At 38.7% G+C, this 66538-nt stretch overlaps 3 protein-coding genes and 1 long non-coding RNA gene across 4 annotated transcripts; 2 read left to right on the plus strand and 2 right to left on the minus strand.

The window, feature by feature from the left end:
- Positions 1-539: 539 nt before the first annotated feature.
- On the plus strand, positions 540-4317 carry LOC126588415 (protein ALP1-like). The gene is made up of 2 exons (XM_050253499.1): positions 540-2287; positions 4168-4317. The coding sequence occupies exon 1, from the start codon at positions 847-849 to the stop codon at positions 2260-2262; it is 1416 nt and encodes a 471-aa protein (XP_050109456.1). The 5' UTR covers positions 540-846; the 3' UTR covers positions 2263-2287; positions 4168-4317.
- On the minus strand, positions 2626-4171 carry LOC126588416 (uncharacterized). Its single transcript, XM_050253500.1, has 2 exons — positions 3890-4171; positions 2626-3443 (listed from the first exon to the last, which is right to left on the minus strand). Exons 1-2 carry the CDS (start codon positions 4169-4171, stop codon positions 2709-2711), a joined length of 1017 nt encoding a protein of 338 aa, XP_050109457.1. The 3' UTR covers positions 2626-2708.
- A 1770-nt stretch (positions 4318-6087) lies between the features above and the next one.
- On the minus strand, positions 6088-12150 carry LOC126591047 (hexokinase-3). Its single transcript, XM_050256579.1, has 9 exons — positions 11450-12150; positions 9445-9595; positions 9158-9340; positions 8668-8742; positions 8073-8228; positions 7829-7927; positions 7604-7731; positions 6821-6902; positions 6088-6733 (listed from the first exon to the last, which is right to left on the minus strand). Exons 1-9 carry the CDS (start codon positions 11719-11721, stop codon positions 6353-6355), a joined length of 1527 nt encoding a protein of 508 aa, XP_050112536.1. The 5' UTR covers positions 11722-12150; the 3' UTR covers positions 6088-6352.
- A 20572-nt stretch (positions 12151-32722) lies between these two features.
- Positions 32723-34923, plus strand: LOC126590759 (uncharacterized). The gene is made up of 4 exons (XR_007612148.1): positions 32723-32862; positions 32946-33101; positions 33831-33889; positions 34740-34923. It is a non-coding gene; the product is annotated as an uncharacterized LOC126590759 (long non-coding RNA).
- Positions 34924-66538: the final 31615 nt, after the last annotated feature.

The following is a 66538-nucleotide window of genomic DNA, read 5'->3' on the forward strand; positions in this document are numbered from 1 at the left end:
CCTCGTCATGGGTACGAAACCCAAGTCCGCAAATAGTGGTAGAATCAAGGCTTGCTAAGAGCAACTCCAGTGTAGGAGCCCTCCCCCCAGGCAATTCACTATTTAATCCACCTAGTGAACAGTAACTGCCCTTAATGAATAGTGCATTCCCCTGTCAATTGCCTTTTGCATCTCCACCCCTGCACTGAATAGCCCTGGCAATTGGCAATAAAATATTAATATTTTTTTATTTATAAAATAATACATAATAATTTTATTTGTAATTTCGGATAAGATTTTTAATCGTTCTCGTTGCACCACGTGTCATTATCCGAAAAGCCAATAGCAATAAAATTTTTGTATTTTTGTATTTATAAAATAATTCAAAATAATTATATTTGTTATTTCGGATAAGATTTTTAATCGTTCTCGTTGCGCCACGTGTCATTATCCGCAAAGAAAATTATTGGTGATGGATTTCCGATAAGATTTTTAATCGTTGTGTCAAGGCACGTGTCATTATCTGAAAAGACAATTATTGGTAATGGATTTCTGATAAGATTTTTAACCAATCACGTCGTGCCACGTGTCACAATCCGATTACAATCTTTGAGGATAGATTTCCACCAGATTTTTAACGAATGACGGCATGCCACGTGGCATTATCTACAACCTAATCCCTTCTAAATCCTCCATATAATCCCCCATCCATCCTCATAAATCTCACACCAATTTTCTCAAGATCTCTATCATTATTCATAGTTTCTGCTTCCTTCTTCGCCAAAATCCCTATCATTATTCATAGTTTTTGCTTCCTTCTTCACCAAAATCCCTATCATTATTCATAGTTTCTGCTTCCTTTTTACAATGTCTTCTTCTTCTTCTTCAAAGATGATGTGGGAAATCGAGCAAGAAGAGGAAGAATTGTTTAACCAATCACAAGGAATGTTCAATGTTAGGGATTGGGCCCAAAATGAGATGGAAGAGGATGACGAGCGTAGACGGAGAGATGACGAATCAAGAATGGCAGGAGCCTCACAATCCCGTCGAGTCGTCCAAGCTGTGGCTCATATCTGCAGGCCCAACCGTGCTGTAAACATTGATAGAAACAGGCAACGACGAGGTCAGGAGCTCTTGGACGATTATTTTGTCCGTAACAGTGCATTCCCTGAAACATACTTCCGACGTCGTTTTAGAATGGAACGACATTTGTTCAACAAAATCATGGGCGCTGTTTGCAACCATGATTCTTACTTTGTGCAAAAGCCGGATGCTTTTGGTGCTATGGGTCTCCTGCCTCAGCAAAAAATTACTGCTGCCTTGCGGATGCTTGCATATGGAGCAGCTGCAGACCAAGTGGACGAGATAACGAGGATGGGACAATCAACCATTCTTGAGTCCCTCATGAGGTTTTGTTCGGCAATCGAATCTATCTACACCGCAGAGTACCTCCGGAGACCTACTCATATGGACTTGCAAAGGCTTCTGAAGAAAGGCGAGATGCGAGGTTTTCCAGGGATGATTGGAAGCATTGATTGTATGCACTGGACTTGGAAAAACTGTCCAAGTGCATGGCAAGGCGCTTATGGGGACAGAAAAGGATCAAAAAGTATCATTTTGGAGGCGGTGGCATCTTTTGATACATGGATTTGGCACGCCTTTTTCGGGGTTCCGGGAGCTCAAAATGACCTCAACGTCCTTGCCCAATCCCCAGTGTTCAACGATGTCCTGCAAGGAAATGCACCAAAAGTCACGTATGAGGTCAATGGACGTATGTACGACGGGCCATACTACCTAGCTGATGGCATTTACCCAAGGTGGTCAACATTTGTCAAAACAGTGCCACGTCCGCGCAGTGCAAAGGAAAAACACTTTGCAAGATGTCAAGAAGGGTGCAGGAAGGATGTGGAGCGTTGTTTCGGTATCCTCCAAGCTCGCTGGGCGATCATCAGGGGTGCTGCCAGATTGTTTGATGTAGAGTCGCTTCGATCCATCATGATGACGTGCATCATTCTTCACAACATGATTGTGGAAGATGAGTACGATTATGAAGCCGTTGATGAATATGAGCCAGACACGATGAACAATTCAAGAACACGTATATATTGTGCTCATGACGCCACCGATGAGCCCGTGCAACATGAGCCATTAGAAAGGGATGGACGTTACAATGAAAGGATCATCCAACGATATACTGCACTTCAAAGGTCAAATATGCACAATGCCCGCCAACTTGACTTGATAGAGCACCAGTGGGAATTGAGGGGTGCTGACGATACTTAAGTTCATTAGTGTTTGTTTTTATTTGGTGTGTTTATTTTATTTTATGTGGTGTGTTTTTTTAGTTCATTTAGTGAGTTGAAATGTAATTTTATTTTATTTGGTGTGTTTATTTTATTTTATGTGGTGTGTTTTTTTAGTTCATTTAGTGAGATGAAATGTAATTTTATTTTATTTGGTGTTTGTTTTTATTTGGTGTGTTTATTTTATTTTATGTGGTGTGTTTTTTTAGTTCATTTAGTGAGTTGAAATGTAATTTTATTTTATTTGGTGTTTGTTTTTATTTGGTGTGTTTATTTGGTGTGTTGATGTTATTTTATTTGGTGTGTTTAAATGTGTTTTGAATAAAGTACTAAGTTCAATAAATTGGAAACAACATAAAGTACTCTATTCAATGAATAAGAAATTACAACCCGAATAAGAAATTACAACCCGAATTGATTGGAAAATTATGGGTTCGTGAATGGATGATAACCATCACCTAACCAATTTGTGGTGCTAGGATGATCTTCTCTTGTCATGCTAGGATAATCTTCTCTTGTGGTGCTAGGACCATCTCCTCTTGCTCTCGCTTCTCTTGCACGCCTCCTTCGCAACACATCCGCTTTCTCTGACTTCCAAAAATATTTAGAGTCTGGAGACTTCCCTTCTAAAGGCTCCTTCATAATGTCACGATCTCGTTCAGCCATTCTTTCTTCTCTTCTATGTTCCCTTTCTTGCCGAAGTAGTTCTCTTTCTCTCTCATCAGCTTCAAATTTTCTCTCAAAAGCTGCAGCTTTTGCATCCTCTCTAGCCTTATCAGCCTCAAATTTAGCCATTTCCCGGGCCAAATTCAATTCACCTTGGCGGGCAAGATCTTCCATATACTTTGCATAATCATTCTTGGAAGCATTACCTTTTCTCTTTGAAGCCTTCTTACCTTGAGGCCTAATTGGATAACGGGTTGACCCCGACGCTTGTTCAACGGGGGGCGTTTCAGGCACTTCTTCATCATCTTCATCATGATCATGCGAGGCATGCTCAGGTGTAGAGTGTAGAGGGGTGCTGTTCATGAAAACTTCTGGACCGACATGCACAACTCTAAATTTAGGACAATCTTTGACAATATTCCAACATTCAAACCGGGTGAATGTTTTGTTTTTGCTTTTGGTTTTGGCACCATACCAAGCTTGTGCTTGAAGTTCCTACACAAACAAATAATTATAATGAGAATAGGTAACAAATAAATAATTATAATGAAAGTATGTAACAAATAAATAATACAAACAAATAATTATAAATGAAAGTAGCTAACAAATAATTATAATGAAAGTAGGTAACAAATAAATAATACAAACAAATAAATATAATGAAAGTAGCTAACAAATAATTATAATGAAAGTAGGTAACAAATAAATAATACAACCAAATAATTATAATGAAAGTAGGTAACAAATAAATAATACAAACAAATAATTATAATGAAAGTAGCTAACAAATAATTATAATGAAAGTAGGTAACAAATAATACAAACAAATAAATATAATGAAAGTAGCTAACAAATAATTATAATGAAAGAAGATAACAAATAAATAATACAAACAAATAAATATAATGAAAGTAGCTAACAAATAAATAATATATTGTTACCTGATCCGTTAAATTTTCCCCACTTCGAAGATTACCACTAGCTTGTGCCAAGGCGTCTCTCCACGTACTAAACGATTGACTAAGTAATTTCCAACGACTGGACATCGATTCCTTAGTTCTTTGCCCACCCATTTTCTCAAGATAATTGGTATGAATAAGACTCCACATTTCTCGCAACTGCATCTCATTACCCGTAATCGAATCATGAGTAACTTGAACCCAACTAGTACACAACGCAACATCTTCAAGAAGCGTCCAATTCGTACCTGGTTGAGTAGTCATTTTGTTGGAAAAAAATTGGATTGAAACTTTGAAAGAAAGATAGGAATGTGGTTGAAAGTAGTTGAGAAAATATGAAATTGTGGTGTAGGGTAGAAGATAATGAGAAGGTATTTATAGGTGAAGTGAAATCAAAATTTTTTATAATTTTTCATAATTTTTTTTCGGATTTTTAAGAATTTTTTTACATTTTTTTTAAATTTTTATTCACCTAATTAATCTCTGCCGTTGGATTTAAAAAAATTTAAATTCCAACACTCCAGATTGTGCCACGTGTCACAACGGTAACATTTTAGATTTTTAAACTGTTTTTTCTTTTTTTTTTTAATTTACAAAGCCTAATAACGTGGACCGTTGATCTTAGATCAAACGGATGAAATTAAATTAGATTTTTAAATGTTTTTTACCGTTGGAAATCCAACGGCCCATAAAATAGGACCGTTTCAATCAAACGGACATGGGGAAGCCACGTGGCTTCCCCAACGGTAACTTTTCAAAACTGAAATCGCGGGCCCCTGCCCTGTTTTTTTGTCGGACGACTCGCGCCCACGCGCGCGTGAAACGCACGCGCCTGACGCAGCCCTCGGGCTCTCGGGCTGGCAATCCTCGACGGGCCTGCTCCTCGGGCCTCGCCTGTCGCTCGGGCTTCCATACGCTGGAGGTCATCCCCCCAGCAATTTGCTACTGTTTGACCCACTGGCCCCCGAGCAACCTCCCCCGCTGGAGGTGCTCTAAGGAGTGGCATCAGGGCCAGAAGCATGATTCCTTGACATCTAAGGTCATCTCCAATCGAATGGGCTATATTTAACTTCCGTCTAGATTATAGCCCTATAATAAATTATTTTTTAATGAACAGTATCAGACTATATTTATATACAATCTCTAACCGAATGGGCTATTTTTAGTCCCCTCAATAATTTATTATTTTTAAGTTTGTTCTTTAATTTTATTGGTTAATTGAATTAAACTACCATATTTATAAATGAGTAACTCTCCATATTTTTTAACTTTCTGTAATCTTAATAATTTTTCTGAATGCTATGTTTCTTTTGCTTCAAAAAAGATAAACAAAAAATTAAATTTTCGGATAGACGTTTAAAGAATGTGAAGAATTGAAATAAAATGAGGTAAGATAGTATGGAAGGGTGAAAATGATGTGAGAAATTGTGTAGAAATGGCTTAGATGTTTATAGGAAAAAATTAGACTTTTTAAATATATATATATATTTTTTAATTTCATCTTAAAAAAAAAAAATTCAAATCCAACATCTAGCTGACGTCAGCTAGCATGTGGGTTGCTGATAGCTGGGCCCAGCTTTTCGGGCTGGCTAGCTGGCTAAGGATGCCCAGTCCACTGGCCATATGGCTGGATTTTGACCCGATGGGTCCCAAATTTGTTTGGCCCAACCCTCCATTGCAGATGAGTTTTGTGTCAAAAATGGACATATTTTGGCTTACAGCCCTTTGGCTGGCCCGGTTGGAAATAGCCTAAGGCTCAAAAACTTCAAGAATAAGGAACAGTATTCCCGAACTTCAACACTATAGAATCTACTTCCGGTTTGATGAAAGTGATCATTAGTGCTGCACTTGTCTGTACCCCTATTATATTGTTAAGGAGTACCATTTCCGTAGTCAATCTGCGAGACTAATTTTGATAGCTAACTTTTGACATGTAATGACCATGTTGGCCGAACCCCTTAGTTAATTTTGGTTTACTTTGTGAGCAACTATCTATGTTTCAGGATTCAAGTTTGTTATTTGTTTTAATTCTGAATAATGTTATGGATATTGTCCTCGAATTTTTGTTAATTGAATCATGGTTCTTGTATATATGTTGCCGAATTCAATTAAACATGTGAGAAAGTTGTCCGTAAGAATGCCACTAACTTCATACCTAAACCACCCCACAAATTAATGTATATCCAAACAAGTCGTTTTTAAATTAAACTTTGCATAGAATTTGTTCACAAACAAAATCAAGCATCACTTCCCTTGGTCCTGCCATTTCTAGGCTTTGCAAGAACTACAACAATTTCCATTTCCATTTCCAGCATAAACATAAAGAAAAAATAAATAAAGAAAATATGGACAAACATTTCTTCTATACAAACAGATATCAACTATGGAAAAAGAATTCTACATTTACAGAGGCTATATGAATATATATAAATTATATATACATAATCATTGCAACTGTACGCTATCCACAGGGTAGGATGAATATGCAGCAGCCAGGAGGGCTGCTCCCATGGCTGATCCGTCTTCAGTAACCTTGAGTACGACATGCTGGGCAATATCTTCGCCTAATATTTCCGTCAATGCTTCATGTAAGTACTCTCTAAACATTGTGTAGCCTGTATACAAACCCCCCTCCATCGCCACAACCGTTCTTCTCATTCTGTGATCACTTCTACTTCTTCCACCGGTGATTCCACCACTCCCATCGCGACCAATTTTCTTCAAGATCCCTACAATACCAGCAGCTGCCAATCGAGCAGCCCTGCGAGTCACAACGTCACACACCTTGACTATGAGCTTTCGGACTTTTAGAGGGACATCAGGAATCTGAAACGGCCAGATCACGAAACATACTATTAGAAACTAGAAAACCTCGATGGACCAAGAATCAATGAGAAACTGTGTCTTGTCTACCTCCAGGTTATCTCTTAAAATGCTCCCTACTTCCTCCAAGTCAGGAGTGTCATCCTCATGCATTGCAGCAATCAATGGTGTCCTGGAATTTACATAGCGAAAACAGATGAGATCGACAGTAATTACCAACAGGGATTTTGTTACACGAAACAAATGATAGATTAACATCCTTGCAACAGCAACTCTAATTTCTCATCACTGATGAAAAGAATACTGACAAAGGAGAAAAAAAAAATAAAAAAAAAAAGAAGAGAGAACCTACTGCCAATCCACCACCCTACCCCTGATGAAGAAGATTGATGTATTAAGTAAAATGACAGTAACCAAAAACTATTATAATTGTGAACTAGAAGCAAACAAATAAGGCGCATCTCCGATTATCACAAAATTATGCAAAGAAAACACCAACCAAAATATTTGCAGTTTATCCATATATAATTGCTCGGGTTACGTTACTTATAGTGGCAGAATGATAGTAGGACAGCATCAAGGGAAAAAGAGATCATCCCGATCTTAACATTAAGTACAATTTTAACTGCTTTTGCGAACTTGAAAAATTTACATTAATTGATATTGCATGGTATTTTCACCGAGTTTTCAACGCATGATAACATTACCGAAACTTGCCCAACAATCACCACAATCAAAATGCTGTTTACAAACTGATTGCAACCACAGAAAACAAAATGGGAGGTGACAATTTTAACTATTTTTTTCTAATGGCAGTATGCAATTCAGCCAATAAAACGAAACTGTTATCAGCAAATGGCAGAGAAGGAATACCTCAAAATGAAAGGCATAGATAACTTGGAAGATATAGGCTCAAAAATATCCGACTCCTGTGACATTCTGACAATCACTCTTCTCACAACATCGCCCAGGTACATTCCCGATATCAATTTTTCAAAACCCTGAAAAGTTTTTTGACAAAATGTGATTCTAGAACATCATATTTGGTTCAACAACTACACAATCAACCAATAAAACAAGTACGTAAATGAATCTTACCTGATCATTTGGATTAGGGCTATCAGCATCTAATTCAATATCATACACAGTTCTTGGTAAATGAGAAGACCAAAAATTTCCCCATTCCATGTTGACAACCTAATAAAAAACAATTAAATATTATTTCTAAACAATGACTTCATGTGAACAGACAGTAATGAAGAAGGCACCATCTCATCAAGGTAAAAAGAATAAAATATAAACATATGCATGTATATCTGAAGGGATACAAGAAAATGGATACCATGCTTCCAGATGCTGTAAGGAGCCCTTGAGACTTAATTATAGCATCTATCCTTTCCAAATAACAGGCATTAGTACCGGTTCCAATTATTACTGCAGCAACAGTGTCTGCATCGTGATAATGTCCAAGTGATAATGTTCCCACACTGTCATTGACCTGGTTAAGGAAAAGAACTATGTTCACAGATTTTACAACCAAAGCAGTAATCACAATCACACAAATTATTTACTGGGGCACATCCCCACAAAAGTTACATAATTGATAAAATACAAGGATTTTTTTTTTACAGAAAAAAGTTACAATGCAAAGAACTTTTCATTTGATAAACCACTTAATAGTTTTTGTTCAGTTTATTGCTTTTCCTATGCGTTAATTTATTGCAATGGTCAGCTAGCTCCCTATGTGATTTAGGGACTATGGCACATGTAGTTGAGAATTTGCTCATTCCGAACGTTCCACATTCTAAATAAAATAAAAAATTTCCAGAATATTTTCCCTCTTAAAGATAAACCCCATGTTAGCACAAATTTAATCTAATAGAATATGCAAAATGAAATTAGCAATATTATTTAAAGATGAAAAACTGCATTCTTACAAGTGCTGCCACCCTCATATTCAGACCCTTCCTGGTCATTGCTTTCTCCAAGCATCCCGCAATCTCTCTTCCAACCTGACAAAACATTTTAAATCATATTTCAGGTGAGAAGCGGGAGCTCTTCCACGCATAATTTACTAAAGAACTTATTAAGAAAATTCCAGAATCATCAAATCTTCTTTACTACTTATCTTAGTTAATACAACGGAAAAATATCAAGATGATTATTCTTTCTTTTTTTTCTTTTTCTCTTTTTGGTATTTGGCTTTGGACCATGTCAAATCGGCTTTCTGAGGTCAGGTCATGCACAAATCAAAACTCAACCTAAAAACTGACCCTCGAACTGATTAAAATACTGCTCCATGTAGGACTTATTATGCATCAGCAATAAGAAATGTTTTTTTAAGCAACTATGCTCTTGCCTTCACAAAGTTCCCTATAATAGTTGAGTTTCCTTGAAGTACAATATACTGGACACCATGCAACTAACCATGTCTTCAATCGCAAACCCTTTTGTCCATTTTAATAAAGTGCCTGATGAAACAGAAATTTGTTTCACAGGAAAAGAGAACGTAAATCCAAGCTCCCTTCTTCTGTCCAATGAAAGCTTAGAAACATCTCTCTCTCTTTCAACAAACTCCTTCAATGATGAAGCAATAAAATCAAATAGATCCTGCAGGAAATTGAAACACATCAGCTTTCATGACAGCAGAACGTTGAAAGTTTTCAAGTATGTGCTAAACAGTTATAGAGATCTGAATGTACAAATTCAGTCACCTCACTTGTCCCAGTCATCAAATCTTGAGGAATGGCTTGTCGATACACATCATGTTCCAAGGTAGAGGACCTCGTACCTCCAAGCTTAACCCGCAAGACCCTAAAGTTAGTACCGCCAAGATCTAGTGCATAATAAGTTCCCTTCTCAATCCTGACCCAAAAGATAAAAAAAAGTAAAACTAATCAGTCTCATTTTCTTTTTTACAAAAAACAACACTTATAAAGAACTAAAAGAATATGCATATACATAAACCAACAAACTGTCCACCCATACAGAAACTTTTAGCACTGTCAACAAGCTTAAAGGCAACCTCCATCAGATCTAAGCTAAACAAAATCTTAAATGAAAACATCTTGCCAATTTGCATAATCAAAGAGGAATCTTACATCTTGAAAGTCAAACGAAACCAAAGCCTATAAAGAAGTCCAAAATCAAACTGTATCTAACAAAAGCTCCACACCCACCCCACCATATTTTTTTCAAAATTTCTTCTATTTGGTTATTCACATCACCCAAAATACAGCCATCGCACTAATCACACAAGACTTTCAACTTACTCTTCAAATGTAAATCTAATGCTTCTCACCAAACAATGAAATGCATGTTTCCCGAATTACACAGCACAGGTGAGCTTTCTTAAATAACCATTTACAGTGATGCTAAAGCATGCTAATACAAAGTAGAAAACTCCACACTGTTATTGTACACGTACCATCACCATTACAAAAATAAGATATTGGAACACTTTTTCAAATTATAGATTCAGAGGTAGTGGGGTCTTCTTATTCTGCAACTAGACATTGCATCAATCATTGCCAAACTGGATGGATAATTGATATGAACCTAAAAGCAGATAATGGTCCACATTTCTAGATAAATAATGACTTATCAACCATATTTATGTCTAAGCTTATGGCCAAAAGTATTTACAGATAAATGGCGCAATCAAGTCCTAGTTGCAAACTTTGATAGTGTCAATGAGGGACTTTAGAGTTCCGTGCAACTTAGGATAATTTTGTTAGGATGCACTACAAAAGTTAGAGAAAAAAACCCAAAAATGGCTAGATGCAAAAAATTAGAGGGAACTTTGAAATGACATTTGAAAGTCCGTTGTTTAGTGTCTTTGTACTGCATTTGCAGTGTTTTGTAGCGGTTGAGTAGTTCATGGTAGTGTTCTTGTAGTGCATATTTAACAATTGAGTCTAAGGTTAAATGAAAATTAAAGTCCCTCATCCAAACATAACATAACTGAATGTGAAAGTACTGCGGAATAGATTTTGAGTTACTACAAAATAAAAGGTCAAATACATGTAGATAAACAATACATTGAATATTAACACCACACTCCGAAAGACTTTCACTCTACTCATATTGCTAAATTTTCAATTAACAGACTTATGCCCAGCACAGTACTGATTAAATCAGTGTCGAATGTCAAAACACCATGGAAGACTAGAATATTTTAGAAAAGAATCAAAATTGAATAATATACAACCTCCCAATTGAAGAACTTGAATAGCGGTTAAATCTAGAAGAAAGGCAGAATGAAGACCAACATCCAACAATTCCAAAATAGCACCTTGGCTAAGAAATTTAAACGAGGGTAGAACTATTCGACGACACACATCAGATAGCAATACGAAATGCATACAAAAGCGGGGGAACGAAGCTACAGTACCACAAGATAAGTTGAACAAGAAGAATGACAGTAAAAGAATTGTAACAAAACAACAAATCATAAAACCACGTAAGCTTCAAACAAATACATCCCTAAATACCAAAACCAAAACATTAAAATAAAGCTACTTTCTTGCCCCAAATAATCAAACAAACGCAACCAAACATAAATGATAAACCCATTACACTCCAATCAGAAAAAAGCCCCAGGAACATAACCACCTAAATTTTCATCAAATCACAACAACCCAAAAACCCAGTTGATTAAACATATAAAGCGAAAATCCCCATTGAAGATAAATCAAGTGGAGCATTCAAGACTATTACCCATTGGGTAGTTTATCCACAAAAGTGAGCAGCATTTTGAGCTTGGAACCACCGTCAGAGGCCAAACCGGCGTGCATCTCCACCGCCATGGCGTCCACCACCTGCCTCAACCTCCCCACTGTGGTTTCACAGCTATGCTCGAGGTCCTTCAAAACACCAACCACTCTGCTCCACTTCCTTCTGCTCCTTATCCTCCGACCCACCACCACCGTCGCCACCGCACACGCCGCCACCGCCACCCCAACCGCCAATCCGACCGCCACCTTCCCCATACCCCTGACTTATACACGCCCCCTGTCCCAATTCAAAATCGCACCGCCAAACGGCATCGTCTCGTCGGCCTTCCAGTGAAACAACACCGTATCACCATGAACGCGGACCGGCTTATGTGGCGTATGGCTTTGGATTGTGCTTTTGTGAGAGCTCTCCCCTCTATCACTCCCAATCCCCCCCCCCAACGGTCGAAAGTAGGGGTTCGGATGGTTACAACAGTTTGAGTTTATCGACGGAGAATGGTCTTTAATCTCCGGTGGGTTTTCCGGCGAGAATGGTCAGAAAAGTGGTGCGGATGAGCCCCTCGAGAAAAGGCGCTACAGAGAGGGAGAGGTGGAGAGAGAGAGAGAGGCGTTGCGACTTGCGATTCGAGGCCAGTGCTGTTGAATGCGAATCGGTGGATACTTGTATGTAGTCTCGAAATAACAAAACTGCCCTTGAGAATCATTTCGACGCCGATTGTCTGCGGCTGCGGCAATTTGTTAAACCTGGAAGATTATGCGGAGGTTAAAAAGGAAATTCAGCCACTTAGTATAACGTTTTGTGATATTCATTTTCAATTATAACTGAGAGGTGTTAAGTTTAAATTTCGTCAAAAACGAATTTGAATCACATTATTACTAACTTATTGTTAAGCTAACCCTAACTTCAAGATTTTTTACTAATGGGTGGTGTGGGGTAAAATTTGGCATGATTTTTGCTCGTGGGATAATAATTTGTTTGACTTTGGCTTGATACTTCCAACCAACAAATGTTCTTAGTCTATATTAATTATCTTCCTAATGATTTTTTTTTTTTTGAATATTCCATTACATGTACCATCAAATTTGACAAATATGATTAATTATTTCTTTGTTGTCATTAATATGTAACAAAATGGAACAACAAGAATTACTATTTGATATACTCATAAAACCGATAACAAAAAACTAATTAACAACAACTCAACCATAATTCACAATGAATAAATATTTTGATAAAGAAATAATTTTTACTCTTATTCAACCAACAGTTTGAAATATACACATGTATTCCAAAATTAATTTTGGATGCAAAAGTCGACCTTGTCTCTCTCGCAATGGAGAAAAAACAAGTGTTTGAAAATCACTTCTCGAAACTCGAAAGGAATCGCCCAAATGCCACTCTAGTAACACCTAATAGTATACCAACTAAGTTCTTGTTTTTCGACCAAAAAAAAATATCTAAGTTCTTGTTTAATGATGAGGGTTGGAGAAGGATCCATATACCATAAGAAAAACAAAAAGGGTAAAACCGGAACAAAAAGTTGTGTATGGAAGGGTTTTGGCCCCTCTTTCCAATCAAATATTTATTTATTTTAAAACAACAAATTTATAAATAAAAAAAGCTCGGGTTTTGTGTGTGTGTGTGTGTGGGCGTGGGTATGTTGGCAGTGCCATACTCGATGACAGCTGCGTGCTGAAAGGAGGAAACAGCGGCGGTAGCTGCGTATGCGCCGCCGTACAATTGCCAGCTGGCTCCCGCTAAGACACAGCTATCCTCACTGTAAAGCTACCACCTCAGAACAAGAACAAGTACTTCCTCACCGTTTTCCCCATAACGTCTTATATATATATATATATATATATATATATATATATTTGAAAGATTACAATATTTTACAGCTTGCATGGAAGACATATTTTGTGTTGACTAACAGTCTAACAGTGTCACGTTTTTAATTAAAATAATAGTACAATATATATGTGCTATGTGAAATGGACCGATTTCACTTGTTCCAAAATTTAGGTAAACATTAGTTTCTTCGAAGTGGGAACATGTACTATAACATTAACTCTTAAAAGTCCCTTGTTCGACGTGTATGTACAACTTCGTATTAGTACTCTCGTTTGATAGTGTTCAATGAACTGATTTTTTATTGAGTACTTACACACTTGTATCATTGTAAGTTCATGCAAACAGAATATGTTAACGTTAAACCGATTTAGTAAAGGTGGCAACATTTTGGACAAGTAGAGTGCTTACAAAAGGAAAAGGATCCTCGTCGGATCCTTTTCCTGAGAATTTGAGGAATCCCGTACTCATGTATGTTCATTGTACATCGTGCAATCAGTTTTTGTTATGTAATATTTATATTTAATTTTAAATTTTAAATAATTTCTGATCACATAATGTACGATGAACAAACATAATTACAAGATCCCTCTAGATCCTCAAGAAAATGATTCGGTGAGGATCCTTTTCCCTTACAAAACACCATATATGACGTGGACGTGGAGATAGTTGTAGTTGTGGCACAATACATGCATTCCAGCATCTACTAAGTTATAGACCTTCTATGTGGCAAATTCTCATCCATATATCTATTTGCATACACACACACTAGCCTTCATACACGCGCTCATACGCTTGCAGAAGACATATTTTGAATCATAACATGCTACGCACAACTTACACGCTTTAAATGTATTTATATGCGTAAATTGACAAAAGGAAAGTCAAATATTTGAAGTAATGAATAATTTTAGATTATGCTAGAAGAAACCATTCATAAACCAAATAAAATAGCTGAATTCACATAATAAAATTGGTTATAATTTACATTCAGAATAGAGAAAATAATATTTAATAAACAATTGATTGAATCACATTATTGTTAGCTCATTGTGAGGCTAAGCCCACCTCTCTTCCCTTTAGTGTAGATAACATAGTTTGTTAAAAAAAAAAATTATTTGACAACTAATTGAATCATATTATTATGCGCATGCGAGAGACTTTTTTTATAACTGGCACTATGCACCTCTTAAGTGTTTAAAAATTGAGAAATAATATTTAATAAACAACCGCGTGCAAAAGAAATTTTTTGAATTACAACGTGCTATGCACGACTTAGACATTTTAAATGTATTTATATGCGTGAATTGCTTTAATATTTTTTTATTTTGTTATTTTCTTTTTTTATCACTGGCGCTGCCGCTACGTGCCTATCAAAATGTTTTGAACACAACATTCATAATTTTTCTTATTTTTTTAGTATATTTTTCTTTCCCATCAAATGGGCACCATTAACTTTGTCATTTCTTTATTCTTTTCTTTCTCCCCTTTCATTTTTTTATTCTTTTCTCTCTCCCCATTTATATATTTATATTATATTTTCTGATGACCAAATTACCAACTTACTCTTGCATAATTTGATATATTATTTTAGGTAGGTTTTGAATTTTTTTGGCTAAGGGGCAGTTTGGTCCAATTATTTTTTGTTGAAGCGAGTGACACCAAAATTTTTGTCGCATGCCAAATTTTACTGTTCATCGCACTGCTCACTTTATATATATATAATTAATTAATATTTACTTACTGTTGTAAATAGTGGGTATACTTGCCCACATGTGTATAGTATAGACTCACAAGCTAAATAGTAATCCTTTTGTAATTTTCCATTGAAGTGGCTCTATAAATAGAGCACTTCGATTGTTCAAAGTTAGAGAATATCAAGAAGAGAAAAGAAAGAAATATAATACTTTTAGTATCCCTAATTTTCTAATACCTGCAATACTTTTGTGGTGGTAGTAACAACTAAACAGTGTGATATTTTGCACCACTTCTATAACATCCCACATCGCCCAGGGGAGTGATCCTTAAATGTATATTCTCATCCCTACCTAACATGAGGTCTTTTGGGAGCTCACTAGCTTCGGATTCCGTAGGAACTCTGATGTTAAGCGAGAAGGAGGCCAGAGCACTCCCAGGATGGGTGACCCACTGAGAAGTTGCTCGTGAGTTCCCAAAAACAAAACTGTGATGGCGTGGTCAAGACCCAAAGCGAACAATATCGTGCTACGATGGTGGAGCGGGCTCGGGAAGTGATCCGCCCCGAGCCGGGATGTAACATCTTCGTCATCGCTTTTAGCAAAGGTTATCTATCCAAAAACAAAACCGTGATGGCGTGGTCAAGGCCCAAAGTGGACAATATCGTGCTACGGTGGTGGAGCGGGCTCGGGAAGTGATCCGCCCCGGGCTGGGATGTGACATCTTCGTCATCGCTTTTAGCAAAGGTTATCTATCTAAATTTTGCCTATTTATAACACTTGCTCCCTAAATCTTGTAGCCGTCATATAGACCTATAAATAGGAGTTTCAATTCGTTAATTTTCCATCGTGCAAGAGAATAGGCAGCATGCAATACATGCAATATGGTTCTCCTGAGGCAGCAGAGAGGAGAGAGAGCTAGGGTTTGATGTATGGAGATTGCTAGTTGGTTAGTCTGGCAAGAGTTTTCTTTATCGAGATGAATGGTTTGTGTAATTTGTTAAAAAAAATTATTTTTTGATAAAGGAAACCATGAGTTATTGTGATTTTTGATCTATTTTCAAATCTCTCTATTTCAAGTTAAGCATGTTGAATTTGTTGAAATGTGTTCAAAATTATTATATATAAGTTACACAGGAACACTAAAGCGTAGAATGGACAATATAAGGGTCACCTGATGAGTTGCATATAATAGGGAGTTTTAACGAAAAGCCCACGGTACTGTTCACTTTAACGAAAAACCACATTTTTACACTAAAAAGTCAATCATGGTACTATTCACTTTACCCTTTATTTTGTCCGTATCGTTAAAACTCAAAGTTTTCAAGCCCTTTTCATTAGTACTGTTCACTTTAACGAAAAATCACATTTTTACACTAAAAAGTCAATCATGGTACTATTCACTTTAACGATACGGACAAAATAAAGGGTAAAGTGAATAGTACCATGATTGACTTTTTAGTGTAAAAATGTGGTTTTTCGTTAAAGTTAACAGTACCGATAGCTTTTCGTTAAAGTTTCCATATAATATGCAACTCATCAGGTGACCCTTATATTGTCCATTCTATCGTTAAAACTCAAAGTTTTCAAGCCATTTTCATTAGTTGAAAACTAATGAAAAGGGTTTGAAAACTTTGAGTTTTAACGATACGGACAAAATAAATGGTAAAGTGAATAGTACCATGATTGACTTTTTAGTGTAAAAATGTGATTTTTCGTTAAAGTGAACAGTACTAATGAAAAGGGCTTGAAAACTTTGAGTTTTAACGATACGGACAAAATAAAGGGTAAAGTGAATAGTACCATGATTGACTTTTTAGTGTAAAAATGTGGTTTTTCGTTAAAGTGAACAGTACCGTGGGCTTTTCGTTAAAACTCCCTATTATATATGAATAATAACCAACCAGTGAAGGGAAGATGTGATGTAGAAGTATGTAGGTAAATCTTTGATATTGTTATCATATTTTATAGTGTATGAAGATGGTAGGCTTGACTAACATATAATATTTTTTAGGAATATTTTGGATGCAATCTCTAATCCTTAACATTCTTTAATTAAAACCTTAATAGTATTCAAAGTTTGATCAAGGTCCCTTGACTTTGTACACCTCATTATATTACTATTAATATTTATATTTTTATAGTTTTGACATTAACTGTTTAATATTTTATGAGATTTATAATCCTATAAATTTCAAATCCCTTATTATAATTGTCACATCTCGGCTCGGGTCCATCACATCCCGGGCCTGTTCCACCACCGTAGCACGATATTGTCCGTTTTAGGCTTACCATTCCCTCACGTTTTATTTTTGGGAACTCACGAGCAACTTCCCAGTGGGTCACTCATCCTGGGAGTGCTTTGACCTCCTTCTCGCTTAACTTCAGAGTTCCTACGGAACCCGAAGCCAGTGAGCTCCCAAAAGGCCTTGTGCTAGGTAAAGATGGGAATATACATTTAAGGATCACTCCCCTGGGCGATGTGGGATGTTACCATCCACCCCTCTTAGGGGCCCAATGTCCTCGTCGACACACTTCTGGCCAATGATTAGCTCTGATACCATTTGTCACATCTCAGCCCGGTTCACCACATCCCAGGCCCGTTCCATCACCGTAGCACGATATTGTCCGCTTTGGGTTTACCATTCCCTCACGATTTTATTTTTGGGAACTCACGAGCAACTTCCCAATGGGTCACCCATCCTGGGAGTGCTCTGGCCTCCTTCTCGCTTAACTTCAGAGTTCCTATGGAACCCAAAGCAGTGAGCTTTCAAAATGCCTCATGCTAGGTAAGGATGATAATATACATTTAAGGATCACTCCCTGAGCGATGTGGGATGTTACAATAATGCTATTAGAAACGGTTACAATAAAAAAATTCAAACATTTTGATTGAATAAATGGATAAAAACTATGTAAAAATAAGAAATAATAAATGGTAAAAGAATGTATCCGTAGTGTTAAAAAAATTGGTACATTTCACATATAACAAAGTGGTACATTAATAAAGAAGAATGGGTACATTATGTCACAGCCCGTCCCGAAATTTTCATATCGGGGACGTGAATTGACGGATTTACCCTTGACGTTACTAAGGTATGTATGTGTAACGTTATTTGGTTTAAATTATTATAAGTTTTGGGGATAAAGAAAATTGGTTTACATTTTGTTTGTATGGTTAGGATGAAAATGGATGGTGTGGATTAGATTGGACCACACACAGGACCTCTCTCCCTCTCTCCTTCCCCGTGTCTTCTCTGTCTCTCTCCCTCACGACCCTCTATCACTCTCTCTCACCCAAAACGTACGGCCTCACCCAAAACCTCCCAAAACTCGGTGGATCGAGGCAACCAAGGTAAGCATCTTCATCCTTGAGACGTTTTGAGTCGATTGGTACTAGTTTTAGGATGGGAAACCTTCGATTTCACGTGAAACCCGAACCTCCATTTTTTGTCACTGTTCATGCAAACGTAAAATGTTGATTTTCAGGAAATTCTAAGCTTGTAGTGAGCTTAGTGAGGTCTCAAGGAAGCTCGGAGTGCTTCGTTTGAAGGATTTGGACGTCGGGATCACGAGGGTCGAGTTTGGCCGGTTTTGCTTGGATTTTTCCGGTGAGATTTAGTTGTTTTTGAAGCTTAAAAGTAGTGTATCGTGATATTACATGTTTGGGGCTTCATTTTGGTATAAAATACGAAGAAAATGGTTGAGAAACGAAGGAGAAAGAGACGTTCAAAGTTTGGCCGGAAACCGGCCGCCGGAAAGTTCAGTCCGGCGAGCCCAAGGTTGAAGATGGTGCACGTGGGGGCGCATGTCCCCGTGCCTGTCTTGGCGCGTGAGGGCGCGTGAGGCCTCCAAAAAATTTTCTAAAAATTACTCGACTTCCGTGACGTCGAGTAGGTCGATGTGGTATATTCATATACCCAAATTGAGCATCGTATGAGAAGTTATTTCGAATTATTGGTTATGTATTTAAATTAACGTTTTTATAGTTGTTTCGCATATAGGTGACACTTATCCCGAGGACGAGCGCCTCCAGGGACGTCACGGGGGTTACGACCCATCGACTTATCAGTGAGTGGGCAGTTTTGTTTTCGTATTACCTATATACAACTGTTTTTCCCAGAAAATGCGTTTTATATGAAAATTATGAATTTATTTGCCATGCATGCAATTGTTGAGATATTTGAACTGATAATTGATGCATATATATGTGAATTGACGAGGTGGACGCACAGGTGAGTTTTATTATTTTCAGATGAGTTATTTTATATGAATTGCATTGAAAGCTCATAACCTGCACCTAGGTGTTAGTGCTTATATTGTTATTCACCACACCGCACGCTCGTCTTGGATCCAAGTAGGTGGATGTCGTACAGACCATGTGAGGGTTCCGACATGCTAGTCGTACAGATCAGTAGATGTGATTCCGACTAGTGGGTGACCTTAGTTATGCGCACTGATGATTGATGAGAGAAGCACTAGAGCGTATTTATACACCTTTCATCGTACAGACTACTATACGTAGTTCCAAGTGATGTGCAGTGTAGTGCCGTACAGGTCATAGTTGGTGACTCCAGCAGGGCCGTATAGGTCACTGTGGTGACTCCGGCTGAGTGGGATGTTGAGCTTTAGAATCAGCCGTACAGGACTATTGTAGGGTCTCCGGTTGATTTATTATTTCACCTGATTGATATTGATGCATTTCTGATTATATTTGGCATGCCGTGGCATATTATTTCTGAGATGTTATGTTGATGGATATGAGCTAAGTTTTGATGATATATGTATATATATATGTTTATATACTATTTTTCTGGGAAAGTATATAGGTTTTACAGTGAGGGGTTAGAAACGTTTTAAATGAAATGTTTTGGAAAATCTTTGATTTTACTGACCCATTCAATTTTGTTTTGCGCCCGTCCAGGTTCTAGTTAGCGGTTGGTGGCTCTCGAGGTCTTTTTCGGCATTCTGACAGACGTTCTGCATGTAGGACTCACCTGCGGGTGATGTATTTTATTTTGGTCCTACTTGACTGCACTTAAACCTATGCTCTGAATTTGTGTGTTTACTTTATAACTTATCCTTTTATTCTAGTAGGTGGTTCTACTAGAGATTGGTTTAAATTCCTTCGTATTCTGTTATATCTTGCTTCCGTGTCGCACTCTTGGTTACGTCACACTCACGTGACGGCCAGCACGCCTTGATCCTCTGGGTCGGGGTGTGTCAGTTTGGTATCAGAGCTTAGGTTGCAGTCCTGTATAATTGTTAATGCTTAAATGATCTTTTGATGTTTTCTGTCATTATTATGCCACCTCGTAGAGAGCGTAGGGAGTCCCGCCGTACTCCTGAACCTAATTTCCCAGATATCACTCAGTTAGGGGAAGCAATGGCCCAGGCTTTTCAGAATGCAATTCGTCCTCCTCCCCCACCTCAGAGGACACCCCTGGAGACCATGTACAATTTGAAACTGGATCGTTTTATGGGTAATGAAGGTCACAAGGGGGCAGAGAAATGGCTAGATCATATTGAAAAGACATTTCAGGTAATGCAAAGTCAGGGGAACTTTCCGGCTGATAGGTGGGTTGAGACCACTACCTGGTTTTTGGGTCGAGAGCCGGCAGGTTGGTGGAGGAACCAGACGCAGTTTATGTTTCCAGCTATGGCATCTGATTGGGAAGTATTTAAAGATAATTTCAAGAAAAGATTTGTCCCCCCAGAGTATATTGATCGCAAGAAACAGGAATTTACTCGATTGAAATAGAAGAATATGATAGCTCATGAGTACTACAGAAAGTTTACTGATTTGTCTCGTTATGACCCTGATACAGCTGGTAATCAGGGAGAGATGCTTCGACGTTTTAAGTTGGGATCTAAGAAAAAGTGGCGGACTTTTACCAGTGCACTTCCCTGCGCCGATTATCATGAGTTTTTCGAGATTTTGGTTAGGATGGAGGACTCCGATAATCTGCCCAGTGAGAGTGAGGATGACGAGGCCAAGAATGATGGTCAGAAGAAGGATGATAAAGGTAAGGGTATCTCTATTCCGGGACCTCGCAAGACGTAGAATTTTAAGAAGAGTAGAGCCAGTTCGAGTTCTTCTAGTGGTGGATATAATATTACTGGCCTGAGGAGAGGTGGTGGTAGATTTTCTGATGGGCCTAGATTTCAGAGGCAGAGGGATTCTAGTGGTGTTGGTGGTTCTGGCGCTCCATGGTGCCGCCGTTGTAACTTTCGTCACCATGGTGAGTGTAGGAGAGGTAGTGGTGCTTGTTTTACTTGTGGGCAAATGGGACATCGGGCTTCTCAGTGTCCCCAGGGTCAGCAGAGACCGCAGCAGACCACTATGCCACCTCCAGCGCCGATTCAGCAGAGCTTTGGATCAGGCAGTTATGGCCAGTCGAGTCGTGGTGGTGTCTACCACTACCAGGGGGATGCTGCTCCGTATGCTCCCGGACCTTATCAGTATCCCCAGGAGCCTTATTCTCAGGATTTTGGGGGTTATTCTTCTTACTCATCTATGCCAGCTGGTGGATCTCAGTGGCATCAGGGAGGTCAGCCCCGTCAGGGGGAAGTTGCTACTGGTGGTGCAGGATCATCGAGGCAGCCTAGTCAGTCAGGCCAGGGACGTGCTCCCCAAGGGCGAGGTAATCAAGGCAGTAGAGGTCGTGATGGACGACAGCAAGCTCAGGGGCGTGTTAATCACATCTCACTGCAAGAGGCTCAGAATCATCCGGACTTGATCATGGGTACGTTAAATGTTCTTGGTCATTTTGCTAAGATTTTGATTGATTGTGGTGCTACGCACTCTGTGATTTCTCATACGTTTGCTCAAATGACTCAACCTCACCCTTCACCTCTAGGATTTGATTTAGAGTTTGCCATGCCTAGAGGAGATAAATGTTATGTTGATAGTGTGTATCTTGGGTGTCCAGTGATGGTAGAGGGCATAGTTATGCCAGCTGATCTTATTCCGTTAGATATTGTGGATTTTGATGTGATTCTAGGAGCTGATTGGTTGCATTATAATCGTGCCCATATTGATTGTTATGGTAAATCAGTTACTTTTTATCGCCCTGGACTACCCGAGGTTACTTTTGTGGGTGAAAGAGGTGGGGTGAGATATGGTGTTATTTCTGCCATAAGAGCAAGGAAATTATTATCGAAGGGTTGTCAGGGATATTTGGCACATGTGGTATTAAATGATGTTGTTCCTACCAGTATAGATGAAGTTGGTGTGGTCAGGCATTATCCTGATGTATTTCCTGATGATTTACCGGGGCTGCCGCCAGACAGAGAGGTGGAATTCTCTATTGATTTGCTTCCAGGTACTGACCCTATATCTCTAACTCCTTATAGAATGGCTCCTGCTAAGTTGATAGAATTGAAAATTCAGTTGCAAGAATTACTTGATAAGGGTTTTATTCAGCCTAGTTTGTCACCTTGGGGTGCTCCGGTATTATTTGTGAGGAAGAAAGATGGAACTCTGAGATTATGCATTGATTATAGGCAATTGAACCGGGTAACGATTAAAAACCGTTATCCATTGCCTCGCATCGATGATTTGTTTGATCAGCTGAAAGGTGCGTGTGTCTTCTCTAAAATTGATTTGAGATCCGGTTATTATCAGTTGAAAATTAAAGAGGAAGATGTACCTAAGACAGCTTTCCAAACCCATTACGGACATTATGAATTTCGGGTTATGCCATTTGGGTTAACTAATGCACCTGCAGCTTTCATGAGGTTGATGAATGAGGTATTCCAGCAATATCTTGATAAATTTGTTATTGTTTTTATTGATGATATTCTGGTATATTCTAAATCTAAAGTAGATCATATTCGACATCTGAACTTGGTATTAAAGAAATTGAGGGAGCATCAGTTGTATGCTAAGTTTAGTAAATGTCAATTTTGGTTGACTGAAGTGGCATTTTTGAGGCATGTTGTATCGGCTCAAGGAATTCAAGTTGATCCTCAAAAGATAGCGGCAGTGGAGAATTGGGAGCAACCTCGAATCGTCACTGAGGTATGAAGTTTTCTTGGTTTAGCAGGTTATTACCGACGGTTTGTTCAGGATTTCTCTATGATTGCTTTGCCGTTAACGAAGTTGACCAGGAAGGATGTTAAATTCGAGTGGGATGAAAACTGTGAGCGGAGTTTCCAGCAATTGAAATATTGCCTCACTCATGCCCCAGTATTGGTACTTCCTGATGATAGCAGTAATTTTGAGATTTATAGTGATGCTTCGTTGAATGGTTTGGGATGTGTTTTAATGCAGCATAATAGAGTGATTGCCTATGCTTCTCGGCAGCTGAAAAATCATGAAAGGAACTATCTCACTCACGATCTTGAGTTAGCAGCCATCGTCTTCGCTTTGAAGATTTGGAGGCATTATTTATATGGTGAGAAGTGTAAGATCTTCACTGACCATAAGAGTCTTCAGTATCTGTTTACCCAGCATGACCTTAATCTTCATCAGCGAAAGTGGATGGAATTGTTAAGTGATTATGACTGTACTATCGAGTATCATCCGGGTCGTGCTAATGTGGTGGCTGATGCACTAAGTAGGAAACCTCAAGGTAGACTAAATGCCCTATATGCTAGTCGTGTTCCTCTTCTTGCTAAACTGAGGGCAACTGGAGTAAAGTTGGAGTTGGAGGATCGAAGTGGAGCCTTTCTTGCTAGTTTTCAAGTTAGGCCAGTTTTGGTTGATCGTATACTCGAAGCTCAGATGGTGGATAAGGAAATTCAGGAAATGGTTCAATTAAGAAGTGAAGGGAAAAAGAAAGACCTCAGAATTCGGGAATCAGATGGTATGCTTATGCAGGAAAATAGAATGTATGTTCCAAATAATGAGGAATTAAAGAAGGAAATATTGGATGAAGCGCATTGTTCAGCTTATGCGATGCACCCGGGAGGCACTAAGATGTATCATACCATTCGACCATTTTATTATTGGCCGGGTATGAAAAGGGAGATTGCTGAATATGTGAGCAGATGTATTATTTGCCAGCAAGTTAAAGCTGAAAGAAAGAAGCCTTTTGGGCGAATACAGCCACTTCCCGTTCCCCAGTGGAAATGGGAAAATATAACCATGGATTTCGTGTATAAACTTCCTTGTACACGAAACGGATTTGATGGTATTTGGGTGATTGTGGATCGACTTACCAAGTCAGCGCATTTCATTCCAGTGAGGGAGAAGTATCCTCTGAATAAATTGACTAGGTTGTCCATTACGAAGATTGTGAAGTATCATGGAGTTCCAGTGAATATTATTTTTGATCGAGACCCAAGATTTACTTCTAAATTTTGGGTAGCTTTTCAGGAAGCTCTTGGTACGCAATTGCTGTACAACACTGCTTATCATCCTCAAACTGAAGGGCAATCAGAGAGGACGATTCAGACGTTGGAGGATATGTTGAGATCTTCAGTATTACAATTTGGTGATTCCTGGCATGATCGTCTGGACTTGATGGAATTTGCCTACAATAACAGTTTTCACTCGAGCATTGGTATGTCACCATTTGAGGCACTTTATGGTAGGGCATGTCGTACGCCATTATGTTGGTCTGAAGTTGGTGAAAGGGTGTTAGAAGGCCCAGAGATTGTAGATGAGACAACTCAAAATGTTCAGGTAATTAAGTCTAACCTGAAAGCAGCCCAGGATCGACATAAGAGTTTAGCTGATCGACATGCCACTGATCGAGTGTATAATGTGGGCGATTGGGTGTTTTTGAAATTGTCACCTTGGAGAGGCGTGGTACGATTTGGAAAAAGAGGGAAGCTAAGTCCGAGATACATTGGACCTTATGTGATCACTGAAAGAATTGGTGAAGTTGCCTATCGGTTGGAGTTGCCTCCGGAGTTATCTAAGGTCCATATGTGTTCCACGTCTCTATGCTTCGACATTATATTTCTGATCATTCTCATGTGATCCCTCCTCAACCGCTAGAGATTAATCCGGATTTGACTTATGATGAGGAGTCAGTCACTATCTTGGATTGGAAAGATAAGGTTCTAAGGAACAAGACGGTAAGTTTGGTGAAGGTGTTGTGGAGGAACCATTCCGTGGAAGAAGCTACCTGGGAGACAGAAGATCGTATGAGAGAGATGTACCCAAGATTATTCTATGAGTATTAAGTGGTTTATTTGGTTATGGGAATTTCGGGGACGAAATTCTATAAGGAGGGGAGATTGTCACAGCCCGTCCTGAAATTTTCATATCGGGGACGTGAATTGACGGATTTACCCTTGACGTTACTAAGGTATGTGTGTGTAACGTTATTTGGTTTAAATTATTATAAGTTTTGGGGATAAAGAAAATTGGTTTACATTTTGTTTGTATGGTTAGGATGAAAATGGATGGTGTGGATTAGATTGGACCACACACAGGACCTCTCTCACTCTCTCCTTCCCCGTGTCTTCTCTGTCTCTCTCCCTCACGACCCTTTATCACTCTCTCTCACCCAAAACGTACGGCCTCACCCAAAACCTCCCAAAACTCGATGGATCAAGGCAACCAAGGTAAGCATCTTCATCCTTGAGACGTTTTGAGTCGATTGGTACTAGTTTTAGGATGGGAAACCTTCGATTTCACGTGAAACCCAAACCTCCATTTGTTGTCACTATTCATGCAAACGTAAAATGTTGATTTTCAGGAAATTCTAAGCTTGTAGTGAGCTTAATGAGGTCCCAAGGAAGCTCGGAGTGCTTCGTTTGAAGGATTTGGACGTCGGGATCACGAGGGTCGAGTTTGGCCGGTTTTGCTTGGATTTTTCCGGTGAGATTTAGTTGTTTTTGAAGCTTAAAAGTAGTGTATCGTGATTCTACATGTTTGGGGCTTCATTTTGGTATAAAATACGAAGAAAATGGTTGAGAAACGAAGGAGAAAGAGACGTTCAAAGTTTGGCCGGAAACTGGCCGCCGGAAAGTTCAGTCCAGCGAGCCCAAGGTTGAAGATGGTGCGCGTGGGGGCGCGTGTCCCCGTGCCTGTCCTGGCGCATGGGGGCGCGTGAGGCCTCCAAAATTTTTTCTAAAAATTACTCGACGTCCGTGACGTCGAGTAGGTCGATGTGGTATATTCATATACCCAAATTGAGCATCGTATGAAAAGTTATTTCGAATTATTGGTTATGTATTTAAATTAACGTTTTTATAATTGTTTCGCATATAGGTGACACTTATCCCGAGGACGAGCGCCTCCAGGGACGTCACGGGGGTTACGACCCATCGACTTATCAGTGAGTGGGCAGTTTTGTTTTCGTATTACCTATATACAACTGTTTTTCCCAGAAAATGCGTTTTATATGAAAATTATGAATTTATTTGCCATGCATGCAATTGTTGAGATATTTGAACTGATAATTGATGCATATATATGTGAATTGATGCGGTGGACGCACAGGTGAGTTTTATTATTTTCAGATGAGTTATTTTATATGAATTGCATTGAAAGCTCATAACCTGCACCTAGGTGTTAGTGCTTATATTGTTATTCACCACACTGCACGCTCGTCTTGGATCCAAGTAGGTGGATGTCGTACAGACCATATGAGGGTTCCAACATGCTAGTCGTACAGATCACTAGATGTGATTCCGACTAGTGGGTGACCTTAGTTATGCGCGCTGATGATTGATGAGAGAAGCACTAGAGCGTATTTATACACCTTTCATCGTACATACTACTATACGTAGTTCCGAGTGATGTGCAGTGTAGTGCCATACAGGTCATAGTTGGTGACTCCGGCAGGGCTGTATAGGTCACTGTGGTGACTCCGGCTGAGTGGGATGTTGAGCTTTAGAATCAGCCGTACAGGACTATTGTAGGGTCTCCGGTTGATTTATTATTTCACCTGATTGATATTGATGCATTTCTGATTATATTTGGCATGCCGTGGCATATTATTTCTGAGATGTTATGTTGATGGATATGAGCTGAGTTTTGATGATATATGTATATATATGTTTATATACTATTTTTCTGGGAAAGTATACAGGTTTTACAGTGAGGGGTTAGAAACGTTTTAAATGAAATGTTTTGGAAAATCTTTGATTTTACTGACCCACTCAATTTTGTTTTGCGCCCGTCCAGGTTCTAGTTAGCGGTTGGTGGCTCTCGAGGTCTTTTTCGGCATTCTGACAGACGTTCTGCATGTAGGACTCACCTGCGGGTGATGTATTTTATTTTGGTCCTACTTGACTGCACTTAAACCTATGCTCTGAATTTATGTGTTTACTTTATAACTTATCCTTTTATTCTAGTAGGTGGTTCTACTAGAGATTGGTTTAAATTCCTTCGTATTCTGTTATATCTTGCTTCCGTGTCGCACTCTTGGTTACGTCACACTCACGTGACGGCCAGCACGCCTTGATCCTTTGGGTCGGGGTGTGTCACATTAAAAATAAATTAGGGTACAGATAAAATATTAAAAATTATGAATAAAAATGAATTTTTAAAATATAGGCGCCAAAAGAAATTAATACATGGGTACAAAATAAAACTGAAAAAGAAAATACTAAAAATTTTAAAAAAATGTTGCAAATTAAAAGTGGGTACAAACTAAAAATATAAATATATGATACAAAGTTTAGGCATAAAACATAAATATATCATATGTAATTTTTCTATCATTGATTAAATTTACAATGTCACGTGACGGTATACACATGCGTACAAACACAAATAAAACTTTAAAAAATATGGGCACAAAAAGAAACTAATATATGGGTACAAATTAAAAATGAAAAGAAAATTGGTACAAATTAAAAAATATTTGCAAATTAAAAATAGGTACAAACTAAAAATAAAATATATATGATAAAAAACTTAACCATAAATATAAATATACTAATTGTAACATTTTTAACATTAAAGGAATATATTTAAAAAAAATTATTATTCAAATAATTAATGATGTTATTAATATCCAAGGATCTTGATAAAAAATTAAAAATAAATAGGATTTTAATCAATGAAGTAACAAGAATAATGATGTGAACCTAATTTTTCCTATTTTTTACTTACTGAGTGACGATGCTTGTTGTTCACCCTTCAATTTTTTAGTTTATATATGAGTTATTTGGCAACACAATGACAAGAGTAATTGAGGTTTTGTTAGATTGGGAATTTGAGTGTTTTATTTATTTTGTAACTCGTAAGGTTTGGGGAGTTATTTGTAAAACTGCCAGGCCTCCCTCTCTCTATCTCTTCAATCTCTTTCTCTATCCTCGTCCAGTAGATCCGTAGCACATAATCGTGCCAGTTCGATTCAAAGTTAGAGCAATCGGCAAATTGGACGGGAATTCGCCCAACATCGTCGCAGTTCATCATCTCCTAATTTACCAATTAAACTTTTAACTACAACATGTTAAATATCAATATCTTAAGGCTGAAAAACATTTTCGATTTTGTTTTTTCACTTTTTCAATTTAAGAATGTGTTCAACAATAGTGCACAATCGTATCCGTCAAAGAAAAAAAATACATAAAATATAATATTTCAACATTTTATATAGATGGACAAAGCGCTTCGACACCAATATTATCTAAAATTTGACAACTTGTAGCTCAAGAGATGTGAGGTTTTATCTTAAAAAAAAGCATCAATGTAATTATGAACGGAACTATGTACTTAGAAGTTGTAAATTATTTTGTTAAAAACTCCCGATGTGAATTTACGGCACGCCCCTCATTTAAGACCGTGTCTTTACTGGGCCACATTGAAAAAAAAAAAATCTACATTAAGTCAGAAAACACGAGCACATGAATACTATGCGGTTGGAACATACTCATTAATAAGGGTCCAATCAAAGTAAATATTTGGGTTGATATAAAACCTGTTGTTATTATACCATGTCAATAAGAATCTTCCACATCCTTCTCCTCTCTCCCCTTGCAAATTTAAATTTACTTGATTATTGTTAGACACCTAATCATAGTCATAGTCTCATATATAGATATATCATATATTTGTCGTCTTTATTTGACCAATGAAAACCCTCACATGCCAACTGTCTCTGAAATTTGAAATTTAGCAACCTTTCTGGATTCTCATTGGCCAACCAGGACGTGTCGCTTACTTTTATAGCGTGCATGCTTCTCTTTATTTATTTTTTATTTTTATTAAAAATTGTGAATGAAATGAAATATGAACTGGCATTTTAGTCGTGATATAATTCTACATTTTTGTCTATAAGATTTGAAATTGATAAAAGCGATCTTTGATTTTGTCAATCATCAATCATTTTACTCATTTCGTGATAATTTACATTAAATAAAAATAAAATTACAAAAAAAACCCTCAATTTTGTCAAATCATTATGGCAATTGTTTATTAAATTGATGATATTTTTGTCGTTTTAGCCTCATTTAACAGAATTTTTCATAGAGGACCAAAATGATTGGTAGTGAACAAACTTATGAACTACTTGTATTGATTTCAAATCTCATAAACCAAAGTGATGAGATATGTCAATTTCATGGACTATTTTGGCTAAAAAGAGATTGTTCTAGTATGTTTTGGAGAATTTTATATAGCGGAGTTTTGACTGTTAAGATTTATTAGCTAATGATCCAAAATTAAGATTTATTAGTAAAATGTTCTGATTTGTACACCAGAATACAAAAAAAGTTTCAGATAAAAACTTTTTTCTTTAATCAATGAGGTTAAAAGGAAGTCAATCACGTATATGAGAACAGCTCGTATTTGCTAGAAACATATTCACTACAACGTGACATTTGAGTCAAATAATTTAGTTTATTATGTTACGCTACATAAACTCTTTCCCTATAAGCCTTTCTTCACATATACTATTGACATTGGTCATGTGTCAGTTGCATTAAGACATCCACGGCATTAATAGTGTCGAGTGGGCTTATCATGAATTCCATACAGTGCATGCCGACTTATGTAAACCGAAATAATAATGTCATTCGAGTCTGACAAAAGAAAAGGAGAAACCCACACCCTCCAACGTCCATTCTACTACTTGAACTAATCCTCGACAGCTTTAAAACCTACCCAGTTTTGCAGCTATATATAATTGTTACATGTAATAAAGGATAAACTTAGCGGTCACGTGATATTCAAATGAGAAATTAAACCATTCGACATAAGTATGAGGAGAGTTAATGAGATTAAAATCCAAGCTCTAAAGGCATAGCTTGAATTGTTTCGTGTTTAATTTTGATGGGTTGCAAGTAGTGGGTTGACACACCCCGACCTAGATTGAGGTATGCTGGCCGTTACGTTAGGATGACATAGCCATATGCACAGTGTGGAAGCAATATTAATATAAGAAATGCGAATAAACAAAAAACCAAACAAACAAGAGCACTAGATAAGATAAGGTGCAAATGCGATATTAAGTGTGATTGCACAACCAGAGCATAAGTAACCTAAGTGCAGTCCAGCAGGACGAATACTAATTATACAACACCCAAAGGGTGATCCTACACTGATGATAATCTGTCAGAACCTCCGTCAAATCCTCGTAAGCCACCAACAAGCACTCCTACTTAAAACCTGGAGGGGCGCAAAACAGAAGGTGTGAGTGGACAAAAACAAAGCTTTTCAAAGCCATTTCACTTATCAAAAGTAGTAACTCATAGCCATAAAACCTGTATAATTTCCCATAAAATAGAATATATATATATATATATCTCAAAACCATGCACAGAATAGTAATATTCAAAAGTATGTCATGTCAAATATCTAAAAGTAACTGAATAAGTAACTCAGGTAAATTAACTCATGAGAAATAACATATCAGCCGGATCCACCTAAAGTGGTCTATACGGATAAATCTATAGCTCAACAAGTATGCTTGCACACGAGTTGGAACCACCTATAGTGGTCTGTACGACAGGATTGGGTGTAAATAAATACGCTCTAGTGCTACGATCACGTGAAGACTGTGCGAATAATTGCGGGTCACCTACGAGTCGAAACCACCTATAGTGGTTTGTACGATAGAACTGTGCACCTAACTTGGATCTAAGGTGAGTATATGGTGTGGGAGGTGAACATCACGTGAAGGACTGTGCCCTAACCACGGACGGGAGCACTAACACTGAGGTGCAGGTTTATGAGCTCTCAACACATTTCACATAATCATCAATTCACATAAACAATCTACAACTCACCTGGTACTTACCTGAGCGTCCATAGCGTCATATCACATTTATGCATACCATATAAATTCATAGTCTAAGCATAAATCAATAGGCATGACATTTCAAAACATAATTTCATTTAAACACATTTTCTAAGAAAAATACAAAGTATATAAATATATACTGAAAACCAAAATCTCACTCACTGATATGTGGAAGGGTCGTAGCCCTTGAATCTCGCTTGATTACGCTTGTTCTTTGGATATGTCTCACCTATTTGCAAAACAACTATATAAACGTTATTTTAAAGCACATAACCAAAACTAGGTAATAATTTCTCATACATTGTTCAATTGGGGTGTTTGAATATACCTACGCGATCTATTCAACCTCACAAACATCCCCATATTTTTAGAAAATTTTTCTAAGCACCCACGCACCCTCACGCACCGACCAAGGCACGGCTAGACACGCGGCCACGCGCAAGCACACCGAACAGAATCCCTAACAGCGTTAGGGAATATTCCATCAAAAATCAGCATATACCGTTATATTTACTTGACGGCGTTAAGAATATTCGGTCAAAATTGACAGAATATGCTCCTTCTCCTTCCTTGGTTTGCTGGAGTCCGGCACCGGCCACCACTGTGTCGTCGGTTTCTGGAAAAACTTTAAAGCTTCATATCTCACTCATTTTTTCAACCAAAATTCATGAAATTTGTACCAAAATGAAGCTTAGGATGTGAAGAACACATTCTTACCACTTTTAGGACCTAAAACCAACGGAATCTCGTCGGAAAAACTCATGATAATCTGGCCACCTCTGCAACTCGATGAACTCAAGTGTTCCAAAGTCCAAAATCTTCCAAAATTCTTCTAAAAGCTTTGTGAAGACGATTTAAGACCTCCAAAAAGCTCAAAACTTCAAGAAAAACTCATGATCATGTCGAGTGAACAATGCACCTCCTCGGAGCTTATTGGTTCTCGAGTTCTCGACATCGTCACGTCCAACCAAAAGTATGTATGAGTTCGTAAGGTTACCAGGAAGGTGATGATGATGTTTGTAACCTCGATCCATGCCTGAAATGGTTGATTCACTAGTTGACTGTACAAGTTGTACGGACAATGAAGAAAATTCGGTAGGGAAGAGAGAGAGTCAACGGGAGAGTGAGGGTGTGTGAGTGTGTGGTCTGGGTTGCAGCCAATCAAACAAAACCTTAAGTTCTTTAGTTTTAATTGGGTCCAATTAATTAGGAATATAACTAATTGATGCCTTTTCTTGGCCCGATAATACAATCTCAACTCAACGCACCAGGGCATAACCGTCACTTCACGCTATCGAGGATAAAATATTTCGGGACGGGTTGTCTGTGACAGCTCGTCCCAGAAATAAATTACGGATGGCGTGAAAAGACGATGTTGCCCTTGGACGTTGAATTTTTCGTGGTAAGTGTGTGTGGTTAAAATTATGGAAGTGGACCAAATAGGTAAGTTCCTATTAATTTGGAACCATTTGCAAGTGAGGAGATAATTGGTTTTGATTGGGTGTACAATTTTGGACCACACAACCCTATCATTTCTCTCTCACTCCCGTACCCTCTCTCTCTCCTCCCTCTCGGTTTCTCTCTCTCCTTCGAACCGTAAGGACAAAGAACAAAACCCTTGCAAACTTCGCAGATCGAAGATTATAAAGTCACCATTGTGTTCGTGAGGACCCTACGAGCACATCCATACCCATTTCAGGTAAGAACTCGTTTGATATCACGTCGAAATCACGAGCACCGAATTAAGCACTGTTCACGAACTTTTTATTGGTTGGTTTTTAGGACGATCCAAGCTCACAGCGAACTCTAGGAGGTTCCCACGAAGCTCGGAGTGCTTCGTTACGTCGATTTGGACGTCGGGATCACGAAGTCCCAAGGTGACCGATTTTTGGGAAATTGCTCCGTCGAGATTCAGATGTTTTTAAAGGTTTTTTTAAGGTATGGACTTTTTCCTCTCTTGATTTGGAGCATGTAGGAAGAAATTTGGGTCAAAATGGTGAAGAAATGGCCGAGAAAACCCAAGTTGCAGGTTTACCCAGTTTCCGGCGCCGGTGGCACTGTTCCGGCGTTGCGAGGTTGAAGGTGATGCGCATGGGCGCGCATAGGTCCGTGCCACCCACGGCGCGTGGGGGCGCGTGCGACGCTAAAAAATTATTTTAAAAATTCCTCGACGTTCGTGACGTCGAGTAGGTCACTGTGGTATATTCATATACCCAATTTGAGCACCGTATGAGAAGTTATTAAGAATTGTTGGTTAGGTGCTTTAAATAACGTTTTATAGTTATTTCGCATATAGGTGAAAATGTGAATTGAAGATCCGACCGTTTGATCGTCACCAAACTTTGATGCGTCATAATATGTAATAATTGAGGATTATAGGAACTTACGGATTGGGAATCCGATTTACGGATCTTCCGGAATTGGAGTTGTAAGTCCATAATATAGAATGTTAACCGTCACTTGGTTTTGATAATTGACGGAGATTCGACCGTTGGATGGTAAGGAAATTTTAGGATGTTGTTCTAGGGATATATTGTGGACCTCTGGAAGTTATGGATTGGAAATCTGAGTTGCAAATCTTCCGGATCGAACTGCGTAGTGACGTGTTTTATATAAGTTATATTCTATTGATATGAATTCTGAGGTTGGATTTGATTATTATTCTAGGCGCTGATCGTCATGACGCCTTGATGTGTTGTGCTAGGGAGTTGTAGGGCGAATTCCAGGTGAGTGGGCAGTTTTGTTTTTCGTATTACCTATATACTACTGTTTTCCCAGAAAATGCATTTATATGAAAATATGTTTTAAAATGCCATGCATGCAATTGATGAGATATTTGAATTGATAATTGATGCATATATATGTGAATTGACGATGTGGACGCACATGTGAGTTTTTACATTATTCATACGATTTATTTATGTGAATTGCATTGAATGCTCATAACCTGCACTCTAGGTGTTAGTGCTTATATTATTCACCACACCGCACGTTCGCCTTAGATCCAAGTAGGTGGATGTCGTACAGACCACTAGAGGTGGTTCCGACATGCCAGTCGTACAGACCATTAGAGGGGTTCCGACTGGTAGGTGACCTTAGATTATGTGCACAGATGATTGATGAGAGAAGCACTAGAGCGTATTATTTCACCATCTTAGTCGTACAGACTACTATAGGTAGTTCCGACTTATGTGCAGTGTAGTGCCGTACAGGTCACAGTTGGTGACTCCAACAGGGCTGTACAGGTCACAGTTGGTGACTCCGGCTGGATGGGATAGTGAGCTATAGAATCAGCCGTACAGGACCACTGTAGGGTCTCTGGTTGATTTATTATTTCACCTGATTTATATTGATGCATTCATATTATATTTTGGCATGGCATGGCATATTCTTTCTGAAATGTTATGTTGATAGATGGTGAGCTGAGTTTTGATGATTTATATATTTATGTTTTTATAATAAATTTCTGGGAAAGTATACAGGTTTTACGGCGAGGGGTTAGAAATGTTTTAAATGAAAGGTTTTCGAAAAGCTTTGTTTTGCTGACCCACTCAATTTTGTTTTACGCCCCTCCAGGTTCAAGTTAACAGAGCTTTGGTGGCCACGAGGAATCCAACGGTGTTCTGACAAAATTCACAAAAGTAGGATTCACCCTCGGGTGTTATATCTTAGTAATTGTATTCTTTAAAGCTTCCGAACTGTGTAAATGGTTACGTCACTCTCACGTGACGGCCATCATGCCCTCCTTCGGGACGGGGTGTGTCATTGTCACATGGGTTGTCTGCGAATTTAAGGTATTCTTTTTAGGGTTTGGATTGGAATTGTGATATATATATGCAAATAGCTAGGCAATATATAATATACGGATCCAGCCTCTCTGCCCTCCTAGTTCCTATACACTCACATCCCCTCCTATTTTATGCGGTCACAGTTAAGTCATGTCACTATTTTATATTGATTTTTTATAGAGATAATAAGACAAAAAGCAATAGTGATCTAAAATGTTGATGTAGCTTAACCGTGACCGCACAAATATGAGAGGATGAGAGTGTATGGGAACTGAGAGGGCAGAGAAGCTAGGTCCTTTACAAGCTCTAATCAGAAGAATTCAGCCAGGCTGTAGCACAGGTTCAAATACTTGACTTTATTTATTGGCCACCTTTTTTTTATTTTTTATGAATAGGGACGATATTGTATTTCATTCAACTTCACAAACAGATACAAATGTGACCAGTTGGGTACATAAACTTCAGTGACCAAGAAATTAATTTGAAGTAAATTTGTGCAGTACAACAAATAATAATGGTAAACCCCCCTAAGCCCACCTTTTAAATAGAGGTGAAAATCCATGAACGAATTAAAAATCAAAAGTGGAGTAGTTGGAACAATTTTGTTTCCCTTAAAAAAATTACATATAAAAATACAATAAATAATTAACATTGAAAACCTTATGGCTGTTGTATAGAAGATTTAACTGATAAGGTATTCTGACACAAGATATATTAATAAAGGGATAATACTAGCTTCCCCCATGTGGGGATACACATATTCCTCATTTGCAAATAACGTATTTTGATCGAATAAATCAACGATTGGAACCGTCAAATTTCTTAATCTTAAATCAAAAGCCACTCCTACGAAAAACATTTGAATTAAAGATTGTTTTATCACCCAAATCTATCAAATAATAAACGTTTTATTATGAAAATGTTATTTGATATCTATATCGTTAATTTCTTGTATACATTTGAATGACTATCATTTTTGTAAGGATAATCTTGAAATAAAAGTAAAAAAAATTAAACAATTTCAATCGTAGGTTTTATTGTATACGAAAAATATGTGCATACCCACATGAGTAAGTAGTATCTTTAGTAAAGTCTGAGATAAGTCCAAGGTGATTACTCATGATTTAGGTTGTCATAATTATGATGGAAACATGAAAGTGAGGTATAAAAAAATAATGCACTAACAAAAGGCATGAAATTGGGATTTCATTGGGGATATTTACTAAGATTTGGTTTTTGGAGCATCTCTGACTTGTGCATGGCCAATCAGATACGAGTAGTATTGTAAGCAGTGACGTATAATCGATGACGAACCTACCTGGCATGCCCTCATTTAGACATAAACTCATTTAATTACTTTTTTCCTTTGCCTTTTTCCTTTGTTGCTAGGTACAAATTAACAAAAGCAAACAACAAATAAAATAGTAAAAGTTAGATTTTCGCACTTTATTTTTAACATTTACAATAAACATACGACTAATGTTAGATAGATTAAATTTGTAGACTAAATTTTATAAATTAAATAATATGAAAGTTGGTGATTGAATTATTACTTAATCGTTAATAAACGTATTCACTTCTATTAGTGACATCTCATTTAGTTTGCTTATTTAGTCTACACATTTAGTCTCCCCAACATTACTCTAAACATAATTAAGTTAGGTGCGTAGAGGACAAAAATAGTGTGTAATTATCATTTTTTAGAAACTATTTGTTAGTGTTACTAGAAGTTTTAGTGGATAGATTGTTGGGTTTCTATCTATGTGTTATGGGTTCAAAACTCCCTTTCACCTAAATTATTGTACTAGTTTCAAACTCTTCTCCCTTCCCCTAATAATAGTAAATTTTTTTTTTTAAAAAAAAGAGAAGTTTTAGTATGCTCTATGCATACAACCATCACGCGGTGGTCCAGTGATTGAGAATGAATTTATAGTCCGTATTTCATATGACACATCCTGAGCTCGATTTATGACACTTGTGAATAACAAAATGGTGGTTAAGAGAGATTGAAATGTCTTTGTGAGTCTTCCTAGACCCCAAAGAAATGATTATCATGACAAAACCACCAGCTAGTTTTTTTTTTTTTTTTCTTGTTTTTTTTCAAAAAGAAAGGAGAATGCTTTGTGCATACAGTTTCCTCGTAATTATCCTTCTATAGACTATGTAGTAGATGGTCGGCTATTGAAAAAGGGAGTTGGGTTGGGTAAATAAATATAAACCTCTCAAAACACCACTTAATTCTTTAACCTAAATAGTAAATAATGACCCACCAAGTTTTACCAACAAAAACGACCCCACCTAATGTCCAAGTCATCACTCTCGAATACCTAATTAAGAATTCTTATACGCCAAACGTGCCATTCAACTTGAAGCACAAACATAGGATCTTCTTTCAAATTGCAAATTTTATATGCTAATGTTATAGAGTGGGGTTGGAGTTTAAAATTTAAATACCACCTTCTTCAAAGTTTATAATATTTTGAGTTTAGGTATTTATGGTATAGGTCAACCAGCCAACTAGTAATTAATAAAGTTTAGTTTTATTATATATCTGCCACTCAAAACAATAACCAACAACTCACGAGATGCTTCCAACCGCCACCGCCACTACCAACTTCGACAGACCATCAACGCTGGACAACTCTGGCAAACCATCACCACCACCAACTCCAGGGGACCATTAGCGCCAACTAACTCCGGACGAACACCACTAGTAGAACAAAAATTAAATTTTTATAAAGTTCAATTTCCAAACAGAAATCGGCTACATTTCGTTAAGAGTACATTATTTTGAACTATTATATTAATATTAAGAGTACATAAATTAAAAAAAGAAAAGGGAAAACCGGCTTGAAGTCAAGAATTTAATCCGACTACGCCATCATCAGATTTTTTTGAACTATTATATTAATAATAAAGGAAAAGTATAGAAAACTAAATACAAAAAGTTGATGAACTACCAACCGACCAAAAGTGCACATTAGTATCTGGGTACTATCTATTGCAGATATTAATGTCCCAAATGGCTTTTCGAAATTCCAGTTGTCTTCTTTTCCATCATTTCATTGTATCATTTTGTTTTCACTTGTTCAACCTTCTCCTTCCCTTGTTTTTTAATTTGGCATTGCCTAATAGAAGTACAACTAGCTCTCTCTCTCAGCACCCTCCCCTCAGAAACCCTAGCCTCCGCCGCTAGCCTTTAGCTAAGGCTGGAGGCCGGTGGGCGACCTGTCCCTCATCTCTTTCTTGTCCTAGCCTTCCTCTCTTTCTCTCCTAGCATCTTGTTTCAGACCTCCACATTCCTTCCATCCCGTGTTCTCCCTCCTGCCCAACCTTCAGATCCATACCTTGCCCTCTTGTGTCTCTTTGTTTTGGGTCCGAATTGGTGTTAGTGTTTGGTTTTTGGGTTGTTGGCAGTAGGTGCCACCTCTGCCTTTCCCTTTTGGTGCTGGGAGATCCGTTTCGATTTTGCCAGTGATTTTTTCTGGGGTTCATCTGCACACAGCTTGGGTCGAACTGGTTGGAGGCCCGCTGCCTGTGGTTTCTAGATTTGGTTGTGGCCCCCTTCGGCTAGTACGGCTTGGTTTTGGTGTGTGGATGCCGACATCCTACTGGCTGGGTGTGCCAAATTGTGGTTCCCTTCTTGGTTTCTTTCCCTTTGTTTCACTTCGGGCGAGTTTTTGTAATTTTATTTTAATTTAGTTTTCATTGTTTAGTCTTGGTATTCCTAGGAAAATTGCTCTCTAGGGTTCCTAGGTCTCCTTAGGTTCTCTAGGATAGCACCTGTTTGAAGATTGTATACGGCGTTTGGCGTCAAGTTACCTCCAATTTGTTAGTGACATTTTCAGCTGGTGGTTCATGTTGGTTTTGCAGCATGTGGAAAGAACTATGGAAGCCATGGTTGCATGCTTTACTGCACGGTTGATGCTCACAACACAGCAATGGTTATACGCTACATGTTTGGTGGGTGGAAGATTCCCCTGATTTGCTTAGGGATTTCTTGTAATTTGTTTCTGTATTGACATTTGGGGATAGTTCCTTTCGTCGTGTGAGACACTATTTTTCCTTAGACCGGGTACTCCGGCAAGGTTTTATTGAGACCCAATATGCACACTATCGTCAGTTTGTTGTCAATTTATCCTTGTATTGCTTTGTTTGTAATGAATATCAAATATCGTATTTCTCTAAAAAAAAACAAAAAAAAAAAACCTTCTCCTTCCCTTCATATGCATATATACAAATAATATCAAATTAACCGTCCGGTTACAATTGTAGTGGTACAAGTTTTTTCCAAAACTTCACTATTGTAAGTTGTGGTCGGTGCATTTTCTACCGACCCAACCCAAACTCTTTCATTTAAAGGAAAACTAATGAAAATGGTTTGAAAACTTTGAGTTTTAATGATAAGGACAAAATAAGGGGTGAAGTGAATAGTACCAGGATTGACTTTTTAGTGTAAAAATGTGGTTTTTCGTTAAAGTGAACAATACCGGGAGCTTTTCGTTAAAGTTCCCTTCATTTAAAGCAACTCCTCTCTAATTCCCTAGGAGATAGTGAATTTATTCCCCTCCCCTAAAAAAACACCTCTAGCCCTCCTAAGTCCATTGGGCTTTAGGGGAGCCCAGTTTCTTTTCCAAGCAATTACTAACTGGCCCAGTCCAAATGACACAAGGCTGACGTCAACCATTATCTAAAGAAAAAAAAATTATGCCAGGCGCGTGGAAAACACATTCCTGACATCCTGCACATCATGGGGCCTGCATGCCAACGCACTAATGGAGTCTGGATGGGGGCGACGTGGCTTGTTCTAGGCCGTTGGATTTCCAACGGATGTTTTTTGTGGGCGGTTGAATTTTTTAGATCCCCTCCTCCCCCAAAACTCCTCCTTTTTCAAATGGGGAATTGACTTGGGTGGATTGAATTGACTATTGCCCAACGATTATTTTTTCCATGTCGGATTTTTAGGGAGTTGCTTTTTTAGATTGCTTCCACCCTTTTCAAATTCCCTAGAAGATATGAAAACACTCTCGAGTGGGCACGCATCTCTAACAGCACTGCAGCGTGGGGCCAGTGGATGCGCACTAATGAGGTCGGATAAGGACACATGGCACATGCTAGGCCGTTGGATTTCCAATGCTATTTTTTTTTTAAATCTAACCGTAATGGCTAGATGATGTGGCACAATTTTGATCGTTTGATTTCCGATCAGCGGTCTAGATTTTCGACTTTAAAAAAAGAAAAATATGAAGAAAAAAAAATGTTACTGTAATACCCTAAAAATTTAAATATATGAATATGTGGAGAAAATCGAAAATAATCAATTTATGGTTATGAAAAAATTGAATTGAGAAATTTTAAAGTTTTGTTTCGAGAATTTATATTAATTTATTTGAAATTAGATTTTAATTAAACCAGTTACGAAGTTTGAAGTTTGGAAATCAATTATTTAAAATCCGTAGACCTTCGGTTGTCACTCTTAATGTTTTCGAATTGAGCTCGACACCACGAGTGCGTAGGCGAAGGCTGTTCGTGAATTGAGACGAGGAAAGAGAAGTTATGGACGTTAGAAGTTTCTTAAATAAAATAGGAATTTAATATTTTAGGGGTTCGCATTACTTTGGGAAAGGGACTAATTAGAAAAGAAGAAAATGAGAGAAGAAAGAAGAAGAAAAAAACACTCTAGAAGCTGCCGGATGGTAGCAAGGAAGAGGGAGGAAAGGAGAGTGCGGGAGAGAAAAGGAGGGGGAGAGAGCCAATCAGGAGGGGGAGAAAGGAGGGAAAGGAGGGAGGAGACAGGTCGTTTTTGACCCATGAACCATCAATTTTGACCTAGCCGTTTCTCCCTCATCCGACCTCCGTTTTGGGTGATCTTGGTGTCCATGGAAAGATCTCGACGAGCCCAACGTCCCTGTGGTGTTATATTTCTAAATTTCTAACCCAATGTTAAAATTCAAAGCCACAAAGTTCCGATTTGCCCGACGGGTTTCACCATTTTCCGATGATTCTGACAACGATTACCGTCGATCCCCACCACCAATAAACTTCCCTCAACCCCAGGAGAAAGGCCCAAACATTGGTTGGGGCTTCGGAGCTGTTTTGGAGTCGAATCAAGAACACCCAAAATTAAGGGTTTCTGGCGGTTTGTGGGCAATTTGAGGTGTTTTCCGGCCAAATTGGACTTCGGCCCAGGTATAAAAGTTGCTCCCCTTGACTTTCTCTACATTTATGTAAATTTTGGGAATTTTTAGAAATAGTGAAATTTTTCGGCAAGTCGGGGAGCTGACTACCACCCATGGTAGCGCGTGGCTTGTGAGCCGATGCCGTCTTTTAAAGCTAATTTCGATATTCTAAATCCATATTTGATATGCATTGTGTGACTAGCTTGTTTGAACCTAGTTAGTGATTCTTAGTCACTTGAATGTTTTTTGGAAATGAGTTAGGAAGTGAATGATGAACTACAAAGGGCTTGATCTCGCTCAAGGGTACGTAGGCAGTCTAACAGGGATTAGATGCAGCCCTAAATAAGCGAGAATTAATCTTTTGTTGAGAAGTTGTTTTAACAGACGAAATTTGAGGATTTAATTGATAATTAAATCGTATGTTTTGATAATTAAAATATGGATATAGTTTTGTGAGGAATTAAGGAATTGAAGTAAAGAATAATGATTAATGGTAGTAAATTAAACAAGAGTTTAAATTGGGCCTATCATCGGAATTATTTCTTGAAAATAAGTATTTCGGGGGTGGGGTGTTACATTTACAGTTGGCCACATGTCAAAATCTGGGCTGTTGGATTTTAACTTTTTTGTAACCCAAGGGTCCAAATTAATTAAGTTAATAAAAAAATATTAGAAAATACAGAAAAGTAATTATTTTTTTCTATAAATACCTAACTTTATCTTCCACAAAATTCTTACCGAATTAGGACACGTAGGTCTATGGAATTGGTTAAAATATACTCAAAAATCTACCAACAAAAATTGTACATTTGGATAATGACACATGGCGTGATGAGATTGGTTAAAATTTCTATCCGAATTTTAAAATAAAAATATTTTTTATTATTTTATTAAAAAAATCAATTCGAATTGTCTGGGGTATTCAGTTTAGGGGTGGAGATGCACCTGGACAATTATTGTTCACTAAAGGTAGTTACTGTCCTCTTGGGGATTGAATTGCCGATTTCGCAAGGAGCTTTGTAGGGGTGGAAGTGCTCTTATATTTTCTTCTCCTCCTTCTAAGTAGAAAATTGGGTAGCCTACTTTTTGAGAGATTTTAGTGTGTCACAAACACAATTTGGTAAAACAAGTTTCATAATACAAGTGGTTGGATACTTGAAATTTTTATTTTTAACCATTTGTATTATGACAGTTGAAGTTTCGGACTATGTTCTCGGCACACTAAAAAATGTCTCCTACTTCTTACTTTCTTAGATCATGTCCTCTTTGATAGGCCTCTATAATATAGATCATGTTTTTATATGGATGTGGCATGAGAAGAAGATGAACTAGAACCATGCGGCATAGCCTCAAAACTAGGGCACGCTACTTATAAGATGCAAAACAGATTATAGTCCTTAAAACATTCTGGGGGGAGGTGTTTCTCACACTATGTAAGATTCGGCAATGGGATCATCCTTCCTTGCCTGCAACTAGTCTTGGGTTCCAAGATCAGCTAATGAAACGACGAATTTCATAGCGTCGCATACGGGTTCAGAGATGAGCGACTTAGTTTGGGTTTAATGACCCCATCTTCATTTGTTGGTGTTTTGAACAAGGATGGACTTTCATGTCCTCCAAACTAGTATTTAGTTATAGGAGGTTGTAAGGGGGGACAGGGTTGTTCGCTTTTTTTTTTTTTGCTCTGTATTTTGGTTTGATGTTGTTAGCCCCCTCGTGGCTTTCTGTACTTTTTAGATTGTGGCCCAGGCAATGATATTTGCAGTTCTCTTAAAAAAAAGGAGAAATTATGTTCACATCCTTCATTTTGCTAGTACATTGATTAAAACCCTATTCATTTTCAATTTTTGATCAAGGTCATTGGGTATTAATAACTTCATTAATTATTTGAATAATAAAATATTTTTATTTTTAAATATATTCCTTTAGTGTTAAAAATGTTACAATTAGTATATCTATATTTATGGCTAAATTTTTTATCATATATATTTATTTTTAGTTTGTATCTATTTTTAATTTGCAAACCTTTTTTAATTTGTACCAATTTTCTTTTCATTTTTAATTTGTACCCATATATTAGTTTCTTTTTGTACACATATTTTTTAAAGTTTTATTTGTATTTGTACCCATGTGTTTATCGTCACGTGACATTTGTATATTTAATCAATGATAGAAAAATTACATATGGTATATGTGACGACCCATCCCTACTTTTCACTGTAATTTCTTTCTCATTGGTGTGAACTGACGATTTTACCCCTTTTTGGACAAAAGTGGAGTCTGACGTGGACGTGGTTTTTGGCTTTCAGTTTCATTTTCTTGGTTTCGTATTAAGTTAGTACTCGTCGCTACGAACGCGTGAGCGCATGTTAAACTTGAATCAAATTTGTAATGAGGAAGTTACGCTCCGTCAAAGTACTTTAACTACGGGGTATTTTTGTACACGCATGTGCAAATTCACAGTGTCGAAACATTGTCAAGAGGATAGATTTTGTATAATTAAAATTGTACAAACCCATCTAATCCCTAAAAGGGATTCGGTCCTCTTCTTCACACTCATCAACCATCAAACTTTTTCTTTTTCCTTATTTTCCTCTCCACCACTTGCATCCTTTCCCTTAATGTGGCAACCAATCAAAAGTCATCACCATCACTTGTACCCAACCAATCAGATTTTTTTTTACCTAAAAATTTGTCCTCCACTCAGAGCACTCAAACTTCGCTCTCTCTCAAACCTTCTCTCTTTTCTCTGCGCACACGCAGAGAGGCCGAAAGGCCATACACCAACCCAGTCATTATCACTTGACTTCTTCGGCGAGTTGGACCGTCGGACCACCACCGTGCCCTGTCCTTCTCTATTTTGTAAGCTTAGACCGTGAGCATTAACCAGGAGTGGGGCATGCACTGCATAGTGGCCACTGCCACTGTTCATCATCTTCTCCGATGAGTTCTTGTCGAGTTTGACCAAGGTAAGGTATCTGGACACTAGTTTTGAATTCCTCTCATCGAATTTGTGGATGTGTGACTCATTTTCAGATATCTTAGTGAAAGGTCAACGTTGAAATGACTTTGGGGAAGAAATCCTGAAATTTTGGAGCCTAGAACTGTGACCATTTGGTCACTTTCAGATCATTTTTCCTGCCAACCTCGACCTTTACTGGACTCATATTAGGTATAGACTTGTTCTCTATATTCCTAACTTCAAAATAGCTTTCGAATCATCAAGTTTGGTTAAGTAGCGAGTTAGAAATCAACTTTGGAAGTTGGGAAGAAATTCCCAGAATTCTGGGAAAAAGTCGACCGTGGCCATTTGGCCACTTTTAGGCCAAATTCCTGGATAACATGGACCACATTTAAACTTTCTATGAATATAGATCGATTTATTACATTCCTAGCTACAAATTGGTCTTTGTAGAATTGAATTTGGTTGAGAATCGAGCTCGTTAGGAGCTCTGGAAGTTGGACCTTCAACCTGCAAAACGCAGGAGCTCGTGAGGAAGGCAAGTACAGCCGTACTCGCAGGCGTGTGGGTGTGCGTGGAGTGCCCGGCATGGTTGACACATGCAGCGCGTGGTTGCCAGTGCAGCCACTTGTGGTGGCGAGTGGTGGCGCGTCCGGCCTCCGATTGACCTTCTGTCAATTTGTGTAGGTCCGGGACGTCGAGTAGATCAATTTCATATATTTAAACCTTATGTTTGAGCAATATGAGGAGGTTTTATTTGAGTTCCCGTATATGTGTTATTAATTAATTAAAATTATTTATTTCGCTTTTAGGGGGAATGTATCCTGATGACGTACGGGGTCAAGTAAAGCTCAGAGGCTTCGTTTCGACTGCGTATCTATGAGTGGGTAGTTTGTTTTTATACCTATACGTATTTATAGTTTTCAAAATTGCATAAATACCTCACTTTGCGTATATATTGCCAAATAATTATAACTGCGATATAATTGTGATAAATGCTACTATATGGTTGAGATGTTACTGTCATGACATTCATACATATTTGTACATGCTCATCTTGCTGCACCCCAGTGTTAGTACTCGCCCCAGGGCTAGGGCCAGTCCTTTACGTGTATGTTCACATCGCACTATTCGCTCGCCTTGGATCCAAGTTAGGTGCCAGTCTTGTCGGGTAGATTGCATTAGGCAATCCGACTTGTATGTGACCGTGCTTTTGCATCAGCCTTCACGTGATCGTAGTACTATAGCATATTGATTACACCCAGTCCTGTTTGTGTCAGAAATTATCTGTTCAAACTCGTGTGTCAGCTTAGATGGATGAGCACTTAGCTATACTTGATTATCATATGATTATATTACTGTGGCATTTGATACATCACGACTTGGCATATTTCGGGTTATAATGCTGTTGATTTATTGTTTACATACTTACGTAGTATGTTTTGAGGAAAATATACTTGTTTTACAGCGATGGGTTACTATATTCAAATATAAAGGTTTTTACAAAACGTTGTTTTGCTGACCCACTCAACTTTGTTTTTCGTCCCTCCAGGTTTAGTAGCTGTGCTTACGTGTAAATGAGGACTCTGGCAAATCTCAGTAGATGGTTATCTTTAGTGGTATAACCCTCACTCTAATTATTGTACTGTTCTTATGCTCTACCATCACGTGTGAAATGGGTGCAATCTCGCTCACCTGCGCACTCTTTTGTTTAGGCACTTTTAGGTTTAAATTTATTTACATTCTTTTTCCACTAGACTACACTTTATGGCTTCGTCACCCTCCAAGTGTCGGCCAGCACAACTCGATTTCAGAGTCCAAGTAGGCTTTCCAGGTCGGGGTGTGTTAGTATATTTATGTTTTATGGCTAAACTTTGTATCATATATTTATATTTTTAGTTTGTACCCACTTTTAATTTGCAACATTTTTTTTTAAATTTTTAGTATTTTCTTTTTAGTTTTAATTTGTACCCATATATTAATTTCCTTTAGCGCCCATATTTTTTAAAAATTCATTTGTATTCATAATTTTTTAATCTTTTATCTGTACCCTAATTTATTTATAATGTACCCATTCTTCTTTATTAATGTACCACTTTGTTATGTGTGAAATGTGACAGCCCGTCCCGGAAAATATTGATTTCTATAATTTTATTAAGTGATTTTACGAAATTGCCTTTCGAGACACGTGTGTTGACTGAGATTATTTACGGTGTCATGTCACCTAAAAATTTCTTTCTTGGCTTATCCTCGTAGTACTCGTCACTACGGACGCGTGGGCGCAAGCGGTTCGTGATTTGGAGCTATAGTGAAAAAGTTATTAAAGTTTGAAATTTGATCAATTTTATTAATTTCAGAAAATATGGATTCTTCCTTTATAAAATCTGGTGTGCTATTTGGATGGCCCAGATTTAAAGAAGAAGAAATGGATGGTGCAGATGGAAAGGAAAGAAAGAAAAAGAAAAGGAAGAAGAAGAGGTTGGGCAAGCTGCCCAACCTGAAGGAGAGATGCAGGAGCTCCGGGAGAGAAAGGAAAGGGAGCTGGCCGAATTGGGAGGAGAGAGAGATAGACTGACCAATTGGAATAGGGAAGGGAGGAAATGAGAAAGGGTGAGAAGCAGAGGAAAAAAGGAGAAAAGGGTTGAGAGAACCCGCAACCCGTGTTCAACTCGGTTGACACCCGTGTGTAATTTCGACGATTTTCACCCTTTTTTCCGTCGAATTGCTACAAGAAATTACTTGGGAACTCCTCCACGACCTTCCCTCTATCCATTCCATCTCAAATTTGGAGAGATTTGGTCTTGAAAATGGAGGAACCCGCGAGGAAGGGTACGGCGGCCTTGGCTTCGAATCACCCAATTCCGAAGCAATTTCTTTCAATTGCCACCACCCATGGCATCCTCTTGAGGCCTAGAACAAAGGCCAAGCAATGGTTGGGACGGCGAAGTTGATTTGAGGACGGATTGAGCACACCCAAAACCTAGGGTTTCCGACGGGTTTTGTTACAATTGGAGGCCTTGCCGACAGAATTGGCCTTGGCCACATGTATGAAAGTTACTCTACTCATTAAGATCTTCATTTTTGTAAATTTTGGTAATTTTTTGAAATAGTTGGATTTTCCGGCTAGCCGGGGCGGCCGACCGCCACCCACAGCGGCGCGTGCGACGACACGTGGCCAGTGGGCCGCCAATGTTATTTTTAAGTTATATTTGATGTCTTGAGTTCAGTTATGATAGTGGTTTAACGTTAGTTGATCATTTGGACTTAATTTTGATACGATTCATGGTTAGGCCAAAAGGTGAATCGACGATCCAACCGTCGGATCGTCACCAAACTTTGATACGTAGTAGTACGTAATATTTGAGGATTATAGGAACTTACGGATCGGGAATCCGATTTACAGATCTTTTGGAATTGGAGTTGTAAGTTCATAATTTAGAATGTTAACCGTTACTTGGTTTTGGAAATTGACGGAGATCCGACCGTTGGATGGTAATGAAATTTTAGGATGTTGTCCTAGAGGTATATTTTGGACCTCTAGAAGTTACGGATTGGAAATCTGAATTGTGGATCTTTCAGATTGAGTTATGTGGGGTTATGACCCTACCGTCGAACTTAGTTGACGGTTGACCTTTGATCAACGGGTCTCGCATTATTCTTGAATTCCCTTGTGGATGTGTGTTATGTGAATTTCAAATTCTATGGATAAGAGTTTTGAGACGTGGTTTGATAACTGTTTTAGGCGCCGAGCGTTTGGGACGCCTTGGTTCTGATGTCAGGGAGTCGTAGTGCGGACCCCAGGTGAATGGGCATTTGTTTTCTATATATACCTATATACTATTGATTTTTTCCCAGAAATCGGATTTAAATGAAAGCATGTTTTAAAATGCCATGCATACCTATACATGAAATATATGAATTGGTAATTGTTGCATATATATATGAATTGGTGCTGTGGACGCACAGGTGAGTATCAGGTGAGTTTTATGTTATTCATGTGAATTGTGTTGAGAGCTCATAACCTGCACCCCTGGTGTTAGTGCTTATAGTATTCACCGCACCGCACCGCACGCTCACCTTGGATCCAAGTAGGTGCATGTCGTGCAGACCATGAGAGGGTTCCGACATGCTAGTCGTACAGACCACTAGAGGTGGTTCCGACTGGTAGGTGACCTTAGATTATGTGCACAGATGATTGATGAGAGAAGCACTAGAGCGTATTATTACACCATTCTTGTCGTATAGATTACTTCAGGTAGTTCCGACTTATGTGCAGAGTAGTGCCGTACAGGTCACCGTGGTGACTCCGGTTGGTTTGGATATTGAGCTATAGAATTAACCGTACAGAACCAACTGCAGGGTCTCCGGTTGATTCCTTATTTCACCTGATTTATATTGATGCATCCATATTATGTTTCGATGCATTTCATGGCATATTTTTCTGAAAAGTGTTAAAGGATTGTGATTTGAGATATTTGCTGATATATATGATTATATATTATTTTCTGGGAAAGTATACAGGTTTTTCAGAGAGGGGTTATAAATGTTGAATAAATGAGATGTTTTGAAAAGCTTTATTTTCGCCTACTCATGTTTTCTATTTTGCGCCCCTCCAGGTTCTAGTAGCAAGTTCCTTATCGACGAGGATTCGTGGCATGTCCTTGTTAAGGTGGCTTGACATACTCCGATCCTAGAATCAAGGCGTGCTGGCCGCCACGTGAGCGTGACGTAACCATAAGTGTGGGGCGGAAGCAAAAGATAAGAGAATTACGAAAGAATAAAAACCAACTACTTGCAATAATAACCAACTAGCATGCTAGAATGAGTTAAAGTGTGAACACACATATAAACAGAGCTTAAGCACTAGGTGCAGTCAAGTAGGAACATTACTAAAATACAACACCCGCAGGTGAGTCCTACATTCAAGAAGTCTGTTAGAACGCCGTAGAAGCCCTCGTCAACCACCAACTGCTAACTAGAACCTGGAGGGGCGCAAAACAAAATTGAGTGGGCCAGTAAAACAAAACTTTTTGAAAACCTTTCATTTAAAACATTTCTAACCCCTCGCTGTAAAACCTGTATACTTTCCCAGAAAATAGCATAATAGCATATAACTTTACATATATCTCAAATCATCAATCTTTCTTAAAAACCAGAAAGTATGCCATGCTATAATGTCAACAACAGAATAATGATGCATCAATATAACAGGTGAAATAGGGAATCAACCGGAGACCTTGCAGTAGGTCCTGTACGGTTAATTCTATAGCTTAATATCCAATCCAACCGGAGTCACCTCGGTGACCTGTACGACACTACTCTGCACATAAATTGGAACTACCTGAAGTAGTCTGTACGATAAGAATGGTGTAATAATACGCTCTAGTGCTTCTCTCATCAATCATCTGTGCACATAATCTAAAGTCACCTATCAGTCGGAACCCTCTCATGGTCTGTACGACATGTCGGAACCCTCTCATGGTCTGTACGACATGCACCTACTTGGATCCAAGGTGAGCGTGTGGTGCGAGGTGAATAATATAAGCACTAACACCATGATTGCAGGTTATGAGCTATCAACAATATACACATCATCAATGATTCACATGAATAACATAAAACTCACTTGATACTCACATGTGCGTCCACAGCACCAATTCACATAAATATATGTGCATCAATACTAATTCATACTTCCATAATATGCATGCATGGCATTTTAGAAATATACTTTCATTAAAAGTCGATTTTTGGGAAAATTAATAGTATATAGGTATAAACAAAAAATATTGCCCACTCACTGATAAGTCGAAGGGTCATAACCCCTGTGACGCCCCTGGATGCGCTCATCATCAGGATAGGTATCACCTATATGCGAAATAACTATAAAAACGTTATTTTAAAGCACATAACCAATAATACGTAATAACTTCTCATACGGTGCTCAAATTGGGTATATGAATATACCACAGTAACTTACTCGACGTCACGGATGTCGTGATATTTTTAGAAACATTTTCTGAGGCTGCACGCGCCGGGAAGGGCATGGGTTCACGTGCCCCCCACGCGCATCTCCTACCTTGGGCTCGCCGGACTGGTTTTTCCGGTGGCCGGAAAACTGGGGATTTTTCAATCTCCTTGTTCTCCTTCGTTTCTCAACCATTTTCACGCATTTTATACCAAAATGAAGCCCTAAGTATGTAGAAGCACGTTACACTACTTTAAGGCTCTAAAAATCACAAATTCTCACCGGAGAAATTTCAAGAAAACCGGCCAACTTCGAGTTCCGTGATCCCAACGTCCAAAACCTTCAAACGAACATCCCCGAGCTTCCTTAGAACCTCACTAAGCCCACTATAAGCTTGGATTGTCCTAAAAATCAACCAACACAAAGTTCATGAATAGTGCCAAACTCGGACCTCGAGTTTTCAACGTGAAAACGAAGGGTTTCTTACCTGAAATGGGTGTGGTTGAGTTTGTAGAGTCCTCACGAGCACGATGGTGCCTTCAAAATCCTCGATCCGTGCTTGGAGGCTCGAGGGTGAGTGTGTCCATACGTTCGAGAGGGAGAGAGAGACTGAAACGGAGAGAAGAGAGAGAGAGAGAGGCACAGGGAAGAGAGAGAGAAGGTGAGTCCCGTGTGTGAGGGTGTGTGGTCCATCCAAAACAAGTCCCATTTCAATCCCTAACCACACAAATTAACAAACCAACTTTTAATCCAACTTAAATAAATTTCCAAAAGCTTAGGAAATATGAAATATTCAAAACATGTCACACACACTTACCTTACCACCCGCTAAGGGCAATCCCATCAATTCACATTCCCGTCAAATGTACCTTCGAGATGGGCTGTGACATGGCTACTTTTGTGGGTACGGTTTCTACCTACATTGCTGTACTTGACTATGCTCTGACATCACGTGTGATTTGGGTTCATACCCACGCACAGTGCACTCTGTTATTAGGCACCTTTAGGTTTAAAATTATTCGCATCTTTCCTTATCATCACTTTATGGCTTCGTCACCTTCTAGGTGGCGGCCAGCACAGCTCGATTCGGGGTCCTAGTGGACATTTCGGATTGGGGTGTGTCATGAAATGTATCATTTTTTTTTTGTAAAATGTACCAATTTTTTTTAATACTATGGATACATTCTTTTGCCATTTATTATTTCTTATTGTTACATAGTTTTTATTCATTTTTCAATCAAAATGTTTGAATTTTTTTTATTGTAACTGTTTCTAATAGTATTATAATGAGAGACTTTAAATTTATAGGATTATAAATCTCATAAAATATCAAAAAATTAATGTCAAAACTATAAAAATATAAATATTAATAGTAATATAATGAGGTGTACAAAGTCAAGGGACTTTGATCAAACTTTGAAAACTATTAAGGTTTTAGTAAAAGAATGTTAAGGATTAGGGATCGCATCCAAAGTATCCAAAAAAAAAATGTAGTACATGGTCGGCTATTGAAAAAGGGAGTTGGGTAATTAATTATAATCCTCTCAAAAAACCACTTAATTCTTAAATAATGATCTGCCACTTAATACTACGGTTTAGTAGTATTCTTCTTCACTTGTAAGAAAACAGTCTTAGGTTCGACTCTCACTGAAGGCGAATTTGAACCACATTATTGTTGGTCCGTTGTGAGGCTAAACTCACTCCCCTCTCTTATGTGTAGATAATATCGTTTGTTAAAATAATAATAATGACCCACCAAAGTTTTAACAAAAAAAAATAAAAAGAAAAAAGAAAACCCCTAGCTGATGTCTAACTCATCACTCGAAATTCGAATACCTAATTAAGAATTCTCTATGGCAAACATGCCATTCACCTTGAAGCTAGACCCGGCAGTTTCTGACACGACACGAAAATAACGGGTTTCGGGTCAACACGATAACTTATCGGGTTATTATCGGGTGACCCGTTAAGAACCCGTTAATAACATGTTCTTAACGGGTATACATGCGGGTAACACGTGGGTCACCCGTTTTGACCCGTTAAGAAAAAATTTATTTTGATAATTTTAAAGATTAATTACTAAAAGATTTATTATAAAATACAATAGCCATATTAATATATACAATATATTCTATATTAAATATATAGTTTTGTGTTATTATTCTATATAAGTTAAAAAAAAAAGTTTTAGTCATTATTTATTTTTATTATGACAGTTCCTTATTATCATTACTAGGATAAATTTTACTTAACATGTTGTTGTCCAAAATTAAAATAAACTAATATAGTAGTTGTTTAGGCAAGAACTAAGAAGACATACATACAAATATGAAAAGTGTGAAAGAATATATAAACACTCGTGATTCATCATTATTCCTCAATGAGTAGATAATGATTACACTTACATTATCGTTTAGATTTTTTAAATCCTCCAAACCTTCTTGAATAATGTTTTTTATTTGAGGGCAAAATTAACAAAATTAATAATAATTATTGTAGAAGTGTAAAAAATGTAAAAAAAAAAATAAAATAAAATCACTCATAGTGACAAACTTTACAACTTTCATGAAGGGGTCAGCTTCGAAATCCAACACTATAATTCATAAACCTTAAATTTATATTTAACCATCGATTGCCATTTACGCTTTATTCTTCTTACTGAATTTCATTTTTAAAATTTTCTTTTTTGAAAACATGATCATATGGCGGATGTAAGAAGATGAACGGTTCATATCTTTGATATCACGTTTCGATAGTTACGGTTAACTGAAATATGAGTCAATGTCATATAGTTTGTAGAAACTTTGTAAACATCAAGCAATAGTTTCACTAACCGTAAAACTTTGAATATAATATCAACGATCCAAACCGTTCATCTTCCTGCATCCTCTAATAGATCAAATTTTCAAAAAAGAAAATCTGAAAAAACAAAATTTGATGAGAACAATGAAGCGTAAATGTAAACAACAATCAACGGTTAAATTTTAATCTATGATTTATATGATTATAGTGACGAATTTCGAAGATATGCTCTTCATGAAAGTTGTAAAGCTTGTCATTACGAGCGTTAATATATTTTTTACACTTCTACATTAATTAAAAAACTATTAAAGACTTTAGGTAAATGAAAATATACTTAAAAGAAAAATACGTTTTTATGTTTTGGATGTGACAATATGGTATGTATATACTTATTTAGTATTATGTTTTTCATTTGATTATTTATTGGTTTTAAATATATTTTCCTTAACAGGTAAAGGGTCTAGTCATATTATCTGTTAATATTATCGGGTCGATTTCGGGTTGGATCATTTTACCCATTTATTTTAACAGGTGTTACATGACACAACCTGTTAGGATATCGGGTATGACACGAAAACGACACGAACACGGAAAACACGACACGAATGCCAGGTCGGCTATTGAAAAAGGGAGTTGAAAAAGGGAGTTAGGTAATTAATTATAATCCTCTCAAAAAACCACTTAATTCTTAAATAATGATCTGCCATTTAATACTATGGTTTAGTGGTATTCTTCTTTACTTGTAAGAAAGAGGTCTTACGTTCGATTCTCACCGAAGACGAATTTGAACCACATTATTGCTGGCCCGTTGTGAGGCTAAACTTGTGGAGCCAAAAATATTCGCTAGGCGACACGTGGACTTTTGGACAAAAGAGGACAAAAATACCCTCGAAGCATACAAAAATTCCTACGCGCGAGCAGTGGGCAATCATCTTTCAATCAAGTCAAAAGTGCCCAAAAAAGGTAACAATTAATAACCTCTCTCATCAAATCCTTTCTATAAGGTATTTCCCAAAACCTAGTATTTTCTATTTCATTATTTAGCTAATCAATTAGCTAAATAATATAAACCTACCATATCTCCTAAAATCACCCAATTAATAGCCCAAAACCGGCCCCCACTATTCACATCCTCATCTTTCCCATTTTCCTTATTAAAATAATCATTCATTTTTATAACCACCCATTTATTATTTTCATATTTAATTAGCCAATAAATTGGCAAATTAAACATGAAATTAACCCCCACAAAAACCCTATGGCTGGCTACTATTATTCAAAATAGGGCAAACCCTAACTCTATAAATAAACACATATTCTCACCAAAAATTCATTCCAACTCTCTCACAAAAAATCACAAATACTATAAACACTATTTCTCTCTAAAATTCTAACTTTACTATAAACACTATTTCTCTCTAAAATTCTAACTTTGGCATCGGAGGTTCTTCGGCCAAAGCCCCCCCCATTCATCGTGGGCGCGTGAGGCTCTTGGCCTTAACCTAAGGTGCTAGTTGTTTTGTAGGTGCAAAATCGTCCAAGATCGAAGAGGAGAAAATTTGCATCCACAAATTGGTGCTTTCATTGAGAGTTGAAATCCATACTCGTAGAAGACTCTCGCACAAAAAGGTTTTTTCTTTATTTTCTAGTCCATTTGAATATTTTTCATACGTTCTTATTATTAGAATTTTTTACTTGCAAATGTTCTTTGATAAAACGTATAAGCAAAATATAATGGCTAGAAATTTAGAAATTTCCACAAGTGAAAATTCTAATGTTCAAGAAATGGGATTGCGGAGATCCGTGAGGCTAAATGCGACAATAAGGGGAGCGGCATCATCATCACGAGCTTCCACCATGGGAACCACCGTGGTGGCTACCTCGGTAGCCACCCGCGGCGAGGTCCATGGTGCCTTCACCACGGCCACCATGGGAACCACCGCGGTGGCTACTTCGGTAGCCACTCGTGGCGAGGTCCATGGAGCCTTCACCACGGCCCGGAGATCCGTGAGGCAAAATGCGACAATAAGGGGAGCGGCATCATCACCACAAGCTTCTACCATGGGAACCACCGTGGTGGCTACCTCGGTAGCCACCCGCGGCGAGGTCCATGGTGCCTTCACCACGGCCACCATGGGAACCACCGCGGTGGCTACTTCGGTAGCCACTCGTGGCGAGGTCCATGGAGCCTTCACCACGGCCCGAGCCGTGCCATCCAAGGCTCACGGTACCAAGACCACGATCCAAGCCGTGCCATCCAAGTTTACGTGGACCCAAGCCCAAGCCTCGCATTCACATGCACCGCGCATTGAGCAGCCTGTTCCCGTGATCCAGCCTGCTCCCATCAAGCAACCCACTCTCACGGCCCAACCTGCTCCTGCCGAGCAGCCTGCTCTCGTGACACAGCCTGCTCCCGACGAGCAACCCACTCCCGTGGCCCAGCCTGCTTTCGTCGAGCAGCCCACTCCGGTGGCCCAGCCTGCTCCTGCCAAGCAGCCTACTCTCGTGACCCAGCCTGCTCCCGACGAGCAACCCACTCCCGTGGTCCAGCCTGCTTCTTTCGAGCAGCCCACTCTCACGGCCCAGCCTACTCCTGTGGCTTTCCAAGCAGCCCAAGTCGGCCCAAGACTATCTCAACCATCCGGACCTACCATCGAGCCTGGGGTATTCTCACCACATTTTTTCACGGATTTGACATTTCCCAACTCAAATCTCGCGCCCGGAGTCTACCACCTTTCCACTGCCCAAGGAGGCGCATTCCTTCCAAGCTCTTCCAATCCAAATGGCGAACAACACTTATCTCGACAAGTCATAGAGTTGACGAGCGCCCTTGCACAACAGAAAACCTTGGTGAATCAACTTTTGCAACGTATCGGGATCCAACGTGCCCCGGACAAGGTATCCCGAAGTAGGACAAGGGCAGACGAACATTTCCAGCAGCGTCCCGGTAAGCAGCCACTCGACCAGCCACGAGCCGAACGTTTGGGCAGTGTACATTCCCGTCTTAGAGCGCGAGGGAGCATGCACTCTCGACTAGGCCCACGGATGAGCATACATTCACGGTTGGGGTCATACTCCGATAGTCAACATGAGCAACCTTCCGGGCAAAGTGTCGATTCACAGCTAAGCCCACAAGGAGCGTCCTCCACCTCACATCAGAGTAGGCAGCACGACGGATGGAGAGAAGCAGTCACTCAATCCAGCTCAAGTTCAACCAGCAGCCTGCGAAGAACTCGCTCGCCTACTAAGAACGCACCACATGCACTGCATTCGCGGCATAGACGAGCCAAACACATGGAAGAACAGCCTAGACCAGCAAGTCATGACTGGGGGCAGCCGAGAGCTCCGCTACCCCAACAAAGGCAAATTCAGGAAGAAGTAGAGAGACTCTTGACCAAGCGATTGCATGATTTCCAACGCAACGAGGTCACCGACGAGGCACTACGACGGAACATGACCAACATAAGCAGGTCACCCTTCACGGACGAGATCGAGCAGGCAGAGCCTCCACGAGAGTTCAGCATGCCACATTTCACATCTTTCAAAGGGGATGAAGACCCGGAGAGACACTTAAAGCGCTACCGAAGCGCAATGATCCTTTATCGAAACAACGATGAGCTTATGTGCAAGATATTCGCCACCACTCTACAAGGCGAGGCGCAAGATTGGTTCTACACCCTGCCATCACAATCCATCCGGAATTTCTACGAACTTTCTTTGGTTTTCACCAAAGAATATTCATCCTATCGCTCGATCAAAAAGAAATCTGATCATTTGTTCAACGTCAAGAAGAACCCAAAGGAGTCAATTCGCGACTATGTGAGGAGGTTCAAAGTAGAGAAGGCAAAAATAGTCGGATGCAACGACTCGATAGCTAGAGCAGCCTTCCAAAAAGGACTTCCAGCAGACCACCCGCTATTTGGAAAATTGATCATGAAAGAAGATCTAACTCTGGCAGACTCTTTTGCTTTGGCAGAGAAGTATGCACTTTGGGATGAGGCTCGCCAATGCACATTCAAGGACTTGAAGAAGTACCCGACATCACCTCCCTAGAAGCAGCGGAGGACTTATTCACATGTTTGACGATATCTAAAGTAGCAATAAGCTCTACCATCATGCGAGAAGAGATGGGGGCCCGACTACCTGTATTCCACAGTTACCTGTATTCTACAGTTCAAAAACTCTCCTCGATGTTATTAAAAATTCAAAAGCTAACTTTGGTGATAGTTGTTGCAACCCAGAAGCACAAGTTTTACTTTCAAACGCATGCAATCATCCTAATGACGTACTATTCTGCCCAATCCAGACACGCGACGATAAAGGTGTAGACCATGGCGGATGTAAAGTTTTCTGACGAACGCAACACTAGAAGGACACACTCGAAAGCAAGTTTTGTCCTCGTCACCCTAAAAGATTCTACATAGGAGCAACATGTACCGGCAGTTGAGTACCATTTCTTGCTGCGCATCACACGGCCCTAGCCGACCCTTGCTCAATGATTCAACTCTAGAGTGGCCCAATACCGGCAGTTGAGCATCTCCTGTTGCGTATGACATGGCCCCATCTCCATAGCTCCCTACTGCGTCTTCACGCCGAGCCTAGGTGACGCAACAGAGCAGCCCAACGATGCCTCAGAAGTAGCCGAGCACACTCTAGCTGCGCCTACTCCACCCGATGGAGACTTCTGGCATTTGCATGTCGACGACGCAGAAAAGCCTTCATCACTGCCGGCAGAGAAGGCTCCAAAAAGATGGATCCCATCTGGGAAGGTCCGTACAAGATCAGCAGAGTAGGGGGCAAGAGTAATTACACCCTCACCACCATGAAGCGGCAAAAATATTGAAAAGAAATGGATGGCCTACAATCTGAAGAAGTACCATGTGTGACCTCCCGCTACATCAAAACCCGAAGACTCAATAAGCTCGACGGGCACCACCTCACAAGCTGGGGACTATCCAGTTGTTATGCAGTTCCTACCTTACAGCTAAAGTTCTCGTTCGTTTCACTCATTTTTCAATGAGGAATTTAGAAGAAATCACAACTTGGCTTGGTTGCATGCTTACAACAACTAATCACTCCTGCACTTCAAAAGAAGACTGCGCCCTTCTTAGGGACTCATTGCAGGAATTGCGCCCCCCGAGGGACCAACCATGCTCTCCAGTGCGATAGGGTAAACCAATTCTCCGACACCCATATGGGTCAGCTCTCCAAGACGGGAGGATAAACTTTACACTCCGAATATCCAGACGTGGATGAGCCTGGCTGCCCTAGTATAACTAGATGCATGATGGCTTACGCCGGGATTCCTAGAAGTAGCCGCAATGGTCTTTTTCAAGGCTTAGCTAACTGAAGGATTTTGGGTCTCTTGGCCTAATCCGTGGGGAACCGGGCCCTAAAGACAGAGAGGGCACATTACGCAGTACATCCGATGGACGGCTGCCCTGGAATCCTAAAGCTGCTACCGAGTGCACTAAGGTAGCCTACGGATTCCGGAAGACTGCCTATGGCTTGCCCTTCGAGCAGTGAAGCCGCACTAGACTTATACAACCGCACATTCTTGTGAAAGGTTAAACAAGCTAGCGCGCATATACGAAGTTTTATCCATTGCCGACATGCTACGTAGTCGATAAGCTTCACCTCTGCCAAGCGCAGAACAACCTACACCAAGTCCTAAAGTGTTGTGATACTTGCTACGCAACCTACGGAATTGAAGAAAGTCAAGGTTAACAGCCGAGTGGTTACGCAGACTTGTCTACTTCTGTAAGTAAGGCATCCGGCTGCCAACCCTATGGCTAACAACTTTGCAAAGTTCTACACCAACACCTACGGTTGCATAGGCTACGCGAGTTTGTCTGCTTATAAAAAAGTAGCATGCCTGCCACTGGTCTATCAAGTCTAAAGGTTAGGGCATGAACAAAAGAAGTGAAGATGAAGAAAAACGAAGGAAAACATGTTTATAAACAACTAGCAAAGGCCGAATGAGTTCAAGCAAAACAAGAGCTACAAGGAAAAACAAGAAAATCCTAAAGGCTACCTAAAATACTACACTACAGCAGCTTGGACATCCCACGACTACTCGATCGCCACACCTTCAACAGCCGTAACGCTCTTAGCAGCGGCATCATCCGGCGCTTCACCCCCGGCTGCCCTAGTCTGGGCACTAACTTCTCCAACTACTTCACCAATGGAAGCCTTAAAAGTAAAAGCAAACAAGTCTTCCGGAGAAATAGAGAAGGTCTTAAAACCTCAAGCCCATCATTCTCACCCTTCAGCTGCTCATTCTTCTTAAGCAGACTAACACGGACGCGCTACAGCTCATCCACTCTCTTCTCAGCATAAGTAGCGAAACGAAGCTCAGAAATTGCAAGCTTAAGATCTTGAATCTGAGGCGAATTAATCTCAGCAGCAAAGGGAGCAGGCTTTGGCGCCACTTTAGCAGCAGAGTCCACCTTACCACTCTTCATAATAGCAAGTCTCTACAAAGGTGAACCGGACTTGGCTCCCAAAGAACGTCCTGGTACAAACTTCGGCACTGGGGGCATGATAAAACCTTTACGCTGAGTAATCTTATCCACAATTGTACTAGCCATTCTCAACATGGAAGACGCCACATGCTCAGATCTAGCAGCCTTACATTTCTTCCCATTGGAAGAAGTCATGTCAATCACATACCTCTCGGTAGCAAGCGGACCCTCATGAGCAGCAGAAGAAGTCTTCAGTTTTTTCTTAACTGGCATCTCATGAGCAGGTGGGGAAGATCTCTTCTTTCCATCTTCATTCATAGTAAGCTCCACGACAGCGATCAGATGAGCCAATGCATCCGCCTTGATCCTCTTTACCTCCTCTTTCCGGAGCAGCACACATTTCTTTCAGCAAAGAGGACTAAGGAGCCAACGACATTCATGGTACTCAGCAGGGGAGCTCAACCCAGTATTCCAGCAGGCAGGAGGCCTGCATGCCCAACATTCCAGCAGCCCGTGAGACCCGCAATCTCCTTATTTCTCTCAATCGCCAGCCTGGCCCGAGTCAAGTCCAAGAGCCCAAAGGACATGAGCCATGCGATTCGCCTAACACTGCGCCCCAGCGCCACAATCCTCGACCCCAGCTGCACAAGCTGCCCTTGGTTCTAGCCAAGTCAAACAGCTTAAAGCAGTGGTCCCTACCACAATACCTCATCGGCCCATGCCGAGCCGACTCCTGGCCTATGCCAGCCGACGTGCCGCACCACCCCGATGGCTGCCCTGCAATAGCACTATCCAAGAAGAAGGCAAGAAAAATTAAATTTTTCTTACATCGGTGCGGCACGGAAAAGACGAAGAAATCAACGAAAGACGGTCTTTTGCACAGGCAAGACGTAGAAGATTGCTAGAGGAGGGGGAACAAATATCCTCTAACTTTCTCTCTCTTGTTGGGTAGAATAAATCGCTCTCCAAAGTTGATTTAATAACCCACTTAAGGTGGACTTAAATAGGCTTTGAGAGAAATTTATTTCCCTTTCCTAGAAGGATCTAATTTCCATTTAAAGAGAGAATCAACAACAAAATAGGAATCAATTCAGAGTTGCCTAAAGCGAGAAAATCTCTACACCTGTTGCCCTTTTCTGCAAGCAGCCCAACAGGTGTGGGGGCATTTGTGGAGCCAAAAATATTCGCTAGGCGACACGTGGACTTTTGGACAAAAGAGGACAAAAATACCCTCGAAGCATACAAGGATTCCTACGCGCGAGCAGTGGGCAATCATCTTTCAATCAAGTCAAAAGTGCCCAAAAAAGGTAACAATTAATAACCTCTCTCATCAAATCCTTTCTATAAGGTATTTCCCAAAACCTAGTATTTTCTATTTCATTATTTAGCTAATCAATTAGCTAAATAATATAAACCTACCATATCTCCTAAAATCACCCAATTAATAGCCCAAAACCGGCCCCCACTATTCACATCCTCATCTTTCCCATTTTCCTTATTAAAATAATCATTCATTTTTATAACCACCCATTTATTATTTTCATATTTAATTAGCCAATAAATTGGCAAATTAAACATGAAATTAACCCCCACAAAAACCCTATGGCTGGCTACTATTATTCAAAATAGGGCAAACCCTAACTCTATAAATAAACACATATTCTCACCAAAAATTCATTCCAACTCTCTCACAAAAAATCACAAATACTCTAAACACTATTTCTCTCTAAAATTCTAACTTTGGTATCGGAGGTTCTTCGGCCAAAGCCCCCCCCCCCATTCATCGTGGGCGCGTGAGGCTCTTGGCCTTAACCTAAGGTGCTAGTTGTTTTGTAGGTGCAAAATCGTCCAAGATCGAAGAGGAGAAAATTTGCATCCACAAAACTCACTCTCCTCTCTTATGTGTAGATAATATAGTTTGTTAAAATAATAATAATAATGACCCACCAAAGTTTAACAAATAAAAAAAGAAAAAAAAAGGAAAAACCCCTAGCTGATGTCTAACTCATCACTCGAAATTCGAATACCTAATTAAGAATTCTCTATGGCAAACGTGCCATTCACCTTGAAGCACAAACAGAGAATATTCTTTCAAATTGTAATTTTATATGCCAATATTATTATAGTGGGGTTGGATTTTAAAGTTTAAATACCACATTCTTCGAAGTTTATAGCTAATATATCATTTTTTTTAAAAGGATTAGTTGATGGCTTCATTATAATAGTTCATTTTTTTGGGGGTTGAGAAGACTTACAGAGGCATTTCAATTTTCCTGGCCACCATCATGCGATTCACCAGTGCCAAAAATTGACTTAAAATGTACCGTGTAAAATACAGGTTTGAAATTCATTCCTAATCACTGGGCCACCACGTAATGGTTCTAATATATAATATTTTGAGTTTAGGTATTTATGGAAAAGGTCAACCAACCAACTAATAATCAATAAAGTTCAGTTTTATTATATATCTGCCACTCAAAACAATAACCAACAACTCACGAAATGCTCCTCCAACGACCACCATAACCAGGGGCGGAGCCACCAAGGGACTAGGGTAGTCCCCGGCCCATCCTGACTTCATCTGAGGTGTGAACCTCATGGAGGAAGATGAAGCAAACGACGTCGTTAAGCTGTTTTGATTTTAAATCTTTTCGGCTGTCTAATGAAACGATAAGTTTGGCAGGGGAGTTTTAAAAGAGATGTGCAATTTTAAATGGAAAAAGCAACCCCACTTCTGGTTTGATTCTCTCACCTAATAGTAATATACACCTTATAATTTTTTAAAGCAACCCACCTTCTTTATTTGCAGACCTCTCCCCCTTTTCCTTTTTTTTTCTACTTCTTTGTATTTTCTTTAAGGGAGACTTTGGATGCGGTCCCTAGTTATGAATAATCTTTGACTGAAACTTTGTTGGTTTTCAATTTTTGATCCAAGTCCCTAAAATTAATTGATAATTTATTTCTATGTACGTTACTATATTTTTTAAATTAAAAATTAAAATTTATAGTTGTTTATAGTAATGAGATTTTAAATAAAAAACATAATTTGTGGGATTAAAATATTAAAATATAAATATACTATTGTGTGTGTGTGTGTAAACATGGGTACATTCATAAAAAATAACCAAAAAATTATTGTATCAAAACATGGGTACATTCTTCAAAATGGGTACATTTAGCAAAAATAAAAATGGGTACAAATAAATAAAAAAATATGGGTACAATACAAATAAAACTTTAAAAAATATGGGCACAAAAAGAAATTAATATATGGGTACAAATTAAAATTGAAAGGAAAATTGGTACAAATTAAAAAAGGGTTGCAAATTAAAAATGGGTACAAACTAAAAATAAAAATATATGATAAAAAATTTAGCCATAAATATAAATATACTAATTGTAACATTTTTAATATTAAATGAATATATTTAGAAATAAAAAATATTTTATTATTGAAATAATTAATGATATTATTAATACAAAGGACCTTGATCAAAAATTGAAAAGTAATAAGGTTTTAATCAATAGAGTAGTAAAAATAAGGATGAAAACCTAATTACTCCTTTTATCCTTCCACAACCTACCTCTTACTTGGTTGTCTGGGTTTTTACATTTTTTTCTTCTTAGTATTGAATTTAAGAGAATTTTTTCAGTTTTGTGAGGATTACACAAATTGCATATGTCAACATATTATGAATTCAACTTTTTACACACACTCATATATATATATATATATATATATATACATGTATATATATACACATATTTGTGAAAGGCCCCTCCTCATTCAGAATTCTGGCTCTGCCATTGACCATAACTGGCCAACTTCGGCGAATCATCAACACCAGTTAACTTTAGACGAACACCATTGGTAGAACAAAAATGAAGTTTTTCTAAATTCCAATTTCCAAACCGAAATCGGCACCATTTCGTTAAGAGTACATTATTTTGAACTAGTATATAAATTAAAAGAAAAGGGAAAACCGACCTTAAAGTCAAGAATTTAATCCGACTATACCATCGTTAGATTTTTTTAACCTATTATATATTAAATATTAGGAGTGTGATATACATACACTCCCTTTTACTCATCACACACATTTTTAATTTTCGACCATCAAATTTGATAAATTGAAATAGATCAACAGATAGGTGTTTGAAAAGTAAAAGTTGGTGTATGTAAAGCATACTCCTAAATATTAAAGGAAAAGTATAGAAAAACAAATATAAAAAGTTGATGAACAGCCAACCGACCGAAAGTGCACATTAGTATCAGGCACTATTTATACAGATATTAATGTCCCAAATGGCTTTTCGAAATTTCAGTCGTTTCCATCATTTCATTGTATCATTTCGTTTTCACTTGCTCAAGCTTCTCCTCCCCTTCATATTCATATATACAACTAATGAGGCTCTTTAAGGAAATGAATCTTCATTTATGAAAAAAATGAGAATTAGTTGTGAGACTTATTCTATATCGAATTTTAATGATTCGAACTATCTATTTTGTAAGTATCAATTCATAAATCATTATTGCAAAAATTTAATTCAATCCGAAACCATTTGTCTATTTTGTAGGTATTATGATAAAATTTCAATATTTCTTAGAGAACAAAGTATTTGTCAATTTCTTTGAACTTAATTAGATGCCTAAAATATTTATGCTTTGACAAATATTTTGCAAGGATGATCTATGAGGTGCAATTTGAAAAATAGACAATTCAGATCGTTAAAATTCAATGTGGTGCAAGTCGCACAACTAATTCCCATTTTTATAAAAAGAAGGGATCCCCATTTTTAAAGGTCTTCTACAAATAATATCAAATATAACCGTTCAATTACAATAGTAGTGACACGACAAGTGTCATAAAAATTCATTAAATTTCTATTTATATCTCAATTTAACCGTTAATTTTGTGTACCCCTCGTATTTTGTGAAGGTGTGGTAGCCGGAGAATGAGGATCCTTTCCGAATCCTCTTTGTGAGGTTCCTGAGGATCCTCAAATCGTATCTGTTTATCATACATCGTATGGTAAAAAATTATTCTATTTTTTTTTAAATTAAACATGAAAAATACCTAAAAAAAACTGATCACACCATATATGATAAATGAACACAATTTAAGAATCCCCAAAGTCCTAACAAAAAGAATCCGAAGAGATTCCTCGTTCGTAGCCTGGAGGTATTAAAGCAACGTCTATGAGTAGAGTTGAGCGCAAAATATGAAGGTCATCTCAAAAACTCTAACTTAGAGATGAATCCACTTGATTTTTTGAAAAAAAAAAAAATCCACCTGATTTCATTCCGCTCGCGACTTTTATTTGGATTGTGAGTTGTGACCGTTGCATTTTCTACCGACTTCTACCGACCCAACCCAAAGTCTTTCATTTATACTTTCTTCTCCTCCTGTGAACACGGAAAATTCCTGAAACGAAAGAAACAAGAACAACGTGCACAAACAAATATTTGTGTTTGATGATTTTGGGTTACAATCTCTCTCTATTTTGATCCTCTGATTCGACCTCCGTAAGGTGTGTATTTGTGGATGTGTGTTTGATCCAAAGGGCCGTTGGGCTTGATCTAAGGATGAACGTTCTTCAAGGGCCGTGGACTTGATCTTGAAGGTGGATTTGAGCGGATCTTCAAAGGGGCTTTTGGGCTTGATCTTTGAAGAACAGTGATGAACGGATCTCCAAGGGCTTTTGGGCTTGATCTTGAAGAACAGTGATGAACGGATCTTCAAGGGCTTTTGGGCTTGATCTTGAAGAACGGTTGGATGTGTGGATTTGTTGATGTTGTTGATCAAAAGGGCCGTTGGGGCTTGATCTTAGGATGAACGGATGATGAACGATGAACACTTTCTTCAAGGGCCGTCGAGGCTTGATCTTGAATTGGTGGAAGTTCTTCAAGGGTCGTTGGGACTTGATCTTGAAGGAGGATTTGACGAATAACGAAGAGGGCTTTCTTGATTCTTCGGGATTTGCTTGAGACTTTAGAGTTTCAAAGCTTCAAGGATTTTGGATATGTGGGGAATATTCTCTTCCATTTTGGGAGTAGAGAAATGTATTTGTGAATTTTAGGATGAACGGACGGTGAACGATAAACACTTTCTTCAAGGGCCGTCGGAGCTTGATCTTGAATTGGTGGAAGTTCTTCAAGGGCCGTTGGGGCTTGATCTTGAAGGAGGAATTTCTTCAAGGGCCGTTGGGGCTTGATCTTGAAGGAGGATTTGACGAAGAACGAAGAGGGCTTTCTTGATCATTCGGGATTTGCTTGAATTTGGGAGGTTGGATGCTTGAAAGCTTTTAGAGTTTCAAAGCTTCAAGGTGTAATATGAATTGGTTCCCCCCTCTTAAATGAATGAAATGGGCTTGTATTTATAGAATTTTCCAAGGCCTAATTTTGAATATAATATCCCAGATGAAATAAGTCGTTTCTGCCAGGTGTTGACACGTGTCCTATTTGATGACTTTTCCAACTCATTTCAATTTTCGTTGAGTCACACGTTACGTGTAAAATTTATGTAATACATGAGCGTTGACACTTTGATTTATCGGTCAACATTTATTTACCGAAATTTCGATGTCTACAAATGCCCCCACTTCAAGGCACGTCGTATACATGTGCTTGTCACGTGTAGGAGATGCGTTTTGAAGTCCCTTATTGTAGATGTCGATCCAAAGGCCATTCGAGGCTTGATCTTGAATTGGGCTGGAGATTTCTTCAAGGGCCGTTGAGGCTTGTTCTTGAACTGGGCTTGAGATTTCTTCAAGGGCCGTTTGAGGCTTGATCTTGAATTGGGCTTGAGATTTCTTCAAGGGCCGTTGAGGCTTGTTCTTGAATTTTTGTTTGAAATTTCTTCAAGGGCCGTTGAGGCTTATTCTTGAACTTTTGTTTGAAATTTCTTCAAGGGCCGTCGAGGCTTGATCTTGAAGGTTGAAATTGGACCACAAGGAGCTTCATGTGGTAGATGATCTTTGGCTTTGGTAGTGGGTGAATCGGCACGTATTTTGTTACGCTTGTTGACTTTCCACAGCTTTGATCTTGAACTGGGTTGGAGGATTTTCTGGATTCCTCCAATTGTTGATTTTCCACAGCTTATTCTTGAACTAGGTTTTAATTCAAGGGTGGTAGACACTTGATCTTGAATAGGACTTGTGATTTCTTCAAAGGCCGTCGAGGTTTGATCTTAAATTTGGCCGGAAACTTCT

The sequence above is a fragment of the Malus sylvestris genome, chromosome 11, assembly GCF_916048215.2.
Source record: "Malus sylvestris chromosome 11, drMalSylv7.2, whole genome shotgun sequence".
Taxonomy (NCBI): Eukaryota; Viridiplantae; Streptophyta; class Magnoliopsida; order Rosales; family Rosaceae; genus Malus; species Malus sylvestris.

Excerpts from the sequence above, each read along its gene's own strand:
- LOC126588415 (XM_050253499.1), top strand. The coding sequence starts at position 847 with ATGTCTTCTTCTTCTTCTTCAAAGATGATGTGGGAAATCGAGCAAGAA.
- LOC126588416 (XM_050253500.1), bottom strand. The coding sequence starts at position 4,171 with ATGACTACTCAACCAGGTACGAATTGGACGCTTCTTGAAGATGTTGCG. Across the intron at positions 3,444-3,889 it reads GGGAAAATTTAACGGATCAG|GAACTTCAAGCACAAGCTTG; the intron begins GTAACAATATAT and ends TTGTTTGTGTAG.
- LOC126591047 (XM_050256579.1), bottom strand. The coding sequence starts at position 11,721 with ATGGGGAAGGTGGCGGTCGGATTGGCGGTTGGGGTGGCGGTGGCGGCG. Across the intron at positions 9,341-9,444 it reads TGATGACTGGGACAAGTGAG|GATCTATTTGATTTTATTGC; the intron begins GTGACTGAATTT and ends AATTTCCTGCAG. Across the intron at positions 7,928-8,072 it reads TTACAGCATCTGGAAGCATG|GTTGTCAACATGGAATGGGG; the intron begins GTATCCATTTTC and ends GTTTTTTATTAG.